Source organism: Rhagoletis pomonella, unplaced genomic scaffold (assembly GCF_013731165.1).
Source record: "Rhagoletis pomonella isolate Grant_MI unplaced genomic scaffold, Rhpom_1.0 Rhpom_scaffold_00002, whole genome shotgun sequence".
NCBI lineage: Eukaryota > Metazoa > Arthropoda > Insecta > Diptera > Tephritidae > Rhagoletis > Rhagoletis pomonella.
The window spans coordinates 23,150,450-23,211,851 of NW_023458556.1; the positions used below are offsets into that span (position 1 = coordinate 23,150,450).

A 61,402-nucleotide genomic window follows, 5' to 3' on the forward strand; every position below is an offset into this window, starting at 1 on the left:
CAGATTTGGACCACGCTAATGTGTACGTTTATATCTGTTTGTAGACACACATACAAACCTAGTAACAATTTTTCAGTTTAGGTAAGGATTCATGAGTTTGTTTCTACATCCCTACGAGTACATGTGTGGTTTGAAAGACCTTCGCCATATGTATTTATCAAAAGTAATATGAGCGGAAAATTTCTGGGTGACCTTTCGCATTTGGCGACAATTTTTAGATATTCTAAATGTTTGTGATACAAACAAAAGTATTTGCTTTATCGGTGGCAGATAGCTACTTATAAGAACGTATTTACATACATCCTTGGTGTGAGGTATAAAAATGAAAAATCCATTTTTTTATGCGTAGTGTTTTATTGTGTGTTTTTTTAAATAAATTAAATTATTTAAAGTGAAAAGTACAAATGGGCCGTAAATATGATATCTTATCAGAACGTAGAATTTCCCGTTCTTTACGAATCTGTAACAAATAGTGGGTGTTATGTGTTAAGAAAAAATTTTGACCTGAAAATGCCCTTGAAAATAACGTCCAAGGTCAATATGCCACTCGGCATTGGAGAGCTTGCAAGTCTTGCTACGGCAAGTCGTAGCTACTACTAAAAGTGAATAGGCCACAAACTGCAAGGTCAGGTTAGTTTATGCGGTGCCAGATACCTTTACGACCTATGAATCATTGCTTCCACGCAATGCTAAAGAACGCTGCTTTAGAGAATTTTAGCAAACTCTTTGTTCTATTTGTAAATTCCTGACTATAGGTCATGCAGCCATACCTTTGCCTAGTAACGCGAGTCTTTGTCTGATGAATGCTGGACCCTCGCAAATTATACATATGTTCCACAGTATTTTTTTCCACATATTTTTCAATGATATTCAGGCAGCGCCGAGCTTTGTAGTCGAACAGTACACTATGTAATTTTTGTTGCAAAATTCCAAATAGTTTTTTTTTTAATCAACAATTGAACATTTTTGCAGTGTTTTGAAAATTTTTATTTTTCTTTGAACGTAAGTGTCCGAATGAAAAAAATTTTGGGTGCAGATTTAAGAAACGTTAAACTATACAATGAAATTATTTGCGTTACAAAAAATTTTTTTTTTGCTTTTCAATCATTGCTTAATAGTTCAATTTTTCATAAAAAAATTATTGAAAAGCAAAGAAAAAAATATATTTTTGTAACGAAAATTATTTTATTGTATAGTTTAATGTTTCTTAAATCTGCACCCAAAAAATTTTTTCATTCGGACACTTTCAAAGAAAAATAAAAATTTCCAAAACACTGCAAAAATTTTCAGTTGTTGATTAGAAAAAAATTATTTGGTATTTTGCAACAAAAATTACACAGTGTACTGTTCTAATATAAACCTCGGCGCTGCCTGAATATCATTGAAAATTATTAATGTTGGTAAATTCGCTGCCCACTTGAGGAAGCCTTACCCATATATTATATTATTTGTGCTGGCATGCAGTCAATCAATGCCAACTTCATGCCCTTTTTTATTTGTTGACATTTGTAGTGAAACTGAAATTGATATTCGAATATGAAGACATGGGCAAACATTGCTTTAACTGGTTATTATGTACATATACGCCATTTTTATGCGCAAACAAATGTTTGTAAACTAGTAAATAACAACTTACCCCACATTTGCCTATGAAAGTGTAAAAGCTTATTAACAGGATTAATCACATGTGCGGAAAAATTAATGAAATTTATCATTGTGCGTTAACTACTTATGTACTTTTATTGTATGAGTATAATTAATGCTTGTTTTATTAATTGATTAATGTCGTCGTTGGATTTTTTTCTTTATTTTTTTATGCCGCCTATGGTGACATTTACAGTTAAGTAATTTATTAGTGGAATACAAATATGCACAGATGCTTGTATACGATTTTTTGCAAATTAAGATATGTACATACATATATGTATGAAATTTTTGCTGTTATGCGGCCATTCAAAGAATTTTTAGCTGATTTCGAAATTGGCGTGAAAAAAAGTAATATATTTGTTTGTGTTGAAGCTTTCTTTTTCATTTTTTTATCACACACTCAATAAATAAAAAACATACATATATGGCTCTCCCCCAATTTTGCTGGGAGTTTGACAGGTTCTCCTTGAATTCGTGGTGCGCGCCATGATGCTGTCAAAAAACTGCAGATTACCTTCAGTTTTACACCATCTCCAAACCAGTTTTTGAGTTCAATGCGTTTAGAATCAGTGAGAGAAATCTTTCCTAATACAGATTTACTTGTAAAAAAATAATATATTTTTACTCAAACAGTTTTTCTCATTTTTATATTGGTCATATCAGCGCATTTGCATATGCAACGCCCTTAGTTCCCATCAGCGGCAGCGCAGTCGCTAATGGGTACCTCTGCTGTGCACCCCTACCACGCACAAACATGAAATGACTCATACGCCCTGTCAACAGAAAATTGAAAATGGAGAATCTGATCGATATGATGTTATAACTAACGGCTTAGCCGTTGTTATTTTTGTGCCATTGTGTCATTGCATTATTTCTTCTACACCTTTGCCATCCTCTTCTACTACTTATCATTGTTCACCTGCATTTTCTTAGCATAAATAGTCGTACAAAATTTGAATGCCATGAATGCTCGTTCGTAATGCTGCCGTCATTTTGAGTGCCATGGGTCCTGAGCTAACTAAAAAGGCGCCAACAAGCTGTTATAAAAACAAAACAGCATTTAGAATAATAAGCGAATATACACAAAGAGGAAAAATAAACACATTTTGTGTGAAGGCCTACAGCTGTGCTCTGAAGTGAATAAAGCTGCCCTCTAAGTAGGCAACTTAAAATGCATGCTCGTTAAATGTGCGTGCATATATGCATACAAATACAAATATGTGTGCGGCAGCAGCAAGAACTTGCGAGCGTGCAACTAAATACATACTCCTTACATTCATATGTACGTAAGCACCTAAGGGGCACATTTCAAGTGCTTAGGCTTAGCACAAAATTTAAGTGCACACGCACTTACGCAAATAGCTAAACACACTGAAATGTTTGAAGGGTGCAATGCAGACGGATAAAAGCTTGTAAAACTGTAATTAAGTGTGGATTGAAATGTTGAAAAGCACTGAAACGGCAAAAAAGGAATAATGCAGGTAAACGGTGCTATGAGATTTGAGTGTATTTTAAGTTGGAAACATAGCTGTGCGGCAAATTAAAGGTAACTAAAAATGCGCAAAACCACAAAGCAAAAATTAAAAAAAAAAAATCGATACATGTAACATGTATCTCGTATAAAGGGCAACAAATTTGTTACGAAGGGTGTTCGAATGTTGCAGCAAACCCCCAGGTTCAAGTAGTTCAATCATGTTCAGTGTGTATTCCGAAAAGGAACGATAACAATGTTAGTCCAGGAAGTAGTCTTGAGCGCTGCGACGTAATTGCAGTCAATCGATGGAAATAAAAATTTATGCGCCCTGGCCACATTGGAAAAACGCTTAAAACTCCGCAGTCTAAGAATTTTAAATCACTTGCTAAGAATGATGTTAATGTCTACATTTTTGATATAATACGTCCAAATTTACCGATTAGTTAGAAAAAATCCGTCAGGGGAAAAAATTCACTAAAAAGCAACGCGATTCTTTAGCCGCTTAAAACCTTCACTTATTTCACTTGAATTACATTACCGATCTATCTGCATACCCAGAATTTTTCTAAAAATTCAGATTAAAAAGTTCAAAGTTTAGATGAAAATTTTTTGAATTTTTCTATGTTCTGTGTAAAGTTTGAAAGTTCGACTTATGTAGTTTAGATTAAAGCATGAAGCATAGTTTTATAAAAAAAATAACAACAAATGTTTAACTTGAAAGACATTGCAAATATTAAACAAAAAACACCATGCACTCAATTTTGAATGCCAGTGTAGGTCCAAATTTCAAACTTTGTAGAAAAATTTGAAAAATTACGCAAAATTTTGCAATAACAACAAACTTTTTACAAAGATTTTGTAGAAAAATTGTAAGTATGCAGTTTTATAGCCAATTTAATTCTAAAAAAAAATTGTCGAACACACTTTGTATGGAAGAAAATGTTTGACACCGTCAGCAATAAAAAATTATCAAAAATGAACGCGAGTTTTTAGGTACTTGAAACTTGCACTTTCTTGAGCTAGAATTTAATGGGCTATAAAACTGCATACTATGTAAGATACATATATTCGGCTAAGAAAGTTCGAAGAATCAAGTCGCACATTAAACTGATTCGCTGAAAAGCATTGAGGTTCAGAAGGTGCTTTACTGTTTTTTTCTGGAAGTGGGTACGCAAAAAAAGAATAAACTTTTTTATAGACTTTTTATGCAATTCATTGCTAACAAAAAATTTGCCAATCTAGAAACTTGTAAAGTTAAGTATTCTTATTTTGGTTATTGGTGTTTCCATACGTTTGAAACAACTGATATAGGGATCTTCAAAATTCTACACAAAAAGTGGAAGAATTGCATTGTGAAAAGTAATTTTACATTCAATAAGCTTGAAAGAAAAAATTGCACTAGCAATAAATATATACATATACTTATATATATAAAACCAATTCGCCTTCAATGGAAAAAAGCTCAATGACTCATGTCAATGAAATAAACAATTAAAAAAACATCAAAGTAAAAACAACCGCAGCTCAACTCAAAATAAAGTGAAGCGCAAAAGTGTAAACAAATTAATCTAAAAGGTTTTGTAAACTAAATGGAATTAAAAGTTTATTTATTTAGCGTCAGCAAAACGACACACGATATGCCCGCAAAAATATGTACGTACTAGTATGAATGCGTGCACATAAAGGCAGATCGATTTTTCCTATGCAAAAGAATTTCGAAAAATTGATTAGATATTATCCTTTGTTCTTTAAAAATCAAATTCGAGCATGGAGGATTTAAAAATAAAAATTTTTACTTAAATTGCACCCAATACATAGGCACTTATGTACGTACATATATAGTATATCGGTAGTAGTGGCTGGCTATAAGCAGCTTGAACTCAATAATTTATTTTTTAACATACCTAAAGAACTTTTTCTATCACATTTTTTGCTAAAGAGTATATTTTGATATGCGATTTGTTTTTCTTAACCTACATTTTTCGATCTTCTTTTTTGTTCATATGTATACCGTTTGTGAGCGAAAGATGTTTCGGGAACTTGAGACACTTAATTCCTGTACAAATATTTCAACTTCGTGATGTACAAACGCAGCAACTGAAATGTTCGTAAATTCTTCGTCAAACAGGAGACAAGTGTATACATTAGGGTTGTCCAAAATAGGATTGCTCTATATCGAAAAAAATATACCCCTATTGTTTTATTTTGAAATCAATAAATATTTAGAGGTCGCTCAAAGTGCTTAAAGTTTTCCATGTATATGGGGAAAAACCAATTTTTCGTAGAAATGGTATAGAATTCTTAAAAATCCATATTTTTCGATCCGAAAACTCAGGTTCTCTTCAGCAGACTTCCAATAACAATACCCAATTGTTTATTTAACCATTTTTTAATAATAAAGATTTTTTATTTCTCCCCCATCGCATTTTGTGGCATTTTCTGAGATTTTGGCGGACCTACAAAATATAGTTACTATAAAAAAAGTTAAATAAACAATTGGGTGTTATTATTGGGAGTCTCCTGAATAGCAGCAGAGTCTTCCGATCGAAAAATATGCATTCCACATATATTTTTGAACCACCCTAGTATACATGCGTGTGAACTTTTTATTTAGCAAAACAAAGTAATCCCATACTCCGACACAACAACTACACTCCACAAAGATGAAAATTAAAAAAAAAGAATTGCTAGAAAACTGTATAGTACAAGATCCGAATAGGGCACGACCTTTACCCATCTGTTGATTGTATGAAATATATTTTGCATGAAATTAAACGTGTTAGTAAATATTTCGCCAGTGGGTTGACTGACAATATCTTAGCCAGGATATTTGTAATTAAATATTATAATTTTTTTTGAATATTTTTAATTAAATATTCAAAAGTTATTATTATTTTTTTTTAGTTTCGCATTCTTTTTCTTAATGCACAAATTATATAGTAGATAGATTGGCACTTACGCATATGTTGTATACCATTTTTCTATATCAATGCATTTTCCCACCCGATATGTTCATTCTAAGTTTGCATTACGAAGGAAATAATGTTACTCCCACGCCATATCGTACAGGAATATTTTCTATCTTAAAGGCCCGTATGCAGCTCTCAAGAAAAACCACAAGAAATTTTTTTTCATTAGGGCAATTCATCTAAACGCGTAAATGCCTTGTAACTATGTAAACCTCGTAAACTTGCTTAATTTTTATGAATACCCATATTATTTGTGTTGCTAGGAAAATAACCCCGTGAAATTGGATTTTTCTCAAAAACATTTGTAGTAGCTAAATTTTGATGCAGTTTACTTCTATTTAACATGTAGATCATATATCCACAGTAGGATGCCCATCGATTGTTTTTTTAATTTCAAGACCCTATCCCCTAATTTTTTTTCTTTTTATGAGAAATATTATTGCCTATTTTTATAGATTTTTTTAAAATCATTTGCCATTTTAGGCCAGAAAATACGGTTTTGTAGATTTATCAATTTTTGAATGACTATGTTTCATTCAATTTTAAAGATGGAACATGTTGTGGGAAGAGGATGTATAGGCCTTTTTTAGTTTGATGGTTAATAATTTATTGTCAGACTTGGATTGTTGGGAGGTTTCATTGGGCAAATAAAAAAAATTGTTTTTCTTAATTTTTTAAGTTTTGTCCATCGCTAATTGCCACAATTTCAAAATATGTAGTACTATCTAAAATTTATTTTTAAATAAACTGATACCGCATTTATTGCAATCGCATAAAAATTATCGAATTTAGGCAACTTTTCTTAAATCGGCCTTGAATTTAAATTTTTTTTTTGAGCCGTGTGGCATAGGAATTATCAATATTTATTCGAAATTGGTATACATATACAATCGCTCTTTAGCAAAAAATTGGGTTTTCAAAAAATTTTAGGAAAATGGGAGTGGCACCGCCCGCTTATATCATGTATGTGTATCTGAAAAACTACTACACCGATCTCCACCAAATTTGGTATCCGCATTGTTCTTAGGCTCCTTATGATTCGTCTTAAAAATTTGTGAAATCGGACGTTTTCCACAGTATTGCCCCTAGGTTTCATATGGGAACATTCCGCCATTTTGTATTTTAGGTTTTTTTGCGATTTGCAAGCTTATTGTGCTTTTTTCGTCGAAAATGTTTCGATACAAATTTTTAGAGAATTTAATTTCCCCATTTTTTATATAAGCTTAAAAAAACTTTTTTTATTGTAAATAATTAGCAAAAGCTGCGAAAAAAGTTTACATTGCTTAGCTCATTAAGCATTCCAATGTTATTGGTTGTCCACCTTTCTACACCGTTCAACAACTTATTTTGGTTTTAATTACTTAATAATTTCATCTTTGCATTTGTGCGTGCATGTGTGTGTACCTTTGCATGTGTCAACTTTAATGCACATGCACATTGTCTATGTACATCTTTCATATACTCGCAAGTACACTAGCAAAAGTTTCTCTGCTAAACTATTTAACTAATAGCATCCTTGCAAACCAACAATACAGCTGGTAACACTTAATTCAGTTTCGTTGGAGTTTCATTATTTCTAAATAAGTTGCTGTAATTGAATGCCTGAACTGCAGTTTAATTAATTAGTTATTGTTGAACAAAAGATTTGCCGCAGTAGATAACGGTAAATTAAAGTTTTCTCAGTAACTGGGTTGGTCGCTTCAATTTTGGTCGAGTAGCAAGCCATAAATCAAGTCAGCAGTTTTTGTACGTATGTATTTTCGAGAAAAATATTCAGGCTTCGTTAAAATAAATTTCTTATAAAATAGTTGCAGATTGTGCACACAGAATGCAGCAAAACATAACTTTCACATAGTTTTGAGGCTGTTGCATAGTGTTGCCAAAAGCTTTTGTGGTTTCCATTTCTCAGTTACATGTAAAACTACGTTATTTGAAATCATTTTTATATCCTCTTGTCCGTCTTGTTTATTGATGGTTTTAGCATATGTATGCATAATTTTACTCGTTTCGATAACCCACTATTAAAAGTCGCTTTTTAGCTTTACGAGGTTGAAAAATTGGCTTTAGTTCTTATGCACTGAACGAGGGTTTGGAGTGTCTGGCAACACTTGTGCACCTTCACCCGCATACATAAGTCTTATCTTTAACTGGTGATGGTAATTAAGAATCGGCATAAAACTCGTCCAGATTTCGATTGAACTTACCTTACACTCCTTTGAATTGGCTACACAGTTTCGCTTATATTCGGATAACTCAAATATATATGTATCCAAAAGTGATGTATGTACTCATATATTGACGATTCCCCCAATAGCTTTGATCGGGTGATACCTAGTGCTGCAGTCAGTGATTCAAGTGAGGCTGACTTGCTGTAATCCCTCGAGACTTTTGTAGTTTTTAGTGCACTCTTCGCTAATCTTTCCCGTGCCTACTTAACCGGAAGAACCCAAATCTATATATCGCCAAGGAAAGTTACTTCAGCAACATTTCTCAAAACTCCTTGGGGATTTTTTATGCTATTACAACAACAACAGATCGCTGTTACTAGAATTCATAGCGAGTCTACTGACCACTAGTCACCGGGTTCAAGTATCCTTGAATCCACTCATGGAAGTTATCCAGAAATTTACTCCTCGCTACAAGTGCCATACCCACTAGGAATTGGAATACTGGCCCTGCCCCATTTCGCATGTGGTGTTTGTATGAGAGTAAGGCATCAACATTGTAATTTTTATGTATGAAGGCTTCCTATATCGACTTCACGATCGTAGGCGTGGCGGTCTCCACCGTTTCACGCTAGCTGTGCGCTTTTGAGCTTCTGACAGCACAGTGCAATAGCATTTTTGGGGGCGGAATGGTTCCAACTCGGGCTAAAAGACCTAGACACATATAGCAAAACGTCCAAATCTTTTTTTTGCAGATCAGATTTTTTCATGACCATTTAAGTTTGTTTGTAAGTTGGGATAAAATACATATCGGAGCGAAATTTATTGTTTGTTTTGTCAGTGAAATTTTACGAGGCATAATTTTTTAGAACATTTTAACACATTATCTCTCTCAAGGATAGGTAATTTTAGCCATTTTTTTGAGGTAGCTAGAGCGTTTAATTTTTGTAGAAAATTATTCGCATGAAAATTTCACAAAATCTTTATACAAAGAACGTGAAAGGCCACAGAAAAAAATATGTACCTGTGAAATATGCAAAAGCTTTTTGTTTTTTATTTTTTATTTTGTTCATAAATATAAGTGCAACTCTTTTCGAGTGTGATGGCTCTAGCAACTATGATGGAGTCAAAACGACCACTTCGTGACTGAGAGGATGATTTCTTCTCTAAAGTTTACTATATGTACCCAAACTACATATTTCGCTCCGATAAACCGATTTTAACAACACTCAGACAAAAAATTTCAAAGTTAATGTGGCCATACAAAAAGTTTGATCTGAGGACGCAAACAGATTTCAAGGTTTTACCCCTGACAATAACCCTAAAATTATTGCACAGTGTAGGCAATTACAAGGGATTATGTTTCTGATATGTAGATCAGTCAGCCTCTGGGGTCTTATATATAGCAACGAAGAGAAACTGATTTTGCTGAAAAACTTGGGAGAGATGTGGCAGCTTTGGCCAACCTACGGTACGCGGACCATGAAAATTTTTTTAGAAACACTTAATAAACAAGAGCAAATTTTGTTTTTAACATATAATTTATCATCTTTATTTAACTTTTATTATTGTTTTACTGCGTTGTCTGTTTTGTAGATACTTTTTCGTCTTTTACAATTTTTATTTCTATTGTAAGCTTATTTAAAATTTTAAAGTATAATTAATTACATACTTAAATATACATACGATCATTATTTATATGTATGTTCAAACATATATACAAACATACATACATTGCCAAATATTTACCAACTTTTTTTTCATATTATTCCAGCTTCACATAATGTGTAATTTTTTATACGTAAGTATTTCTTTCCCAAATACTTAATGGTTCGCAAGAAGTTTCAAAATTATTGCGAATTTTACTGAACTGTTTACAGTTGAGGCGAAAATCCACAGTACATATAATGCAAATAATAAAATGTTTTAAAGTGAAGGGGTGGTGGGGTAGCCATGTTTGTGTGTGTTGGAGTGAGTGCGTTTGCGGCTGTGTGCGTTTTTTTTTCGAATTTAGTTCATGTATGTATGGGAGTGTGTGCGTGTAATTGTTCGCGATAGATACATGTGCATACACCTATATACATACATATCTGGGGACGGCAAAAATGAATGCATACTGAAACCAAATAAATTCGTTGACTTATTCTTTTGTTATTTATTGTGCGAACACAGATTAATTATATTTTTTTTTTGTAAATGTTAATATGTATTTTAATTGTTAGCATATGTTTATTGCTTTAAGTTATTAAGCATCACTGAGAATTAATAAATGGTTTTTACAGGCAAATGAGGCTTTCGATTGACTTAATTTGAATATTTCTGCCGGTAATTCTTTTGATAAATGGGCAAGGGAATGCGGCTGTGTGTGCATGTGAATGTACTGGAAATGAAAATATTACAGCTGCAGTTTATCGCACTTTTTCTGTTTAGTTTTTTAACTTATGTTTTTTTTTGTTTTATATTACAAATGTTTCAGTTAAATTATATCTTACATTGCTAATTTACTTTATAATATATTAATAATTTTTTATTTCAGTTTTTACTAGATTTTTTCGACTTACATATACATATTTATTGTATATAATTAGTTTGATTTCTTAAATATTTTGTTTTTTTTATACTTATAATTTTTTTAATACCACGTGTCTATGTATTTGTATTAGAATTTTTTGTTTGCGACATTACACAAATACACACTTAAAGCTTTCACTATTACTTGTACGTAGATTTTTGCTCTACTTTTATTCCGATTTGTTATATTTAATTTAGTTTGCTTGTGTCTTTGCCGTTTGCATGCCTCCATTACTTCCTTTTATTTGTTTTTTTTTTTTTCTATTTCGTGGTGTTTCTTTGTTAAAAATGGAAGCAATTATTTTCTAGAATGCATCGTATTTTTTTACCTTTTAATTTTCAATTAAAACTAAACTTCATTGTGCCTTGTTATATTTTGTTGTTATTGTTACGAGTACTGCAATTCATAAGAATACTTGGAACTTCCAAATAGCTGTTAATTTTAGTTATTTAATTTAATTTCTTATTTATTTGAGAAAAAAGTGCAAATAGAATAAAAGGAACCAAGAAGTAGTTAGTTATATAAAAAGAAAGAAAAAAATACATTAGCGTCTACATACGCCAGACCTGGGCGAACTCCTGTAAGAACAACCATGGCAACCTAGTGACCGTACTGAAATTATGGCGGGAACACTTTCCCACGCAACTGAATGGTAGCAGCACTGAAAGTTGGGGAGCAGACGAATCCTAGCCCCCAGTCGATGATGACTCTTATGCAGAATATGGTCAGATGAATGCATGCCCAATGAGTGGTATTTAAGTGTGCCCTGCTTACTTATAATCAGCCGCAAAAAAGGGGAAGGTATAACACTAAGTGGCGGAGGAAGTGTAATTGCTTCAAAGCCCTGCGTAAAATACCTCGGGGTATTAATAGACCATCGTCTGTGCTTCCGAAATCATCTCAACTACGTCAACGAGGAGGCGGTGAGAGCGACGCCATCTTTGTTCAGACTAATGGCAAACATTTGGGGACCCAAACAGCAATCCAGACTAGTACTAGCAGGGGTAGTTAGATCCGTACTCTTGTACGGAGGTACAATCTGGTTCGATACATCGCACATTGAGGGTATGAACGCGACTTATCACCTAGGCGCACTAAGAGTTTGCTCTGCATACAGAACAGTTTACGAAGATGCAGCACTTGTCATCTCCGGGATGCTTCCACAGGACCTCTTGGCACAAGAAGCAGTTGAAAAAAGAAAAGCTAACCACGAGAAGTCGAAATTCGCAGCTCTTTATTGAGACAAAACAGCATATCGCAATGGCAAGCGGGATGGGATAGCGCAACAAACCTAAGACAATTCGTTTGCGGTCTTGGATGCTTTACGGCCTACCTCCATCGCTTTGGACATGCAACAAATCCTTGCTGGAATACTGTAGCGCAGAAGAAACTTAGGATGCGGAACACGTGCCCTTTTCATGTCCCCGATTCAGCACTCAGAAAGGAAAGCTCAATGAACGAATAGACGGTAGGAGGTCTGACAGTTTTGGGGTTAGGCTTTCGATGCTTCCTCCTGTAAAAAAAAGTGTGGATCAGACTTCAAAGCATAGATTACAAGACCTTATCGAGTGTATTGTGTGAAAGACTGAAGCTCACTGTCAACGAACTGATTGTGCCTTATCAGTGTGGCGTTAGAGCTGGAAAATCCTGCATAGATCAGGTATTCATAACAAGCCAAATCTTGGAAAATACTCGCGAGAATAGGGTCGACACTAATACGGCTGTGTAAAATTATGTTGAGCAATACCACCAGCTCCGTCAGAATATGGAAGGACCTCTCCCAGCCGTTTGCTACCAAACGGGATTTAAGACAGCGCGAGTCCCTTTCATGTGATTTCTTTAATCTGATAACTGCAGAACTGAATCACTCTGGAACAATTTTTTACAGGAGAGTGCAATTGCTGGCTCGCAGAATCAGTCTTGCCAACAAGTGCTATTTTAGACTGAGTAGGCAAAGACAAAGTGGAGAAGGACTTGGCTTCACTTGGCATTTCCAATTGGCGTCAGTTGGCACAGAAGAGAAACGACTGGCGTGCTTTATTGAACTCGGCCAAAATCGCGTGGGCGGTTGGTTACTGCGCTAATTAAAAAGAACTAAAATTAAATTTGGTTTTTATGAAGACCCAAAAACAATGTGCAAAGAACAGCAACCCTTGGCTTTATACTGCCTAAATCAAATAAAACTTGAACGGGAGTTTGTCAACTCAGAAATACTTGTTTTAAAAAGAGGGAGAAATTTCTCTTTCACTTAGTTTGGCTTTTTGTGATTTCAAACAAGTTTTATGTCATGGTGAGGTCTGAAAGAGTAGTGATTTTGGGCTTAATACCAACTGATAGCAAGCCTTGCATGTAGTTTGAAAAGAGCAGCCAAATCAAGTCCATTTGAAATAGATTTTTTGGTGGAATTTTGTTCGAGAACGGTTTTGATATCAAACGCAAATTAGGCTTTACTATCAAAGGCAAATCGTTTGCTATTTGATATCAAGCTGGAATGTTTACTGGGTAAGTAAACATTTTGATTCTTTTACGAATTTCAGGAGCACGAAAAATTGTGATTTGAAAATTGAATAAATTGAAAAAGTTTTACGATGCCGAAAATGGGGGCCGCCGGTATACATACATATATCACTTATCATTAACATACATTTAAGGTACATACATATAAAAATACTTACACTTAAAAATATACGTAAATATATGACGTACATAAAACATTTATGAAATTGGGTATTTGTAAACATTCATTCACATTTTAAATAACGTGCAATATAATTAGCTGCTGTCCATTCAACACATATAAATACATTTATTATTAATAAATATAATAACTTTTAAAAATACCCATTTAACACCCAATTTAAGTAATTTGTAATTAATCTATTTACTTTAATTAAAATTTAAATACGTAAAAAATAATATTCAGTCAATTATTTATTACGAACGTGTGTATGTGTTAAGCTTGTTTGTCATGTTTTTTTTTTTGTGAACATATTTATGTACAGTACATTGGAGTGCCTCACTCTCCATACAAAAAAAAAATAAGTACTGTTTCGCTTCGCAATTATAAAACTTATTATATTTTAAGACTTCGGCCAAATTTTTTTAAGGGCTGGACCGATTTGAAAATACCACCAATATTCTTATTATAATTTTTCAAAATTTTTTTGCAGACCTCTTAAGCTTAAACTCTTCTATTATTTAAGTTGATGTTTTGGAGAAAATGTTTTTAAAAATCAGTTTTAAGTATTTGAAAAAAATTGGTCCAATTCACGCAAAATTTCAATATTTTATCGAGCCTTAAAATATAATAAATTCTATAACTCCTCTGAAAGAACCGAAACTTTTCTTGATGAGGCACCCTAACGTGCATTTTTTACTTATGCATAAATAATATGTTAACACATTAACACTATTTGAAAAAACAGTAACTAATTTCGTTTTTACTTCAAATTGTCTTTGAAACACATTTTTGAATGAGTATAAAAAATTAGTAAATATAAACTAGTTATTTACTTTAAATTTAATTTACCGTTAACTCAACGCAATCACTTGATAAGTTTTGTTTTAAAATTTTTTATTTTATTTTTTTTTTTATTTATTGGTTTAATTTTTTTAGCGGTAACTTAATTGCATCCTTTTTAATGCAAATTTGTTTAGTTTACACATTTTTTTATAATTTTTTTACGCATATTTCAATAATCAGTCGCACAAATGAATCACGTTGCTTGCATTCTCTTTTTTCGCTTCTCTACAATTCGCTCGAATTCGCTAATTAATTATTCACTTACACAAGATATTTTAACTGTAGCTGTTTTTATTACAGTTTCTTACAGCTTAGTTATTTTTGCTTTGCTTTCAAATATAAAAGAACTAACTTAATATACTCATACATAAATATATAGTTAAATGTATGTGTTTTTAAAAAATGCAAAATCCTTTTAAATTTCTTTCTAGAATAAACTGAATAGCGCCCTCTTCGACGCTTCTGCAAAATACTCACAAGCATCCTTGTTGTTTTCACACCAACTTACATACATATGTAACTGCTTACAAACTGCCATACATATATAAGTATATCCATTATACACATCTACCTACATATACAAACACTGCGTTGCCACTCTACGCTAAAATTAATTTTATTTCGTTTCTATCAAGGCTTGCTAAATATCCTCTGGATTTGCTAGTTTCACTACTTGCTTCTCTCTATAAATATACTTCACTACCGTGAATGATTAATTATTGTTTGAACACAAACAGTCCCGTTGGATCCCATTCGCTGTCGTCATTTGGCCCGAAGCATTCTTCGAAATACCATTCCATTGTCTTGTAGACGTGACTGAGTGACTTTGACATCGCGTGATCCTCATCTGGGTAGACCTGCAAAGAAAGTTGAGAGAAATATTTCATATTTAATTATTTCATAAGTTTCATTGTAGGCGGAGTTATGTACGCAGATTAAAATCACTCTATAAAAATTACACCTTGCCCAAGAATGATAGACTACAAGATTGCACCATTCGTCCTAAGAAATTATTAGAATTAGAATTATTAAAGTAAAAAGTACTTTTAGCTTAAAATTCTTGCACTATATGAGTCAAAACCGTGTTTGAGGAATATTAAAGTTAAAAATATTGTGGTTGTGAATTAAAAAAAAAAAAGAATTTATCTTATCATTGACAAATACAAAAAAAAAAACCCAATGGTTAGCAAAATGAGAGACAAATTACGAAATTTCTGCCCTACTCATTTCGATCCTTTTCGGACCTGCTTTGTAAAGAAATAAATATTGTACCAGCATGCTGGTATGTTATATGGTTTGAGCTTGATGGCGCATTGAAAAATTCATCGCAAAACTAACAAAATATTTTCATTTCATATTTCATTTTACCTAAGCTTGCCCGTTAAGATACGGTAAGAAAGATCGCGTTCCTTGATGGCATGGGGACCTTACAAAGCTCTAGAAGCAGGTACGGAAGCTCTTTAATAAATGTTACAGAAGTAAAGTCGGGTATCAGTACAAACTGTCTTAGAGAAGTTAAAAAAGGCATACAATACAGGACGCCATGGAAGCTTGAAAGCTTCCTGTAGGTAATTTTGTGAACCCATGGAGGATACCAAAGAGTGAGCCTGGCTCACTGAGCCATACTCCCTGCAACCACATGTATATAAGAGCTCTTATTATTCATGTACAGCATCGACTAGCCGACGGTTGACCACTTTCTAGGGCCGCAAACTCAATACCGCTGCTCGAAGAATACCACTGACTCTTAATACTGAATCATGTCCCGCTAAGCTGAAGAATAATTAAAGTAATATATATTCCTAAAGTGGGTAAAAGTAGTCACGACATTGCTAAAATGTCTTTTGCTTGAGAAGCTCCTAAATCTGCATATTAGAGACAGGAAGACTTTTTATCGAACCAGTATATATCAACTTACTTATTTCAAAAGGGAAGTCAAAAGCGACTGACGAACAGTTGGTTTGCAAGTGTGAAAGTTCGATCTACTATAAATACTATGAATTCCTTTAAAGACATTGAGAACGCCTTTTATAAAGTCAGTGCAGATTTAATTTAAAAAAGAGACTAAGTAGATTACTGTCGTGTCATATCTCTGTTGAGAAGCAGAGCAGTTCCCATCGAAAACGGTTCTCACAACAAGTCTCTCGATCTTCAATAAACTCCTAGTGAGCCCAGAATCACAAGGATGATTTAGCCACGCTGACATCGAGTAAATTTTCTTCGGTCATAAGCGAAATTACTGACGACGATCTAACAAAAGTAGAATACTTAGATATAAATTCTTCTTTAAGTGGAAAAACAGCGCACAGAAAACAGCATTCTGGCTATATTCCGCCCAGAGTCCACTGTTTTCATATTCCCTTCTAAACTTTTTTAAATCTACGAGATTGTCGCGCACCTCATAGCTGAGCACCAGGTACTCGTGAAATTTTATGTGTAAATATCTGTGTACCGAAAAGGTCTCGAAAAAGTTCTGAACTAGCCCCGAAGTGGACCGCAAATAGCTCCAAAATGTTCCGAAATTATTCCGATAAAGTCCCTAGCTATATCAACGAGCAGTGTGGCTAGAATAGCTTATTAGATTTGTTTTCATTTGTACTACTTCTGAATTCGCCTTGGTTTACGCGTGACAGTTTATGCAAATTTTGCCTATACCGAGGGAAAAGAGGTTTGCACATCAAAAACGGAAAACCTGGAGCAAATAAATATGTGCCACTAAGATGTTGCTTCAGTCAGGATTGTCTTTAGGTCAGGGGGGAGCAGCCTCGGCAGTACATTTTTGTAGTGTGTGTGCAATTGATATCACTGTGTGCGGAACAAGTCGAGCTGTTGAATGAAGGTTTTGCTGCCTTCTCAAGTATAGCGTGTATGTATACGCGAATACGACGCGCAGACGCTGCCCAGCTGTGCTATGTTTTGTTGCTTTTCCAGCAACAAAATGCGTGCTAGATTGCTACGTAGCAACTTTACACCTAAAATGCTACTCATCGTGAACTCCCCTATTATAAATTGAAATAACTATTTTGACCCGACAGCAATAACGGCAAAAAAAATTATATCTAGCTGCAATTAATGCTAACCTGGTCGCACTTCCTCCTGCCTTTGGGGTCAAAAAGCATTGTCTCGAATGTACATTCGCACGTTTGCATTATTTACTCACCTGATGTCTAAACTTCACTTGCTGATCCACCAGCGCGCGCACCAACATCAACGTATGCTCTTGATGCACCAAACGGTCCGCTGTGCCATGTATCAACATCAAGTTGCGACCCTTAATATTGCCGGCCTTCATCGTCAAATCGGCCTCCTGCAGTGCGCGCAAGTAATCGCCCTTCAGCGGAATGTAACGTTCGGTGAAAAATGAGTCTGCAGAGATGAGAAAAACCAAACAACAAGCGGTAAATTTAGGTAAAGACTAGAGTAGATGTGAATGGGAAAAGTTAGATGTTGAGCAAAGTAACTGTAAATTGCAAACTTACAGTGATAGCCAAAGGAGACAATGGGGTTGATGGCCACAGCGCATTGCAGCACCTGATGCGAATCATCGATGAGTGTCATGGTGGCGGCATAGCCACCGTAGCCCCAGCCGTAGGCGCAAATACGTGCCGGATCAATGAATTTCAAATTATCGCGTAGGTAGCTAAAGGAAAATGGGAAAAGAAAAGCAAAAAGAGGGGGAGAAATGAGTTAATGGCAGAGCAAAAGCGGCAGCGTGATTTAATGAGTCGGCGATATTTTTGGTGTGGGGTTTTTTCTCCTGAGAATGAGTATGTAGTAAGTTTGTATGTAAACTTACGTTAATACACCAAGCTGATCCTCCACTTCAACGGTGCCCAGCTTGCCGTGCACTTGTGTGCGCAGCAGCTCACCTTGGAAGCCACTGCCGCGACCATCAATTTGCGCCACAATCATCGAGTGCTGACTGCTCAAATACCAATTCCAATCGACTTGATATCGCTCGGTCACCAGCTGAGAACCGGGTGCAGCGTTACTAAAATTTAAAAATAGAAAACATGCAATTATTTCTTTTGCATAGCTTCAAAACTTGTATGCTCCAACTTACATCTGTAGAATGAGCGGAAAGGCTACCTCTTCATCCTCGCGCATACCCGGCGGCAAATACAGTCGCACTTGCGCATGGAAGCCATGGCGAATCTCAACGCTGAATGTGCGTATTTGTGGCAAAGCTAGCTGTATGAGTCGATGTCGCAAACTTGAGCCCGCATTCAGCACATAGGTCTTCATATTGCTTTGCGTCTCCACCAGATAAACACTGGGCGATTCGGGTCCTAGACACTCCTGCACATAGTATGAGTAATCCTTGCTGAAGTAAACTTTGTTATAAAGACAATTTTTCGGTATGTCATAGTAGCATTCTGTATCATCATCACTTCGATTTTCAGCATCCTCTACGCGTATGCCTTGCGCTGTCAACCGATATGTGGATATGGTGTTATCGCATGTCAGGCATGTCGGATGTGTCGATGTGATGTAAGTGCGATTTGACTGCGTCACGTTCACTCTCAGACTAATCTTATATAAATGCCGTTCACCGGGTCGTTTTTCCGGCGCTGCCATAAAGTATACAATCTCATGTGTCTCATCCCAGCCCAGCAGTTCGGTGACTTCGAAGCGGCCCATTGTGAGCGGCACTGGTCGACGGTCCAGCGATGAGATGAACACAACGTGACGGAAGTGGCCATGTTCGCCATCGCGCACTGGAAGACGTTTGAGCAGATAACCACCGTTCGCTATTTCATAGGTGGTTTGTCCATTGCTCACATTGTGATAGCTATGGTTACCGTTTTGACCATTCGCGAGCAATTGCTGTTGTGTGCGCTTAAGATTTGCACTGTTGCGCACTGAAAAGATGGGACGCTCGGCTGGCAGTACCCAACCGTCATTTACTGTTACCTCTGTATGTACCGGCTGGCAATGGAAATCGGGCGCGCGACAAACCACTGTTGTGGCTTTAGTTTGATCGCGGTTGGTGATTGTTAGGGAAAGGTCGATGGGCGTGGCCCATGTGAGTGCGCCAACATAGCTGCCGTTCGACAGATCGACTGGAAGTTTGATTTGTGTGGGGAAGATGTACTTGAGGACGGAGAGATTAACTACGTTAACGGTGACATTTGGATTTGTTTCGCCCGCCTTCGGGTAGCGTTGTGTCAGTACGGCGGGGTACTTGATGTCGTCGCCCATCCAGGTGTACCTATAAATGAAGATACATATAAGGTAGCTCTTAAATTCTAATTCTAAAGTGATATCAATGAAGGGAGCGCTTTTTTCTTTGTTTAAGAAATCTGGAGACTATATGCGAAATCCTAAATAAGCAGTCAATTTGTTCATTGGTGTTAACTACTCAACTCACATCCTTTCGTTGCATTTTACTCAAGGTGTTCAAATGATAACGCGAGTTAAACGCAAGTAAATTCGTGTAGGGGTTTGTATCATGTAAACGAGTTTAACATAGTGTTGAAAGCGTATATTCTTTGCGTATATCAACTTGCACGCAGCGATGAAGAACAAGGCGCTTAGGAATAATTGCCGAAGCTAAATTTTCCATAGCATCGGGTTTCGATACGAGTATTTGTTTTTCGAAGCTTACTATTTAAGTACTTGGTTCAAAAGTATCGTTACCAAAATTATTTGGTATCGAACGAAAAGTATCGAGGATGTACCTGTATTTACTCGTATCGCTTCATATCTACTCGCAGATACGGCTGAGCATTAGGCAAAGTTTGCGGAAATGGGACTGCTGATGACTTAGCCCGGGCGAGTCCATCGTTGGGTTTAATCGAGAACCGGAGCTCATCTCCAAAAAGAACTGCATATAGGGAAGATTTTCTTTACAATCTTGCATATATATGTATGTATGTGGCCTGCATACAAGACAACAAGAACTGAGGTCTTGTAGCGGTTCTTGTTAGCCACTGGGCGGTTGAAAGCCTCGCCAGAAGGTTGGATTTTCGTCTGCAATGAATTTTGTAACGGTAACGAAAGCGAATGTACAACAGTAGAGCATCTTCTTCTCAGATGTTCGGCTTTGTTGAGTGTGGTAGAAATGAGTTAGACCCCTGCAGTAAATCGTGCTAGTTCAGAACTAGCTCCTTAAGAGGCGGTACTGGTTCTCGTTCTATCCCAACGCAATGCTTTCAACTGTCTCTTTTTACCTCTACAGAACTTTCGAACTAGTTCTGAACTGGTTCCATTTTCGACAGTTCTGGGGCAATAATTTTTTTATGAAAAAAAAATTTGAAACTAGATTATTGGATATTTTTCCTTTTCTAAACTGTTTCCATTTTGGACAGATAACCTTTTTATGAAAAAATTTTGATTATGCAATTTTTTTTTAATTTTTTTCATTTTTTCTGTTTTTTTACAGATTGCATTTTATTTATTTTTTATTATTCTTTTATTTTCTTTATATTAAATTTGATAATTTTCTCTTCAATTTTTAAACGGCACTCAACAATTTAAATTTATTAAATCTGAAAATCACAACTGCCTCCACCACGATTTGAACTCGCGACCAACGATGTTAGAGTCGGAGGTCTTGCCGCTGAGCTATTTTAGTATTGTACGAGAATTGAGAATTTGTGCATTAACTTCTCAACAGAGCGCAACTAGTACACCAAAAGTTTCAACTGTCCCTCTCTGCAGCCATTTTGCACTAGTTCAGAGATAGTTCCGAAATGTATAGGGCGGAACTAGCGCTTTAACAGACTGTCTCTAAATTTGACTGCAGGGTCATACGACGTTTGAGGCGCAAAAGTACTTAGTTGCTAGTTGGGCGTCGCCATGTTCTAATCTAGCCTAAGCTAACCATATTTGTTTACATATTACATTAACAAGTCTTCCTGAGGTTGAACTAAAAATTTCTGGGAATTCTATTAAATATTCACAACTTACTTGTACTCATTCACGTCACTGTCGTTGAATGTGAGAAATGCTAAAAATAGGCCATCCGGTGAGAAGGCCAGACCGCTGCTGCGCCCATTCAGCTCCGGCACGTTTTCGTATGTCCAATCTGGGATGCCATTATAGACGATACCAGCGAGACCTGATACATGAAAAAATAAAATAAAAATAAAAAAGAGAGCATATTTGGTTACTGACACATTAAAAATGAAGAAGAAGTGGCGTATGGAAATAAGAGCGGAAGCAGCAACAATGCCATGACGCCTTCAACGTGTCAACAGACATTAAAAAAAAAATTCAAATAGCGCAAAATGTTAAGGAAGTGACATTGCAGCACTCCTATTCCAATACAATTCATACACACACGCAGGCATTTTTCAACTCACCTGTTGTTGTTATGCGACAAACAAGTTCGCCTTGAACTTTTGGCTTGTAGTAGATGTCATTCTCGTAGACAAAGGCGATTGCCTGATTTAGTGGGAAGGCTTTTACGGCACCACCATTTGGAAATTGAAAACTGTTGGGCAGTGGCTTGCCTACGACACTAATCGCAGCACCACCACCCGTCGCTGCGCCAGCCAAGCTATTCAGTAATATGCTGCCACCAGACGCACTGCCGGCTGTGGCGTTGGCAGCGTTGGCTGACGTACGTGACGTTGTCGTTGTTGCGCTCGCTGACGCTGTGGTAGTCGTTGTGGTAGTGGTGGTTGTAGTCGAGGTGCTGCTGGTTGTAGTAGTGGCTGGCGTTGGTGGAAAATTGGGCGCCCAAGTGACAAATTGCAGCCGTGGCGGCTCAGCTATGTTCTCTGTTGGACCGAGTGGGAAGGTATTCGCTGTTTGTACTTCGTAGACATGATGTCTTTTATTTTTGGTGGAGTGGATAGTGCGAAATAAAAATTATTAAATTTTTGAAATTTTGTTTATACATACAAAATAATAGCAGTGCGATATTTTGATCACTTTTGGCTGTTTTTCTTTTGCTTATTTAATGTTTGTTATTTTGTTATAAAAGCCTAGCTGGTTATACAACAAAAACCAAATAAATTCATATTTAAAACTTTGTACAAAAATTTTAAAAATTCTGCAAAATTTTCACCAAAATTTCACGTTTTTTAATCAGCATTTTAGGAAAAATTTTGCTACTTCACAAAAATTAACGGGATTTTTAACCAACTTCAAACTTGCACTCCGTTATACTGGAATTAAATGGGCTACAAAACTGCATACCAAAATTTTTTTCTAAAGACTCTGATTAAAAAGTTTGAAATTTTGGTGAAAATTTGCAGAATTTTTATAATTTGTATGCAAAGTTTGAAATGTAAATTTATATGGTTTTTATTGTATAACCAGCTAGACTTTTATAAAAAAAAAATAATAAACATTAAATAAACAAAAGACAAATAGCCAAAACTGGTAAAAATATCGCACTCCTATTTTTTTATGGACTGTTGTGGTTATGTACATACATATGTATTAACCTAGACTACTCATGTGCTACGGTGCTTGGAATTAGGTTTACGAGTCTGCGTGAATGTATGTATGTAAATATGTGGTCATTTTTAGTTTTTGACTTATGTAAATATTTATTAGCTCAGAGCTTCTCTGCTTTGACGTGCCAATTACACGCAAAAACAAGTTTGCGTTGCAGTAAAACTGTTTATGCTGTTTATTCTTAGTGTCTATAAAATAGACTCTACATATGCTTAAATATTTTTCGTATGCCATGTGTTCAATACCATTTGGAATGCAAGCAAGAATTTTCCATTTCCGGCATAATTTGCAATGCAAAATATTATTTTGGCGCTTATTTGCACATGGCAAGCTATATAAAAAGGTGGGGTAAATCCACGGGCAAGTGGCGAAGGTGAAGCATTTACTTTCTTGATGTGGAAGCGTACGGACGTACATAAATAACAAATAAAAAGTTTTTAAGTTTTTCAGGAAAATTTTGTTTTTGTTTTTTTTAATGATTTACAAAAATATAATAAAAATTAAACCAAAGAAATAACACAACGCACGGTAGTACAGCATACATAAATTTTTTGGAAAAAATTAAATGGAATTGGCGTATAACATAAATTTTCTATATATGTAATATTTGTGTGCACAAATTAGTGGAAAAAATGAAAAATTGGCGTAATCGATTTATTTCAAAGCATACCTCCAAAACCAACCTAACATCAAAAAACGCTTTAAAAATACCGTAAAAAGTACACCGATGATAAAAGGGTGTAATCTATTTATTTTAAAGCATACCTCCCATACAAACCTAACCTCAAAAATGCCTTAAAATACCCTAAAAAGCACACCAATGAATATATGACTCTGAAATGTTGTCCATATATTTTTAGTAACCTTATGTGTAAACCCTCAAAAATTGAGCGTAATTGGCTTGTTTCAAAGCATACCACGCATACAACCCTAACCTCAAAACGCTTTAAAAAGATCGTAAAACGCGGACCAATGAACGTATCATTCCGAAATTTTGTCCATATGTTAGAAATAATATTATAATTAATCATCGAATACCCATATTGTAATATCTAATTCATTTAACTTATTAAACAATTGTAATAATATTTGAAGCAGGTGGCAACCCTTTCCAAAAAAATAAAACTTTATTTCACATCTAAAGGCCAAGCCCTGTCCTTTGCCACCTCACTTTTGAAAATAGAGCGAATTATATGTAAATGCCACAAGAACCCAAATTGCCAACTTCAAATTGCATTTATAATGAAAGTTATCCAAAAACAAATTGCATTTTTGAATTTAGTGTCTTCAATTTTACTAAGAAGCGAATTTTCATTTAAATCCGTCCATAATTCTATTTTTGTCCACATTTTATATGGAAGGGAAGCATTGTGGGGCGAGTAATAATTATTATTTTTTTCATAGACGGCAGTTGTAATTTGCCAGCACCGCCCTTTTGTGTTTCAGTGCGGATGCTTATTACTGCACGTTAGGGTGCGCCTTATTTTTCAACTTTGACGCACAAAGCAAGGATAGATTCATTTGGTCATAGAAATATGCTCAACGAATAATTTTCAAAATCGAATATTGGAAAGACGTGCTTTAAAATACGTAAAGGTACGCAAAAAAGGGCTCTATGACTTACAAACCTGACAAGGTATGAAAATACGAATGAGAAATATGAATATTTGAGATCAGCATGCAAAAATCCATTTGATCATATAAAACATTTAACCTATCTAGGGAAATCTTGCTTTGTAACCTTCAAAAAAATTTTCTCTCTACAAATAAGACGCACACTAATGTAGATAAATATATAAAGAAAATATTAAAGAAAAAACTAATCAACTTTAAACGGATTTTAGCCCGATTTCTTAAAGTTCATTTGAAATTTGAATTAATTGTATGTCTACATAGCAGATAAACTTAATATCTAAGGCTGCAAAAGACCTTGAAATTAATAAATTAAAATTACCAAAATTTAAAAACAATTAAAATTTTATTTAAATTTAAAATTCACAATTTTTTAATGAAACAATTTAATTTTTTTTAGTGATGAATCTTAGCTTAATACAAGAATGAATGCTACAAAAACCTAAATCCCAAAATTGTTGAAAGAACCTTACTCTTGTTTTATAAATTCATTTCCAATTGAAATCTTAAAATTTTCCACATCGTGAATTCGTCATAAAATATTCCACAGTAAGATTACATACATACATTTGTACTCGTAACTAAGCAACCAGTTGAATGGTGACTGACCTATGATACACTCGCCTTCCGCACATTGTTTACAAGTACGACAACAAAACAACAAAAAAAAACAAAAATTGCAAGGAAACAAACTTCCTACACGTTATAAATTTAATGTTTCCTTTCGCTTTAAGCACTCATAAGTAAATAAATAAAAATTATTTGCCAATATTTAGTACACACCTGGAACCCTCCGCATTGCTATCTGACTGCAAGAGCACATATTTTTGATCTGGCGATACCAGAAATGATTCAGCATTCAATTGCCGCTAAAATTAAAAACAAACAAAAAAAATTAAACTTTTAGTATGCAAATATGCGAAGCGTTCTTCAATGTCACACTTACGAATGTTGAATTGGTCATTAGGACGCGCGTTGTATAATTATTTAAATTTAATATGGATAAGCCGCCCGTCGGGTCACGATATATCAGTTCAACGTCTAAAAGAAAAAGAAAAAGAAAAATAAGAGCAAAAAACAGAGAGCGAATGAGCGCCACTACTGCTTCCGTCCACCAACACTTACCACTGCTCCAAGTGCCATTGAAGGGCTTCCATTTTAAGCTTTTGCCTAAAATATCAGCGAGCGTCATTGGGCGTCCGCGTATGCGCAGCCCTTCATCCTCTAAACGTATGTATGCAAATGAGAATAGAAATTAAATGAAGTGAATTAATGTCGGTAATTCACTGAGGCAAGAAAATTGAAATTCTACTGAAAGGGTGTGCCACTCGAGGCTCATAAGTTGTTAGAAATGTATGTACATAAATTTATACATAGTAGTCGTATATAAAACTTTTATTTATAAAGCACACAAAATATTATGTATAGTTACATACGTATGTATATATAAGCTTCCAATTTAAATATAAACCATTTCTTCGAAATATTCTGTTTGTCTCACTGCGCCAAAGTCTTTTAATATCCGTTAGAAAATAACATTTACTGCTTTTAAATAGCAACCAGCCAACCTACGACTTTTTTCATTCACAGCACAGTTTTTAAATTGACTCACTTATTTTGTTTTTGTTTACTTTCATGTTTTTGCTATCTCACTTACCTGGCGACAGCAGGAAAATGGAGAAAATTATGAGGCTGAATACTGCTGCTATTACCAGTAAGGCTATAAATATGCCACGCCAATTACGTCGTTCCGGCGATATGGCAACCAGCTCCTGCAAAACAAGCAAACAAACAAAATTCATTGAAGCATTAAAGCTATTGAAAGTGCGTATTGAAGCATTAAATTGACAAAAGTAGCGCTGAAAATATTTCGTTCTTTGAGAATTATTTACAAATATGGATTTGTTTTTATTTATTCTAAATTATTTGGAAATTCATCTTCAGCGACGCTTCACATATTTTGAAAGCCTCTTATATAAGCAATATAGTTGGATGTCAAAGAAAGTCTGATTCAATGCTTAGCTAGTGTTGAAAAAAGTCCAAAATATGAGCGAAGATTTTCTACTTTATGAAAATTCAGTAGTAATTTACCTTCTGAGGTAATTTTTTCAAAAAATATTAAAAAAAAAATACTTTTTATTAATAAAAAACTAAATTTTTGGAGGTATTTTCAAATCAGTCCACCTCACGTAAATCTTAATATTTTTGCGAGATATTTTGATGGAAGTCTTAAAATATAACAGATTTTATAATTCCAGTGGAAAAACAGTACCGATTTGTTTTTTTTTTGTATGGGGAGTGATGCAGTGTACGGTACATAAGTTGACTATGATTACTGGGCCGTGCTATCATAGTAGCACAATGCCACTAAGAGCATTTTAAAATTTTCAGGCATTAGCCTCACGCTATTATCGATTATATTTTTTGTTGTTTGTGTGAAATATTTTATTTTTATCAGTATTTTTCTCTTAATCAAAATATGTTGAAATAAAAGTGAAAAAAAAAATAAAATATTTTGCGAGAGCCTCCTCCGAAAGAAAATCTTGGTTACGGCCCTGGTTCCTTAGTGTGAAAACTGCCACATATTTATAGTACAGCAAAGTTCAGCAACTACGCGCAGAAAAAACTTCTCAAATAAAGTCGTATGCCATTGGCCTACCACCCCTGCATGCACCAATTCAAGACAATTTATGCGGCATTATTTTCGCTTAATTACTTTACACTCAATAAAAGTTTTATGATTTAAGTTGCTTAAAGCTTAACCCTAAATTTACAGCGGATTAACATAAATAATTGCCAAAAGCCCGTAAAGGATAATATTTGGCAGGAGATGAGAAAACAAATTGCGTGCATGGAATTTTACATTCGGCGTAAATTCACAGCAAGGCGAACGGGAAAAGTGTCTTCAAGTCAAGGATAAGAGAAAATAAAAAATATACTATATACTCGCTGAATATTTTTTACCAATACAAAAAAGCGCATGGCATATACTATGCGAGATTCTATTTGCATACAAACTTTTTGCATTAGAAATTTTGCAGTGAATACAAAATGAATGCGAATTTTAATGGAAATCGAAGTGGAAATCGAAAACTAATGATAAAGGTCTCGACAATATCAAACAGTTCATACATAGTAGAAGCGGCATCAAGTGAGGGATATAAATAACCGTCAGAAGGATGAGAAGGAAACGAAAATAACGCACAAAGCAATAAATATCTATCAAACGTTATACTAAGTGCAAAGCGAAATGACGAAAAGACGTGCTAAGGAAAATATTTTTTCTGCGCAATAAGGCAACGAAAGCCACATACATATACATATGTGCGTGTGTACGTAGGCATATGTGTATTTATGTAAATCAATCTTAGCGTGACAAAGCTTTTGATATAATAAATAAATGATGCAAATGAACGCATGAATCAATGAAGATTGAGTATGCTTACAAATATACCTATGTATGTGAGGGCTTGCTTTTGCCAGTATAGTCTTAAACACAAAAATGCGAGCTGAAGGCGATGATACATAGAAACAGGTTCAATATATTCACGAAAGAGATATGAAAGAAAAATATTTAAAACCGTGTGGCACAAGTCCAATAAACCTCAGATGTCCGAAAAAGCCAGAAAAAGGTCGCATGGATGGCAGTTTGGTACCATTGAAACTTTAAGAGGGCATCCGCTTCCCTAGATGTGGCCCTATATAGGGTGATTTAAGGGTGGTGCAGATCTTCGAACGCAATTATTTGTAATAGGTTAATGTTTATTTTTTGGCAAACTTAGTCATGGAGCGATACTCAGTTGAACAATGCGTAAAAGTGATTCAAAGGCAGACAAGCACTTACAAGGGATTGCGGATTAATCTGTTTTCCTTAATTTATCTTAAAGACGCATGAGAGGTTTGATTGACACATGCAGAAGATCCCGCCTCTTAGTACGTTTTCCTCAAATCATCATGCCAGATACACAAAATCAGTTTTGCGCACAGCTGTAGAACAGACCTTCTCACAGAAGAACAATACTGCTGATGCCCTCCTTGATGTCTAGGAAGCTTTCGATAACATCTTGCCTAAGCCAAACGCAAAATCTCTAAAATAAACTGGACGTGAAAGTCGACCTTATCGGGCTTTTTTATGGCATGCTTGCAACAGAACTGCTACGGCAGAATAAAAGAGCATTTCCATCAAGGAAATATTCTCACAGAACTTTTTTTGTGCTGTTGTGACCAACGACCTGCCGGTGATTTTGGAGAAAAACGGCTTTCGGATGGTTGCCTATGCTGACAATGTAGAATTGATAAAGAATGTTTTTAGGCATCCTTTATGAAACTGGAGGAAAACTGGATAACCAGATGTGGGTTAGTTCCTTTCGCAAGGAGACATACATATAATTCCAATTTGTTAACTATTCTCATTAGGCGACTTACCGCTAACGCTCTCTGAACATTTCGGAATTATTGTTTACTACAGATCCCATAAGATAGATCACGTGAACTGACACGTTCTCCATTTTTACGTAGTTAAGTAATTGTGCTTTAAGGAAATACTTGAGTTCTGCCTCGATGACATACAATTATCAGTATGCTTTTGAGGAATTATCGGCGAGTAAGCAAATGGTACGATCTGCGGTGGCTATATTTGGCCTTCTTTTAGTCAGCTTAGGGAACGTTGGGCGAAAACCTTGGAACGCAAAGTGGCCAGATTTTTCTGCTAACTTATTGCCAGATGGCGGTATCAGAATTTCTTAAAACTCAATCACTTAGTCACATCTTTATTTAGGGGTGGGAGTTGGAACTGATAATTTTCCGATCAGGATTCATGCGGTGTGGGACAAAATCATCTCGAGCGCCTAGTGAAGCAGGTGTGTAGAGAATGATGAGATGAAATCTCTAATATCTTCCTCAACTCCGTGGAGCTTTCGAGATTTGAAATCAGCCATTTGCTAAACTTGGTTTTGAGAGTGGAGTGTTTTTCTATCACAAAAATTTAGACGTGACAGAGCTATAGCTGTAATTTCGCATCTTTATTATGTCTTCTCACCAGACTTCCACCAGTGGGAGTTGGACCACGTAATTCGATGTATCAAACCAGAGCCGCTAACGCTAGGCTAAGCACTTTTCGGAAACTCTAGCTATTTATCCATACTACAAAATTTTCTTTATATACCTCTATTGCTAACATAACATACATACATATAAACAATTCCTAACCAGTTTCTAGGGTCATGATTCATATGAATTTAAAATGAATTAAAAATATATGTACATAGCGATGACTTTTCGAGCACTAAAAACAAAATTTTAACGTTAATGTCAGCATGATTTGTAATTTTTCCAGCGCTCAACCGAAACCTAGAAACCCTCCTTCTAATTTTTCCCTGATGTACTCGTACATGCAATTACTGCACGACAGTGAGGCGTAAAACTTTCAAAATCTTATGCTCCTCGTTGGTTCCATTAAATTACTTGACCCATCAAAAGTGGTGACACAAATTGCGATGTGTCATCAAGAGAAGCCATTAAAAGTTTACAAAGTGAAATTATAGGACTCGCATAATCCTTTAAGAGTTCAAATAGCGGGTAAATCACATGCTGTGTGTTTTCGTGGCACTTGAGCGAAGTCAAATTATGTACATATGTACATGCTTATGCACTAGTAGATTCAGAAGCAAGTGTGTGTGTGTTGCAAAAGCACACCACCGCAAAAATCAACACCAGCGAAATTTGGCGCAAGCCCTTCTTCTCTTCGACAAAAACCGATATAAATTTTAAAGCAACCCTTAAATGTAAAGTGAGCTTTAAAGTTAATGGTTACTTGAGAAAACGGTCCTCACATTCATTTAATTATGTTATATGTCAGCAGATGACATGTGGCCCCGTTGAAAGAACGACTTTAATGCCAACGAAATAGCGATTAAAAAAGGAAATAAAGGGATATGTGGATGCAAGTAAGTTTTTACATGTATACATACATACATAGAGAAACGTTTGCATATGTGCCCGCAATGTAGGATACAAAAATGTCAAAACGATGTCATCATGTGGCATATGAGTCGAAGAATTAACATTAATGAAAACGGAGTTAAGGATATAATTAAAAAATAATAAAAAATACCTTTGAATGCTGCTACCTTCTGCTAATATGTAGAGGTACATCGAAGTCGGGCTTTTAAAATTTATTTTATATTTGTTGTAAAGCCTAAACGCTTGATTAAGAAAGCAAATTGTAGTCCAAAGTAAAAACTGTATTCGTTTGTTTTGATAGAATTGCAAATAAAAAAGTTTCACCGAGATAGAAATTGTTTTCTTTTGTTCAAAGTGGTTTACTATCTCGAGATGTACAAATAAATATACAAATGAAGTAGGAATTTGAGGATAAAAATTAAATTCCAGAACATATTCAATGCGCCGAATTTCAGTTTCTTTATAAAAAAAGCGTATATTTTGGTTCGTACTTTATACATAAACTGAATTTGATCTTTAAACAGGTGGCAACCCTCTTCAAAAATATTTTCGAAATAAGAATATTTTTAATATCATTCACTTGTCATCCGTATTGCAGTAATTCAAAAATTAACTTTAACTTTTACACAGGTGGCAACCCTCTTTAAAAATGTTTTCGTAATAAAACTTTCTTAACCCTCTACTGCAATATCATTCAATTGTCATCCGTATTTCAGCAATTAAAAAATTAACTTTAACTTTTAAACAGATGAAAACTATCTTCGAAATAAAACTTGATTATCCCTCTACTGCATACGAAGCCAAAATATGGTGTCACTGCTTTGACAATTTTTATATTGACTAAGAACAACGGAAAGTAATTGGTTTGCCGAGAAACGTCTATTCGTGTACGCAGAACTCAACTACAAAAAAAACGTAAGCTGTTTTTGTGAAAAAAAATATATATTTTCATAATTCGCACATCCTTTTCTATGTCAATAAATTAACTTTGAGTCGTAAAATATGAACCTGCATTCGATTTTGCTAGATCAGGCCACGACAATTTTTTTTTTTAATTTTTTTTTTTCTTTTGTGTTACAGCCGGTTTCACCAGCAATAATTTTTTATTTTCTGTCAATTTCCATATAGAATTAAAAAACTAAAATAATTTTTCAATTAAATCGCTTTCGTGAAATTGGTTGTTAAAACCTGTTCTTTTACAAAAACTCAAGCTACTTACAAGTGAAATCGATTTATAAATATGAATGGCCAAAGGAAAGTGCGTAATATTTTTTTGGGATGAAATATGAGCAGGAAAGAATGTCGTATGAGTAACTTTTTCATTTTAAGTGTAATTTTTTTCCATTCATAAAGCTAACTTAATATGAAAATATCTTCTAAAAATTTCCATGATTTAGAAAAGCTGTATACAGATCCGTTATCTACGACTCAAAATTAAGATTACGTGTTTCGGCGTTTTTTCGTAGCATTTGGGCGTTCCAACAGTGTAATTAATTTACCGCACCTAACGGTTTTCATAACTTTTTCCATATATTTATTTGCGAGATAAAATTTGAAATAAATGACTCGTTTTTAACATGTGGCAACCCTGTTAAAAAAATATTTTCGAAATTAAGTTTTTGAAACTGGCTTCATTAATATTATAATAAAAATAAATTTCACTTAATTTATTGATTCAATTAAATTCTACTTCTAAACAGGTGGAAACGCTTTAAAAAAAGTTAAACCTTTTTAAATTTTTCTCATTTGACTTACAATATGGAATATTTCATTTAAAATTTTGAAAAATTTTGCTTTTAAAAAGCTGGCAACCACCTTCAAAAATATTTTCGTAATAAATCTTTCTCAGGCCACTTTTGTTTGTCACCCATATTGCAGTAGCACTTCACTTGACCTAGTAATGAAATTGCCCTTTAATTTTTAAAAAGGTGGCAACCATATTGAAGCGTATTTTCGAAAGAAGGTCTTTTTTAATTATTGTTTACCTGCCATCCGTATTGAAAAATTTCGTTGAACTTGAAACTTAAATTGAATTTAACCTTTTTAACCAAATGGCAACCCTATTGAAAAGATATCGTATATACAAGTACAAGTCAGAAGCTATCCGTTTTCCAAATTTAAAGCAAATATTTTCAGCTCTTTTACCATGAAAGAGCGACAAAAATTATCACACACTCTCTCACAAATTTTCAGATTTATAATATTAGTGCGATAGGTTAGGTTAGTTTGCTATGGTTGCCAGGCGTAGAGGATGCCAGCAAACTTATGCCCAGTCAGGACCCATTGTGATACGACTTGGATCCTACTCCTTAAACCAATTCGTGGAGTCTACGAAGCTTAGCAACTGCCATATTCCGAAAGGTGAAAGTGGAGTGGGAGTACATCCTCTTGCAAGCTCGTCTACTTTCCCATTTCCTGGTATGTCCTGTGCCCCGGTAGCCATACCGAGTGAAAAGTAGGTAACCGTTTCCGATTTAATAATGACAGAGTCAAGAGCCATAAGAACCCGCCTGGCTGTCTAAGTATACTTATATAATTTTAGTAGTAGCGACTACAAATAGTTTTAGGCTGTCAACGGCTTCTTGTATGGCTGCCAGTTCGGCTTGAAAGACACTATGAAAGACTATGAAACAGGCCCACTTTTGAATCCTCTTATAATGAAAAAATTACTATACCGCTTTTTTGTAGGCTCCATTCGAATTTTGCCCATTTTCGTTTACCAAGAAGAAAAACAAATTTTTAGTTCGGCTTTGATTCACTTTAGTACTGGTTTAAAAAGGCAAACAATTTCTCTGTTTTTTATCTGCTCCTCAACGAGTATTTGGTTAAAAAAATATGTTCCAAGCAATAAACATTTGACAATACATGACATGAATGAACGCGTGTGTTTACATAGCTGAGTGCGAGAAAAAATCTCAACATTCCATCAGAATGAGCTCATGCAAAGGACTACAACATCCTCGAATACCGTTGGAGACATAGAGCAAATTAAAGCTTCCCTTCTCACCTCCGATAGTGGGTGAAATGAATGAAGGGCGAAATAAACTGAAAGTGGCCACATTAATTTCATATGTATGAGCGCAATGAATGCGGAGTCGTCAAAGTTCTGAAAGTTGATTTAAAAAAAGACAAACAAAAGGAGTGAGTAAAACGATTGCGGCGAAATGAAAAAAAAATAATCATTGAAAAAAGGAAAGAAAGAGCGAGTGTAAGTCGATGCAAAAAGTTGAAATTGTCGTGATTCACTTTCAGGAAAAAGGATATTGTTGACTTATGAAGACAATGGAAAGAATGAATAGAAAAAGTCGTGCGGAGGGCTGGAATTTAAAAAGCTCGCAATAATAGATATGCGTAAATGTGTTTGTGAGTGATAAGAAAACTTTAAAGCGTAACGTAAAAATTGGAAAATTTGCGGCGCAAAAGGAGCTGAAATCAAAAAAAGGGGAATAATAGAAAAAAATTCGAATGAAAATCGGATTGGACAATCCAAAAGTTCTGTCGTTGAGTTGACAAAGTGCTAATTGGTAATCGAAACTTGTAAAAGAAAAAGTTTATTTAATTTAAAATTCGTAGAAAGCCAGAGGTGAAGGGATGTGGTTTCCGGATGTGTAATAAACTTTTTTGAGTGGCAATAAAAATAAAATATAACATTAAAAAATTAAATAAATAAAATAATCTAATTTCCGATGACTAAGATTACACTGGAATTGATGAAAGCTTTTTGGTTTTCTTTTAAGTTGTTAATTAAATTATAAAAAAATAGTAGGTACAAATAAAATATATAAAGAAGTAAATAATTTAATAAAAAAGTGGGGTCTTTTATTCCAGTTAGGGCTGTGCGATTAATTGATTACACAAAATTTTAATTAATCATAAAGTAAATAACTCAATTGTTCGATTAATTAGAAATTATGATTACTCAAAAGTTTTAGTTACTCGAGTAATCAAGATTTTTGATTAACTAAAAACAAAAATATTTGAGTAATTTGCTTTATGATTAATCAACATTTCAACTCTTTACATATTTATAAAGTAGTTAAAGTCCCTTGATACTTTGAAAACAACGTTTCTGTTTTCAAAAATTAAAACGAAAATTTTTTTCATATACAGAATGTAAAAAAGAAAATAAGCATTTTCCAAAGTAAACTCTTTTAACGAGCAAAATTATTTTTTTGAGTAATCATATTTCAAGTAACTCGATTAATCATCGTTTTGAGTAATCAAAATCTTGATTACTCGAGAAATTGATTAACCGAATAATTGATTAACCAACTTGCTCGAGTAATCGAATAATCGCACAGCCCTAATTCCAGTAACTCCCACGTGGTAGACCCTGGATACTGAAAGTGTGGAAATATGCAAGCTAATAACAGGTTAAATTTTGAAAGAATTTTTAAAATCTAATATCAATTTTAGTCACCTGAATGAATTTTTTAAAACAATTTAACATAAATTCGTATTTTTTTTTCTTTAAATAATATAAATTAAACAATTAAAATGATAACCTTAGTTGATAGATAAGAAAACCTACTCAAAAACATGTTAGCGTTAAGGCTTGTTCAAACACCTTCCGTTTGATACCCACATTGTGATATTAAATCAGCATAATTTTTTTTTAATAAACGTAGGTAATTCTAACCTTTGAGAAAGGTGGCAACCCCACTACAAAATATTTTTTTTTTTAATTTCTTCAAATGGCTTACTAAAGAAAATAGAGTATGCTGTGGAGCTTTTGAATAATTATAAATTTTCATATATCGGGCAATACGTTTTTTTTTTTAATTTTTATCCCCCAGAAAATTTCTACAGAAGATACCAAGTAGAAAATACCGTTGAGTTGCTAATACGTTTAAAGCTATTAAAATTAAAAAAAATTTGCCTTCTCGAATTTTTTGTAATTTTTTGGACACCTGGTACTTTTCGATATACCACGGATTTTGATACCCTAGATAATAAGCTATACCATTAAAGAAATTTTTTCTGATTTTTTTTCACGCTTAAATAGTCAAGCAACAATTTTGGCTACTTTTTCTGTCTTCTGGCCCACTGTGTGACGTTACGATTTTTTTAAAAGATTAATAACTTATTTAAAAGTTAGTGCGATGTAGAAGGAAAAAATGGAGTAAAATTTAAAAAATTAAAATTTCCTGGTTCACACGGACGAATAGGTATTGAAAATTCAATTTTTTTTTAAGTTAACAAAGGTAGAAGGACCAGATTCGTGGATATGGACATATTCTCCTTAAGCATTTGATATTTGTTTGCGAAAAAGGTAACCTCGCAAAACTATTGAAAATATGCTTCTGGTTTTTTCTATTTCCCTTTCCCAAAAATGAAATGATAGCTGAAAACTGTATTTTCGGTATTTTAATTTACTATCTGAAAACTGAGAAAACGCAGCTGACTGTCAATGTCATTGCTAGATAGAGCGACAGTTAGACAATGCCAGGATCAATGCCAAGGCAATGATGGAGAAGAGTGTATGGACAAGGAAATTAGAAATATATGCAATGGAGGAAAAAATAACCATCCATGATTTGCTTAATTGACAAGTGAACTGAAACGAAGTGAAAATCCATCAGCAAGTTGGCTAAAACGAGCGAGCAACTATGCAAACTCAAATACATGTATGTATGTTTGCATGTATATACAAATGTTATATGTGCAATGTAACTTGGGTTGAAGTAACACAATGAAGCTCTCGCGGTATAAGCAAAGCTGAGGTTTGGCGCACAGGGCGTATGAGTGATGTGATTGGCAGCTAGCTATGTACTATAGCCACATATGAACCGTTTATTTTAAAAGTGGCATAAATAATTTTCGCCTCGTATGCTTTAATCGTTAGTTAATTTTTACTGAATGCATCTTTAAATCGTTAAACCGTCATAAACTAATGACGAAACCGTTACTTTTGGCTAATGAAGATGAACGAATAACAAACGCGTTCCTGTACAGGGAAATGATGCTCTGAAATTAAACGGCATGAAATGACTTATGCCACTTTCAAAGTAGACTGCTCGCATATCTGTGTATGCACTAGAGCTCTTGATACCCGGGTATCGAGCAATGCGAGTAGCTCGATACTCGCTCGAAACTCGTTCATTGCTCAACTGCTCAAATGTTTGTTCAAAATTTTCAAGTTTTTGAAAAATTTCATAAACAAAAGAAAATTTGTAAATTGTATTTGTCAGCAGCTGCTTTCTATTTCATGTTAAATAAATTATATTATTAAATAACAATGTAACAATCTTTGCATTATATATCAATTATTTGAAAAATTTAAAAAAAAGTTGCTACCAAAAATGTCAATATAATAAAAAAAAACATTGCTCAAATTACTCGAAAAAAACTCGAATTGCTCGAGCTCATGCTCGAAAATTTTCGAGTAATGAGCATTGAACAAGTGTGCGAGTACTCGCTGCTCATATACCCGGGTTGCTTGAAAATGTGCGAACAGAATCGAGAGCTCTAGTATGCACGCATGCATGTACATATGTATGTACATACGTATGAATGTATGTACATATGTATGTAGGTGAGAATGAGCGTGTATTATGTGAGAAATCACAATTAAAGATTTAATCGTTATTACTTTGCGCCAGCACAATTCAACAAATGAGTTAGTTGAGCGGAAAATGTCCATATCCGACGGGCGCTTACCACGCATTCATAGATATAGGAGTACATACGTACATTTGCGTGTATGTATGTATATATGTACTAGGGATGTTGAGAATGTGGAATTTTAGACATCCGCGGATGCGAATGCGGTTGTTTAAAACTAACATTCGCGGATGTGGATGCGAATGCGATTGTCAAGTATTTTTAAGAAATAATTTCGGTGAGTAAATTAGATGATTTAGGTAAATAAAACAGAAAAGTAAGTAATTTTTAATAATATATTTTTTTATTTAGTACTTGAATTTAAAAATTAGGACATTGTATTTAATAAAAAGTAATGTTGCTGCCTTTTCGGGTTACAGCCTGCTTCTGAAAGGGTCGATTGACGCTGCACCACTTGAGAGGACTTTCAGTTATATTTACATATATATACATATATTTTTTTTGATTGTGGTGCAATAATTCCTTTTTGAGAATTGCATCGAGGCTGCAAATGTCGAATGTATCCTCCTGACTTTCATCTTCACAATCTAACATCATGGCAAGATATTCCGACGACTTGACAACCTTCTCCTTTTTGTGTAATCGGTTAAAAAGTAGAAAAAAAAACCAGCGATGCATCCATTTTTTTTCAATAAAACTTTCACAAATAATATTCGATAGTTCATAATTCTTACCTAATAAAAGTTTATCTTTTACCGCGCAAATAGTCGATTCTCTTTATAGCTAGTCTTTGAACATTTCTGCTGGAAATACCTATTGAAGGATCTTACTTTTCGACTTTAAATGACAACAGAAGGGGGACCTAGGGAGACACTTTTAACATAGCATGTCCACAGGCAAACAAAAAATGGCTTGAATTTGTCATTTTGTTTGCCAGATATACGTTTTATCAGTGCACTTGCACAATTTTCGCATTCGCAAAAGCTTCGCATTGATTATTGCGTATGCAAAAGCGAATGCGAATGTTAAAATTAATGCCGAAGCCCCGTGGTTGCGAATGCGAATGCGAATATTCGCAACAACCCTGTTTTTTACTATGTAAGTATACATGCACTCACGCATATCCGACAGCATACGCGAATTCATTGCTTGTTCGCGCTGTGTTTTGTGGCCTTAATGCAGTTATGCTAGTAATTTAATTCGATTACGGATTAAGTGGCTTTCTTTGTGCTCAAACTCAATTAACTATTTTATTTTGTGCAAAAGGCGCCGCGAATGCACAAGTGAGGTAAATGCTAGTGCAAATGAAATGTGAAGGATAAGCGTTGCGAAGCCATGCATTGGTTTTCATTAAACATCAGTTATTTTTAGCAGAAAACAAAAATCCATTTCAATATAGATTATTTTTAGCTCAAACGAATTATAAGCCACTCAGTATTAGAGTTTCATGAAAAATTGCATTTACATATTTATAGCAGCAGATAATTTCCTCTTAGATTGCGCGCCATTTCAACATCTTGGCAGCTGTCTATCAATCTCGCTTACTCATTACTTTATGTTATGCTTTGCATTATTAATTCGAAAATTTAGTGCATCACAATTTTTTCCGCTTAGTAATATTTAGCACGTTTTCAGCAAGTGTGGGCGGCCGCCAGAAACTTTGCGCGAAATGTTGTCGTCATTGTGAGTTCAAAAGTTTATATACAATGCATTTACGGTTACGCTGTGTGAATACATTGCACGCTCACTGCAAGTTTGCTTTGGATTTTGTTTATACAAGTAGAAGAAATTGCACTGTATTACGACCGGTACAATGCAATTTGGCTTAGATGTTACATAATACATACCTACACACAGAGAAATAATAACCTCATAAAATATAACCGAAAGTATAACTAAGGTATTAGAAACGATAAGTACTCGTTTGTATCTCTTTGCGCAGATGCGCACGGTGGAAGATGGCCCATATACGAGGGTGGGCTGAAAAGTTTTGAGCCTCAGCTATTAAAATAGCTGATAGAAATGTGGAAAAAATTGTATTTGTCTATATGTATAATCCCCCTATAATTCAATGTACTACTTACATTTATCATAAGGCTTGTAGCCCAGTAACAAAAATATTCGCCGCTTTTGTGTTTGAAGTTCTCGTCTACTGCCGCCCTCAAGTGATAGAATTGCTCGGGGCGGCCGTTAATGCAGCAGTAAGACTCAAAAACCAGTTCATGGATCAAAAGTAGCTCTGGTCATTCAGAACTCTAGACACATCACCGCGCCACTGGTGCCAAGAAGAAATGTTTGCTATTTAGGAGGCACCGCAGAATCTCTCTTAAAGACCTAGAGCGATAAGACGTCTTTAGCTTGTGTGGCAGCCAGGCAGCACCCACAGATTTACAGCCACACATAGACAATGGAAATTCCCTCATCATCATAATTTGACTGCTCATTTTTGAAATTCCTTTTCAAAAGTATTCTCAAACTAAAATCTTCTTAAATCTCTCTCGTCTGACATTGTAATACACATGTATTTCAATAAATTGATTAACTAATTCGAATTTGATTTTTCGAACAAATGGCAACCTTCATAAATAAAGGTCAGGAATAAATCCCTTGCAAACCCATCTTTTAGTAATTCATTAAAATTACTGAATAATTTGAATGTAACTTTTTGAACACATAGCAACTTTCTTGAAACATTCGAAATGTTCAAACTAAAGATCTCCTAACATTCTTTCGTTTGACTGCGGTATTTTTATATTTCATATACTTTATGAATTGGTTAATTGAGTGAGACTTTTAAAACAGGTGGCAGCGACCTTCAAATGTACTTTAATGCTTAATCATTGATAACTCTGGACATTGGACACTGCCATTGTATATTTTAATTAACTGATGAATTAAGTAGAATTTTAATTTTCAAAGATGTGGCAACCCCACTAAATAAAGTTCAGAAATGAAAAATTTTCAAACGCCCTTCGATTGATATCCATATTTAAATAATTCATTTAACTTGTAAAATAATTTGAATTTAACTTTTTAAACAGGTGGCGACCTTCTTCCAACATCTCAAAAGTATTCTTAGATTTTGATATTTCGTATAACTTGTGAATAAGTGAACTAACTTTCTGAATTCCCTTTCATTTGGCACCCACATGGTGACACATATACCTCTCACTTAAAATGATTTTTTAAACAAGTGGCAACCCTCCTATAGTAACAAAGCTTTTCAAAACCATTCGTTTGTAATAATTGATTTATTTTTTTTTAAATAGTTTCAATATAATTATTAAAAAGGTGGCAACTCTTTGCAAAAAAGTAAAACGTATTGTACATCTACAGTCCAAGGCTTTGGGTTTGACGCCTCATTTTGGAAAATCGAACAAACGATGCGGATTTGATGGCATTGATTATTAAATAATTTGAATTCAATTGTTCTACAGGTGGGTATCAATATAAATAGTTTTAAAAATGCTATATTTGGAAACTAGATGTCGGAGAGTTACCACTTCCTCAATTTTAATTAAGGGAACTAGGTAATTGAAATATGTATCACAATATGGGTGCCAGACATAAGAACTTTAAGAAGGATTTAGTTTGAAAATGACTTGAAGGTGGTTGCCACCTATTTAAAAAGTCCAATTAAATTAAATTATACACAAGTTATGTATATGAAATAGTCAAATAAGGGCGCCAAATAAAACAGTGTTAAGAAATCTTTAGTTTGAACGTTAAAACCATTTTTAAGGTTCTTGAAGAGGTGGCCCCCTAATCAAAAAATAAATTCAAATTATTTAATAAAGATAAAAATTGAAAGACGCGTGTAAATCGATAAGGATTTATAAAGCTTTATTTCTAAATCATTTGTAGGAGAGTTGCCACCTGTTCAAAAAGTCAAACTCAAATTAATTCATTACAGTGTTGCCACCTGTTTGAAAAGTCGAATTTACACTCTAAAAAAAATTATGAAGATTTCCTAGCTTAAAGGTATATTACTGATTTCCTACCTTATTAGGAATATTATTACCAAAAGAAAGAGTTTTAAGACACATTTAATTTAAAAGGATGAAACTAAATGAAAAAAAAACATTTTTAAGAAATGTAAAAAGATGTTAACTGAAAAAAATACAAATATTTAATATAGATGGCTGAGCGGAAGATCTACCTATCTCGGCAGCCAGTTCGAAAACACCCTATCTTAGAAAATTTTTGAACAACGCTCTATCTCAGGAAACTTTTCAAGAACGCCCTACTTCAGAGTTTGATTGAAAAACGCCCTATCTCTGAATTTAGTTGAAGAACGCCCTATCTCAGCTTATTTTCAATGTATTTTCTTTTGAGATAGGGCATTTTTGAACCCAGTTCTGAAATAGGGCGTTATTCAACCAACTTCTGAGATAGGGTGTTTTTCAATCAAATTCTGAAATAAGGCGTTTTTCAATCAAATTCTGAAGTAGGGCGTTCGTGAAAAGTTTTCTAAGATAGGGCGTTTTTAAACTGGCTGCCGAGATAGGTCGATCTTCCACTCAGCCATCGATATGCAATTTGAATTAGTTTGATGCAAAAACAATTTTTATTGACATACAAAACTTAATGATTGATTAAATGTAAGAGTAGTAACCAGGAGGTAAATTTCTCAACATTTTGAGGATTAATTGAAAGTACATATGTATGTATGTACTGAGTATGACTACTATGTATGTTGATTATAATGAATCTTCAACGAATATCAATTATTTGCGTGCTCCTTGGGAATTCAGACGTAAGAGTACAAGTTGCTTTGCTAATATCCTTGTTCACTAGAAATTTGTGCATAGCCACGTACAAGTGTGATTAATATAGTGATTGCCTATACAGCTATACTCCACACATATGTATGTACATACATTAGCCTGGTTCAAAAGAAGCAACTATGTATTTTTTTTTTCAAAATCCCCTGTGAAATATTTTCGGTTTAGTAAAGAAAGACGCCTGTCCAAAGAGCAGCCCTGAGTATTAGGATTAGGATTTTTAGGTCGCTCACCGCGCATTTTTATTATTTAATTTTGATGAAGCTTTATTAATTTTTTGGGTATGCAATTTTATGACCCATTTAATTCTGGGATGTCAAAGTGCAAGTTTGAACTGGCTAAAAAGTACTGTTGAATTTTGGCAGTTTTTTTTGTAGACACTTGTGCATTTTCCTTCGCCTTTGACCTTCAATAAGTTTTGGAAGAAATAATTTATTGAACAATTATACGCAACTGTTTATTACAGCATTCAATTTTCTTCAAAAATATATATCGCTCATTTCAAAGTGCTGACCTATAAACGAGTTATGGAATTTCAAAATTTAAACCATTTTTTTCTTGTGTTATTTATATGGAAAATAAAAATTTGCGTTGACTGACCTCCAAGTCATAACACTAAGGACTGCGCCTTTGACAGACGTATCTAAAGTTCTAAGTTGATGGGCGTATACGTTTCAAGGACTTCAGAAAATACATGTTCGCATTACTCAAAAGGGGCAGGAAAATATTAGCGATAAAAATTTTAATTTTACACATTGATGTAAGTATGTATAGCATTCATATACGCGAACATATGCACTTGTAAGTGCATAGTGGCAACTTATGAAATCGAGCGGAAATTACACGAACGCGAGTAGTTAAGCGATTGCTGGAAATTTAATTGATGCCGCCCTGCCAGCCGCAACGGCAAAAGAGAAAAGAAGAAAATTTTTCAACCGAAAATTGGATTTCGGGCTCGATATAGTCGCTGTTACCACGTCTGCAAGTACATATGCATGTATGTGTGCATTTGCTTGATTTCGTGCGCTCCACTTTTATTGCGGGCTTCGCTCCTTTAACGCAAAATCAGGTAAATGGCATTTAACCGCTTAAAGGCATGCAAAATTTGCCAAGGCAGTCGTGTTTGTGTGCGTGTGGTTTTTTAATTGGCCTTTGCGTTTTGCCCTTATTGAATTTCATTTGTTTAATTTTGCAAAAAGAATACATGCAGGTTGGCGTTAGTTATTTTATGTCATCACGAGGTCAATGGGTTCGGCAAGATAGAATACCACTTAGTTTTACTAGAGCCATGACCTGAAAATTTTAAATGAGGAAAGTACATAAAGCACTATGCGTTGCTTTATAAGAGCGTGTGTGAATCGGTAACAAAGTTCGCGTCGAGTAAATTTTTGACAACTATGAGGTGAATAAAATTTCAGTAGCTCATGAGGCTAGTGAAATTTTTGACAAATGCATAGAAAATTTTGACAATCGCAAAGATTGTTGATGTGTATAATTTTTCGTTAAATAAAAGCTTAAATTGATGAATTGCAATCAACGATGGTAGACGTTTTCTTAAAATATTAATTTCACTTCAATTTGTAATATTTTATTCCGCATAAATCTGCGGTTATCAAAAATTTACTGCTGTCAAAAAATATTTCATTTCACACAGCAGATTTGGAAAACTGTCTCACCATATTAAACATATTATTCAACAGCTTTCCCCATAGAACTTTGTTACCGATTCACACACGCCCTAAGTATGTCAAAATCATCAGGTGTTCTTAGTAGCCCAAAAGGGTGGAGAAGAGTTTGTAAGTAAATGTAGTTAATCCTTATTTGCTATTATGCAAATGCAACTATGAAATTATTAAAAAGTTTGAGGGCTTAGTCCATTTTTAGTGTCCTGGACAAACCTAGTCGTAGTTCGCCCAATCATTCTCCGTGGTGACTTGGTCTAGTGGACGCCCTTAGAGGAATCCATGTTTAATGAAAAACTCGAATAGGTGCAAAGGGTAACATAAATGTTCATCACAGGAGCTCCCCACCAATGCGATAGCCCTGATCAATCTCTTCACTGCGAAACTGCAGGCAAGTTGTCATACAGTCACTGGTAAATAGAGGATGGAACACATAGTCAATATGTAAGCTAGTACGGCAAGGATAGGTCCAGCACGCTCCTTCTCCTCAAATGTTCTCAACTCAGGATGGTCACTGCCGAATGAGAATACCCGCAGTAAAAAATTAGATTTCCAACAAACGAATTCTGTTAAAGTTGCCGAGCTGGAAGAGGTAATTGATGGCGTCGAACACTTTCTCTGCCACTGTTCGGGATTGACGGACCACAAGCAACACTATCTTCATAAAACCTGAAGCTGTCAAAATTCTGCGGTCTTCAAGGCCTTACAAATACAACTAATTGCTTTTAAGTATTTCTAGGATCAAAGTCGCGGCGAAACGGTTTAGGGCAGCTAAAAAGTAACTTGGGATGTCAGGGTTAATGGCTTTTTCTGCTACACGAAATCTATTTATTAACTGACTTACCTATAGACCAACGTCAACGATACCCAGACCATTGTCAGTCAAATTTTTTTTTACTAAACATACTCACATTTACATCTCATTTGTAACTGATATTGGGCCTCTTGCAAAAAAAAGGTGACCTTAAGCTCCGACTCGATTTTCAGTACAAATTCTTGAGCTTGAACTCGCGCCATCAGTGCAAAAATTGTGTCTAAGCTTAAGCTCACTTTTTATGCATGAAACTCAATATGTTTCTTTATATATGTATGTAGGTATCCGACATACCTATTTTCGTTAATATAAAGATACTTATATGGAATATTTCGAGTATTTGTCATTAATAAATCATTCTAAAGTCACATGCATCTGCTATAAATCTAAATATTTGGCTGCGTAAATTGACATGTAACAGCTGTTGGCATTTGGCACAACAAAAAGACGTACTTCTTTTTATAAGAAAATCGTAGAAATAAATCAAAATATTGCGTAATACACCAACACCTTCACACACACACATATTAATACGTACATTTCTTAAGCAGCCGATTTTTATAAGCAGACACCTTCTACTTTGATGCGTATAACTTTTTTGCTTTATTTTCCTGATTGTGAATTTCCTCGCTTTCCATTTTTAGCGCGCCGTCACACTTTAAGCCTGGTGTTTCTTGCACAAAGTTTTTTATCACTCCTTCACGTACATACTCCTATGTATGTAAGTATGTGCAAATTCTTCAGTAGATAAAGTCATATGAATTAGGGTGTCTTGTAAAGAAACAAAAAAAAAAGTGTGTTCAAAAAAAACTACGCATCTTCGTTGGCTACACAAAGAAAATAAAGAAAGCGGGAAATGGCATACAAACAGAAATGTGTCCTTGCTTTGTGTTTAACAGCGCACTCACACTGATTTAATCGCGTTGACAACTTGAATGCGCCGCATGATGTACTGCCGCTCGTTACTACCACACAACGATACGGAAATCTATGCATAATGAAGTGAACAAATTGCCAGGAAATAGAGAAAAGAAAACGCAGAAAATAAAGAGAAGTGGATGAAGAATATCGGCAAGTATTTCCTTTCTTTCCTGCCATCATTGTGAGCGAATTCACCGAATAAATATAAATGCGGCGTGCGAAAATAGCGGTGTTGGTTAGGGATGCAAACGATACATCGATATTTTGAGCAATTGTATTCGATATGCTTGTATTTCCGACTTTTTTTTTTCAGAGGCAAAGTTAGAAAAGCCATTTTAAAAGATTACCCAATTTAAAGTGTGCTTGCCTGGAAATAGCCTTTTAAGCCTCACTCATAGCAGTTAATGAGAAAGTTAAAAAAATATCGATATTTCGATACATCGATATTTTAGTGGCCGTTTTTTTTTTATACAATACATCGTACCATCGATTTTATACTACACAATGTTTGCATCCCTAGCGGTGAGTTGTGTTTGTGTTATGGGGCGTATACGCAACCACTGCTGTTAATCATTGAAGTGCAATCGATGTGCAATGAAATCGTTTACATTATAACTATTTGCAAATAAAATCTTATTAAAATTTTATTACCTAAGTGATGTAATGCATGTGCGGTGTGGGTGTATGATGTATTTTCGAACGAATTTCCGTCATCCCTTGTCCAAACTAAATTTGAAAAGTATTGCCAAATTGTATAAATTCCAACTGAAAAGCTGAGAGGTTCGAATTTCCTAATTTGTCTGTGGAGAGAAAATGAGCAGCCTTTGATGCAACACAATTATAAACAGCATTTTGCTTCCTCTCTTTATTGACTTTATCAAAAATACCTACAATAAAAAGCAATTTTCGCAAAATATCGCAGCATATAAGTGATGAATTAAACTCAAAACTCTTCATTTTACACATTTTTGACAGTCTAAACCAGAGGCTCCCAAACTTTTTTCTCGTAGACCGCTTTCAAAATTTTACTGATTTTGGTAGACCCCCCGCTGCTACAAAATACGCTCTCACCCTGAGGAGTTTTATTTTTTAAGAACATTGCAATTTCAAAAACTCACAGCTATAGCGTTACTTACATTCTCTTCCCTACAAACTCCTCACATATTTAGCTCACTCATGAATTTCCATGAGGAGTATTTTTAAAGAGTTTGTCCGTAATGCCGGCATCGCTTTTACATATTTTCGTCATCACTTACGAGTACATTTTTAAACATCAAACTTGAAACAACAAAACCGGATAGCTTTTTACGTCAAACTTTTAATTCAGAAACTAACAATAGAGAAAACATCGAATATAGAAAAATCTATGAGAAACCACCAAGCAACGTATCAAATTTAGAGCATAATTGAAATGATTGCTAACTGATTTTAAATTCAAAAAAGAGTAAATAAAAATTGATTACTCTTGAACTGACTTGTAGTGAGGAGGAAGATGGAGTTTTATTACTCAGTGAGGAATTTTTGTGAATACTTACTTTTTGCGATTTGTGAATGTCCTTTAGAACGTAGCAGATGAAAAAAGTTTAGGTCAGTCGAACATACGGCAGCTGTTCACATTTGCTGACTCCATGAACGGGCTAAAAAATTTGTAGCTGCTTTATAGATCTCTGTGGTATCACGCAATGTCCATTTTATAGGCCTAAGTGTAATTTAACCAGCAGCCATGTAAACTTAACCTAGGTACTGAGTAAACAAGTATTTATTCCTGAAAAAATCCCCGAAGTTTTGAAAAAATTCCGAAAAGTAAAAGGTTTAAAAAATCCTTTGCATTTCATTATATTGTCAATCGCCAAACTAAAAAAAAAGCCAAAATACAGATTTTTCTTTCTGTTTCTGTAACTTTAAATATTTAGAAATCTTGTAAAAACTTTCGTAATTTAGTATTTAGAGCCCTCACATATTTGTATTAAAAATCTCCCAAGTACCCAAGTTTTTTTACTTTAACATTCAACCATCTCCAAGCATCCATATAGGTACTTTAAATGCGAAATTGTTTACGTACGGCCATCACTGAATCCATATACTTATGTACATTAGACTGCATCACCAAAAAAAGTTTCGGTTTTTCCGCCGGGATTACAAAATCTATTATATGTGTTTGAAGACGTCCAACAAAATGTTTCGGACAAACACTAAGATTTATGTGAGTTGGGCCGATTTGAAAATACTTCCAAAAATGGAGTTTTTTGTGCATAAAAAAGTTTCTTAAAGAACTTTTTGAAAAAAATTCCCTCAGATGACAAAAGAGATAAAGTTTAAAAAATTTGCATAAAAATATTTAAAAATCTTTTCAACGGAAACGTAATAATGAAGTTTTTGATGCTGTTAACTTTTTGCAAAGATTGGTTTACGGAAAATTTGAATAACTGGGCCGAAACTATTCCGATTCAGGCTTATGGGGTATCAGAAGAAAGGTACTTTTCCTGTTTTTGTGTGCAAGAAAAACTCATTCACGTCCCAATTTTTTTTTTCAAATACCAACACATTGTCATAAACTTGAAATGGCGCTCGTTCATCCTACCTTTCTTTCGGAATTGAAGTTTTTCTTATACCAATCTTTGAAAAAAGTTCAAAAACAGCATCAAAAATCTCATTATTATGATTCCGTAGAAATTTTTTAACATGTTTTTTTAAATATTTTTATTCAAATTTTTTAAGCTTATACCGTTTGTTCATTTGAGGGAATTTTTTTCAAAAAAAATCTTTAAGAAACTATTTTTATTCATAAAAAACTCCATTTTTGGAGAAATGTTCAAATCGGTCCAGCTCACGTAAACCTCAATATTTTTCCGAAATATTTTGGTCGAAGTCTTAAAATATACTAGATTTTATAATTTTAAACGGAAACACAGTACCGATTTTTTTTGTATGGGGAATGATGCAGTCTAATGTATATACATACATGATGTACATTCGATTAGCAAATAGCACACAGGCGCCATTAAACGTCATTTGTGCAATATTTCACATCCAAATGGGCGTATATGGTTTTCTTCACTCCACCCCTGTTCTGTTATTTTAAGCAATGCAATTTCGCTACTTGCTTGCAGAATTTAGTTAAAGTGCAGTTAATATAAAGAGATTGACGCAGATTGCCCTTAGAGTGATTTGAATGGGTACCTTACCCCTTTTCCTGGGGAAGTCTGTGCGTGAAAAATCTTTAATTTAAACTGTAATTTATCCACTACATCGGTGGGGATCGAAACAGAAGCACTGCCAAACGTTACATAAAAGATTCCATACTACTATAATTTTTAATCATTACTATGTGATTTTTGTTTTTCCATAATTTTTACCTTTATTATACTGACCGCGAATTAAATCTAACGGTTATAATAAAATAGAAAAAATAAAAATAATAGAAAAATTAACGATTGAAAATGATCGAAAAAGTCTCGAAACCGTTTTCAAAATTTTTCTAACACCCTCAAATTCTTAACTTGTTCTTAAAAAGCCATTTTCGCATGATTCCGAGACTAAACAATTTTTAGCTCGGTTATTTTTTAAAATATTTGTTCCTTTTAAGGAAATAATAAGTTTTTTAGGCGCATTGTAAACATGTGAAAAATTTTTGGAATAAATCTGAAATTTACATCAATTTTAATTATTTTTCCCACTTCTACAACACTATTTTTCCAAAATTTCAGAAGAAAGTTGTCTCTTTTAGTAAGCACTTCGAAAATAATGTTACATTTCGAGCACAGTATACAGTAATCCAGATAGCCAAAACAAAATATGTAAATATGCTTATTTGACATATTGTTTGAATGTATTGGTTGATATTTTTTCACAGTTGTCGTTTTCGTTAACCGAAATGAAATCCAATTTAAATATTTTCTTATAGGGAAAAATATTTTCAAGTCACATAAAACAAAATAACGAGAAAAACAAAATTCTAAGCAAATCAAGCGTGAAGCGTAAGCGATTATAACCGGATGCAGTTCCTACATAAGTCAAACCGTGTTCCGAACACAACTTTGAGTGAGTAATGGTGGGCTGACTTTTTAAAATGGTTCCTTAAGGTAGCTTAAGGTAGAACTCTCTAATTTTCAAATGCGCGAAATTTGTATGTATTTGTTCAGCCGCTTCTTCACATTTGAAAGAGGATAATACATGATTAATGCAAGTAAAGACGGTTTATGCAGATAAGCAAGCGCGTTTGTTAACCATATAAAACGTATGTAATATGTATATACACATATGCATACATATATATCAAAATATTCAGAATGACGAGATGAACTAGTTCAGCCCTCTCTGTTTGTAAACACGCTAACTCGAACAAAATTTAGATATTTTAACTAAAGTCGGTGTCGAAGTTGCCTTTTGTATAAGTTACGTTAGTGTTAAACTTTGGCGAAATCTGCCAATAACCACGCCCACTTCCCACGAAGTAATTAAAAATATTTTTGTTTTATTAGTATTTTTACGAATTTTGCTGTTCAAATTTACATGTCAAATATATCAACAAACATTTGTGGTTACTTTTGCATCGGTCGCTGCCTATGGGTTAATGACAAATAAATCCTATACATTCACAATATTTCATGTATTAATTTTCAAATAAGCATATTGTCAACGGCTGGTTTACTGTATACTGTGATTTCGAGTAAAACTAAGTACCATTCATTGAAATCAATCAAAAAATTATGAACTTATGACATTTTTAACCGACTTCCAAAAAAGGAGGAGGTTATTAGTTTGTGGGAATAGTTTTTTTGTTTTTTTTTTTGTGTATGTTACCGCATAACTTTGGACCACGTCAACGGATTTCGATTCTTTTTGCATCGGAAAGGTAGTGTCTCAGAGGTGGTCCCACACTAATTGGATCATGAAATATATATATATATATATATATATATCTATATATTTCTTTTTAAGTCGTTTTTTTTGCTAAAAATTACTTGTTTTATAAAGAGACAAATTTAAATGTATCTTGATTTCAACTAGACGAACTATCGAAACCGCAAAGTGAATCCAATCTAACTCATGCAAATTTTCTACTAAATATCATAGAAGTAATTTGGGAAAATCTGTAAAAAATTCATAGCTTCCGAAATTGTCTATTGATTTTTATACATGATACCTAGTTTTATTCGGAATTTAACATTATTTTCAAAATAAAGACTGAAAGTGACTATTTGGTTTTGTAATTTTGGGAAAAAATTGTGTCGAAGTGGGTGCAATAATAAAAATTGTGTTAACTTCAGACTTATTATAAAAAATTTTGACACAAGTTACAATGTGCTTACAAAATTTATTATTTCTTTGACTAGTACAGATATTCTTATTTCCAAAGCTATATATGCATGCAAAAACTTAAATTGGGTATAAAATAAATGGGCTAAAAATTGTTGAGTGCGGGAAGTCATGTAAAGGTGTTTTTTTAAAGAATAATGCCGGATTTCCACCAGGCATTAATTGGCAAAAAATTACAAATGACAAAGTCGGGCATTAAAAAATTATCGTGTCATTACATTAAAAAAATTGTCAATAAGTTCACTTCCACACGGAATTTTTTGAAATGGCATAAATCTTTTGTCATTTCATTGCCTAGTGGAAATTCGGCATTAGTAGAGAATTTGAGGCTGATACAAAACTTTTAAACGCAGTTTCGTGAATTACTCGACCAGCCCTATGACCTGTACTAGGTTACTTAAAAAGTTCATGATCAGTGTAACACCGTGTTCGTTTCGGTTCCTTACATATATTAGATTTTAGTATAAAAATTGTAATTGTGACTAGTGTTATCTATTCTTAAATAACTTCCTTTAAGCTTATATAAAAAATATTTTTTCAAGTACAATTCAATACTTTCCCGTAACCATGAGTAAGCTGTAAAAAAAAAATAGTAAAATAAAAATGTCAATCCTTTTAAGTGACAACAAACGACACAAGCCGCAGTCCTCACCACCAACAGCCGGCACTCACCAAATGTATATGCATGTGTGTACTACGTGCGTGTACGTATGCGGTTGTGCAATTAAACTTTGAGGTGCGCCCTCAATGTGAATTCATGTGCTGACTGTAATGTATTGCCGGACATGTGCGGTGCTAAATGCATACATACATACAAATGTACATACCTGCGAAAGTTTGTTTGCGCTGCCAACGTCGATTGCAACCATGCACAGCGGATGCCAAGCGATTGTATCATACAAACACACACATACACGCACATTTCGCTTTGTTTGGGTTGTAAACAAAAATTTAATTGCATGCGATTGCAATATAGTAAAAATAATTGCGTACGGAGATATGAGTCAGCGACGCTGCACACTGGCAAGTATGGCAAGTAAACAAGAAATGAGGGTATTAAATGAAGCCGAATGAAATGTGGAGTGCGGTAGTTAGTTGTGGTTGAAAGGATGATACAGTCCTGTAGTGTAAGGCTATATGTACGTACTTACATACAAATGTAACTAAATGAAGAAGAAATCTCGTAGGTAATGGGTGTGCGGCAAGTGTACGCATTCAGGTCGGCCAACATTTTCCTTTGTGTTTGTTGTCACTACAATATACCCTGCAAACAATTGTGCGCCGAATTTCTAAAGAGGGTATTCCGGGATTAGTCTCAATCGGGTAAAATTATGGAGACAATGAGAAATACATAAGGAACTGAAAAAGTAAGAAAATTAATTGATATTTTTCGATAGCAATCGAAATAAATTCAGTCATAAAAGTTAACGAAATTTATCGAATCGTCGAAGTTTATTGTTATCGAAATTTATCGAGTTGTCCACGCTTATTCAGTTATCGCGACATATCTAATTATTCAAACCGATCATTGTTTATTGAGTTGTCGAAATTTATAGACACAGAAACTTAGTTGGAGAAATTTACGGATAGCTAACGACCTATGCAAATTAATGGGATTATCGAAGTTTATTGAATTATCATTATTTTTGTAGAATTAACGAAATTTATCGAGTTATCGTAATGCATCGAGTTCTTTCAACTTACAGAGTTATCGATAATTACTGGTCTACTGAAATCGGTCGATTTATCGAATCGAAGTTTATGGAATTTTCAAAATATATCAATTTACCGTAATTTCAAGGTTATATAAGTTTATCGAGTTATCACTGCTTATCGAATTTTATCGTATTAACAGAGTGCAACGTGTTATCGAAATTTGTCGATAGCTTTCGAAAAATATGGAGCTGTCAAAATTAAAGATTTATAGAGGTATTCACAGTTTATCGAGTAATCGACTTATATCGCGATATATACACTTTTGAGTTATCGAAATTTATCGAGCTCTCGAATTTTATAGTTATTGAAATTAGTCGCGTTATCGAATTTCGTTGAGTTATCGTTGAGTTATGGGATATTAGTGTTTTTGAAATTCATCGAATTATCGATATGTATCAAATCATTGAAATTTATCGATAAACTGGAATGTATTTTGGTGCAATTCCAAGTCCTGCCGAAGTGCATTTTCCTCATTTCAAAATTTCCCTACAATAAAATTGCCCCTTGTGTATACATACTAAATACATATGGGAGTGTGTAAATATATTAACCACACACACACATACAGATGCCGGTAAATATTAGTGCACATTGCCTGTGGTCAACAAAATGTCAGCAGGTCCCCATTGGCAGGCGTCTGGTAGCGTTGATAAAACTTGTTTGTGTTCATTCAATTTCATTCTCCCAGTTATTGTAGTTTTTTTTTCAAAGGAGTGGCGTCCACATGACGCCAATTAACGTGCTGTGGCATTTTGAGTGCCATTACACTTCAGTATTTTATTTTTTTAATTTTTGCGTATTTTTCTTGTGTAAAAGTGTGCGATGTAGATGGGTTGAGTTCATTTTATTTATGACATATGACAAACTGTGTATAATAAAATAGTTTTTTCGATCGCTTGTATTATTTTGGTCCCAAGCCAACTGTTTATAAAAGTATATTATCCTTGATTTACTTATGTGGATTAGTTTTACATAAATCAAAAAATGTATATAAATATATCAGAGGATGTATAAGGAGCTTTAAATAATAATACTTTATATCCTTTTCTTCTTTAGTCTCCTGTCGGGCAGACTAAAATTGCATTGAGCTAGGTCTCCTACGTAAATACATACATATTACAAATTACATTAATGTATGCCACTGCGTATACGCAACATCATTATTACCATTTCAAATGGCAATTGTCTCCAATTTCCATTGCTCACCACCGCACAAATTTCTCCTTCACTTCAGTAATGCTGCTAATGGTTTTAGTGTCATCATTTACTGGGCCTCTATTTCTGCGTTTTTTTACGCCGTTAACTCCTCGTAAACTGCTGTTGCAAGTGAATTGCTGTGTTGTGTCTTTGAGTGCTCCAATTCTTTGTTGATGAAATGTTGTTACTTATAAATGTATAAAGCTACGCTGTAAACACATTTTCCATGTAAGACAAAGTGGTAGTCTTTGAGTGAAATGTGCGAAAAAAAGCTTGTCAAAATCTGGTGCTTATTATACAAGAAAATGAACAAGTGCTATATGTATGTAGTATATATACACTGGCGGCATAAATAATAGACTCGTTGTACTTTGAAGAGTTTTGGCTATATTTCTGTAGTTTATTTTATGTTTAATATTTCTCTTATAAAAGCCTATGTAGTTGTACAACAAACATTATATAAATCCGTTTTTCAACTGTGAACAAAAATTAAAAAATTCCACAAATTTTCACCAAATTTTCAAACTTTTTGTTCAGAATTTTTGGAAAAATTTTTGGTACGCAGTTTTGTAGCACAATATGACAAAGGGCAAGTTTCAATTGTTGATGGTGTCACGCATTTTTTCCCATACAAAGTGTGTTGCCTAGCATTGTCAACAAAAAAAAAAAAAAAAAATTGTCAAAAATCAACGGTATTTTCTAGCCACTTGAAACTCACACTTTATTATGCTAAAATTGAATGTGCTACAAAACTGCATACCAAGAATTTTTCTAAAAATTCTGAATATAAAGTTTAAAAATTTGGTGAAGATTTGTCGAATTTTTATAATTTTTATACAAAGTCTGAAAAGTGGATTTATATGATGTTTGTTGTATAACTAGCCAGGCTTTAATAAAAAAAATAAACTAAAGAAATATAGTCAAAATTCTTCAAAGTGAGGCGAGTGTATTATTTCTGCCGCCACTGTACGTACATATGTGACAAATGCAGGCGGCATAGATGTTAATACAACTTGGAATCGTCATAAATCATCGCATATGAAACGAAATTTTAGTTTTTATATTGCAAATATTACTAAATTTGTATACATAAATTTTTTTATCATCACCGTTTGGCGCTACAGCTCTTGGTCTGCTCCTTAACCTGCAAGACAATTTGTCTCCATGCTTGTCTGTCACTTGCTGTCGCCTTCGCTTATTTGGTCCTTCTTCATGCAATCCCTTCTGCACTCTTTCCTCCCCCATGAGTGTAACGTGCCCCGCCCTTTTAATTCTTTGCAATTTAAATAAAGTTCACGACGTCCTCTCTCCATATCAATTCCTTTCAGCAGGATAGTTTTAATATGATTTTTAACTTTCTAAACTATTTAGTACACTTATGAAATTATTTATGAGGCATTCGCAAGAGTAAGGATCTTCGCCTAACGCCATATTAGATTGCAAACTGGGACTAATAAATAATGAAGTATTCCCAATCTTTAATAACGATGATCCTATAGGCACAGCAGAGCAAAATAACCAAAATAATGAGTCAAATTTTGAGCTTATATCCCATAACAGCCAGGCCGAATAGTGTGTTCAAAAATATGAGCATTGAACACAAAATATTGGAACGACATATTGCTTAAGAATAGCTTTAAGTGACTTTTCCCAAAAATGTAAAAATTGCGCCATAAAGTGTATTATATTTATTGCCTCATTATGAATTAATAACGAATATTGCTTTAATAGCAACCAAATATGCCATTACAGTGGCAAAGCACCGCACTAAAATGTGTCACTAAATTGCTTGTCATTCGTGCAGCAATAAAGTCACTTTTACCTCGCCTTTTTCTTCGCATGACATAGAATGTCGCATGAAACAATGAAACTTATAGCCAAATAGTTAGCCTGAGGCAATAAATAATTCACCATAATTGCTCAGTAAAAATGGTTAGGCGAATTTGTGGCATTTTTCGGATGTCCATAAAAGTGTGGCCAAAACGATGCAAAAAGCAGGCAGGCATTGCGCAAGCATTCATACATAACAGCAGGGGAGCTTTCAAGGCAATAGTAGTGACCTTATAAGTAGACACACATTTTTGCAATTGTTTTTGCACACACAACCACCATTTTTCGCTATTCAATACTTAAGCATCTCGTTGAATGGCATTGACAAAGCAGCAGGAAAGCAGATGAAACACAAAAAAAACAAAAAAAAACGAAGCTCAAAAGTTGAAAAGCAGTAATGGCGCAGAATTTTGGTCGATTTTGTTGTTGCCATTGTTGTTAAAAGTATTTTTGATATATATTTATATTTAAGTTTATTTCGAATTTGGCTTCTAGCCAGTTGAGCAGTTAGCAAACGCGCGTACATGCCATAAATATTACACTAAAAGTGTATGCTCAGTGGCCCTTTCTGGCAACACTGCGAGAAATTTGCCGGACATAAATCATATGCAATTTTATTACTCACTCTTTTAATGGGCTTACCGTAAATTGCCTGCAGCATTATGCGTGAAAAGTTATGGACTTTGATGTATGTAGTTAATAAATATTAATTGCCACTAAATTTTAGTCATCTGTTTCTTTGTAAAGAAAAAAAATATATAGCTTATGAATATGTAAATACTGCTTGTCGTGAAATCGGCCGCATGCGTGGTTGTTAAATTTGTATGTATGTATGATTGCATTGATGTTTGGTTGCAAATGCCTTTGCTTAGTGCGGTACATACCAGACTGTGCCTTCTTTTATTTTATATATTTAAATGCAAACATGATTTTTTGTCGTGCAAATTTTACGATTCTAAATAAACGCCTTCAGGAAGAGATTTTGTAATGAGATCACCTTGGAAGTTTTAGCAGAAAATCTTCCAATAGCCCTTTAATTCGAAAGTTGACTATAATGTGGGTCTCCTTAAAAAATCGCAGTAAATGCCTCGGCGTGTGCCTACTGATAAATTCAAAATACTTTATTATATTTAAGGGAAGTTCTGGCCATTCCATAAAACCGTAAAAAGTGTAGAGAATCGAGCACGGAAGGCGTATCGCCTCTAGAGATCCAAAATAAGGCATCCCAGAAGGCCTTTTATATTCTAATTTTGCCGACTGGGTAGTTTCCCTGATATAACAATACTCATACATAAATATGTATACCTGACATACACAGATACGCCAACCGATTGGCCAGCTGAGGGAAGATAGGGAAAGAGTTTGACCCAGCGGTGAGCCTAGGCTGCAAAAAGTACATAATGGGCATAAACTAACAACCCTTGCAAGGACAAGGCTCCCGATTACTTCGTTGCATTTTCATCATATATTTCCTCTGCGCCATAATTAAATTTTCTAACTCACCTTTTCAACAAAAAAAAAAATTGCATAAATAACTTCGCTTGGCCTTTATTTTCACTAGCGATTCCATTTCTCACAGTCATTAACCGTCAGCTGCCTCGCATAAAACGTAAAAAACAAATGGTTAATGATAGAAAAAGTTACAATGTGTTTTATGTGGACCGGTTATTTTTGGTCTCTGGAACATAAAAAAAAACAAAAAAAAAAATGTGTCTTAGAAGTTTTTTTGTCGGAAGTAAGTAAGAAGTGTGCTTGAACAGCTAAAAGAACGCTTATGTTAGCCGATTTTATAGAATCTAAAGCCGGAAGTGTCCGCGTATTTCGGAAAAGATTATTTTTTTTAATTACCCGAAATCCGTTTTTTGAAAAAAGGCAAATAATTAAACACCCTAGTATCTATGTAATATGCCAATGATGGTTATCATCATACTGCATTAACGGCAACATTTTCCTCTAACCTGCTGGGATACCCTAATGTATATATACTAATGCGCATTGTTTGGGAGAATTGCTTATAACAGAAGCTATCTAAAGTACTGAAATTTGCAAGCAACGCCTCTGTGTGATGCTGTTCTTACGAATAGAGAGTATATGCCTCATTATAGTTTACAATTCTTGGATACCTCTTTGTTGCTTCTTCGCTTCTTGGATACCTCTTTGTTGCTTCTTCGTTGAATTTCCTCTGCCAAGAAGAGCTTTCTGCGGAAGTAACCAATGAAGGTCGCTTCTATGAATGTATGTACTTTGTATCTATTTATGTACCTACATTTATGCAATATACTTATGTATGTACATATGTAAAAATTTCTAAGCTGATTATGCAGACAGCAAGTATTCGATGTGAGAGTATTTTTGAGGCAACAAAATAGTTCAAGTTGCTTGAATGAGGGAATTTAAATAGAAAAATGCTGATATCAACTTTACTGTCTGACAAAATTTATCTTTGAGGAATTTGCATAAAAGATCGCAAGACATACTTGTAAATATTATAAGTAAGTAAAGCAAGCAAAGTGGGTCATACATAGAAATTCAACAATTGGTAGTACGAAAAGCAGCTTCGGTAAGCACTCGTGTGTCTGAATACTTAAGCAACTCATTTAAATACTTTGACCCAAAAAATATACATATTTATAAATCATCATATGTACTTAGCTGGGTTGTAGCCATAAATTACGTTGATGGTTTTCTAAGGAAGTGCCGTAAGTGGGAATGTATTTCCTGGAATTTAATTAAATTATAGCCGATACACGTGTCGCTTGGATTCTATTGTGTGAAGTAATGAATAAAACATTATATAAATTTTGCATATTTTACACATTTATAAGTAAGAAATCTTTATCTTTTAAGAAATAATTTACAAAATTTTCTTTAGTGCCACTTTGAATGCCTTTTGATTTCATTGATCCAAATGGCTTGGAATTTAGAGCAGCTCAGCTGCAGAAAGTTGTTTTTCTATGGCAAAACGTACAGTTAAGGACTTAATGCAAAACTAAGCTGATAATTCCGTATGCTTGTTTGAAGCATATGCATGCAGACATACATACATATGTATCTACATGTATGAACAGAAATGCTTGCATATTGACAATAATAAGAAAGCGACACGTGTCAGCACTTCAATCGCCTTAATGTTAATCATACGCACTGTTGTGCTGGGTTGCATGAAGCGGATGACGAAACACTTATTTAAGATACGTATGTATATTTCTGGGTAAGTGAAAAAATTCTATTTGACACCGACAAGTGCTTTTGTCTGTAAGCAGCTTGGAAAGATGGTCAAGCGCACTAAAACCCATTAGGGCGGGTCACCCGAATGGTATAAGTGCGTCACTGGAATCTGGCGAACGACTTTCCACCCTCTGAAACAACGACCACACTGGCAGAAGGGTTAAGTTATCAAACGTAAAAGTTATACTCCAGGTAATACCCAAACGAGTGAATATCCATACGCACTTGTGATAGCCTCATGAGTATGATTGACTCTTGTCGTAATGAGAACAACTAGAACACCGATGCCTTGTTAAAAAACAATCGCTATTTCTGTATTGCCCTCTCGCGATTAGACAGAGAAGCAAAGCGCGTGGGTGTGGTGGTGAATGAGGACAGAGCGAAGTATCTTCTATATATATTGGATTGTATTATATATGATGCAGAAACATGGACCAAGTCGAACAAATATGACAAGGCTTTGGGGCCTTTCGAGAGAGATACTCTGAGCAAGATCTATGGCCTAAGATGCCATGGGTGGAAAACGAAAGAAAGCGAAGAAGGTTCTGTCTGCACTTGGGATGAACAATAAATCCGTAAAGGACTGAGGAAATTGGTGAACTTGTTCGGCCTCGGCCCAGGCTGGAAAACAGTTGCAGTACAGTGGAAGGAATAGGTACTGGGCGGTGGAAGGTTGAGTGGGTTAAAGTCTCACACTGACGGGGTAAGCAGGCTTTCGCTGTTTTCTCCTCGAGAAAAAAAAATTGGGGGTAAAAAGTTAACTTATTTGTTTTTTTTATTCTTTTACAATATTCTTTATCTCCTCGCGACGCTGAACGACACAGTTTAGTTTTGAGTGGACATCGCCAGCAAAAGCCAACGAGGCAAACAAATATTTATAAATGTGCTGTAAAGAATTTAAATGCTCCAGTGAAAAATATACATAGAACAATGGATAAAGGATGCAGTGGGTAAAGAATAGTAACAATAAAAAAGGTTGCTTGCGCAGCAAAACGCTTGTCAGCTAGTCAAAGCTTATAAAAATTGGCACACAAATGCCACAAACGCGGAGGTAGCGAAGATCGTATGTGGTTTTGGATGAAAAAGTACGTGAGTGTTTTTGCATATATAAGTATATGCAAGCACATATGTGTACAATAAGTGGTTGCTTTGCAATACTCGCTTGCGCATATTTTTCTTGGAAAACTTTCGTTCTACGCTTCGCTACATTTGTTGACTTTTTTCTGATTGCTGCTGCGCTGTCTGCCTGCGAGCGTAGATATGCGTACTTGGCAGCAAATACAATAACAAGTAGGCGGCGCTGGGCGATGCTGTATACATTAGGGTGGTAAAAAAATAAATAAAAAAATTAAGTCGGAATTTTAATGCTCTCAGCCGCTAGGACCGTTCTATACCGAAAAAGTGAACCCATATTTTTTTGTTTTTTGAAATCAAAAAAATTTAAGAAAAAGTTTCCCATGCATTTTATATGATAAAACGGGTTTTCTGAGAAGTGGTACTGAATTCTGGAAAATAAATATTTTTCGATACGAAAATTCTGTTACTCTTTAAGAGACTTGCAGTAATAATATCCACTTCCGATTAAAAATTCTATACCATTTCTACGAAAAATTGTTTTTTTTTCAATATAAATTGCAAAGAAAAATTTGAGCGATCCTACGAGGTGAGATTATTAAAATTCGGACTCTAATTTTTCCCACATGCATTTTCGGACCACCCTAGTGTACATACATATCTAACCCTTTCAGCGTAGACTTACCTCCTCCTTGGCGACAAGTGTGACCTTCTTCATTGGTGCGCTATTGTTCACAACGACTGTTTCTCGCTTCACCGATGGCGTTTTCAGAGCAGACTTTGGTTTCTGTATTTCCACCATACTTTGCCAATTTTCGTATGTTTTGTTTTGTATCCTTTATGAATACGCGACTTCGTTGTCTTTTGTTTGCGGCGTGTTTGTGTGAGATTTTAATATTTTCGTTTTTCAATTTTTCACTTATTTAGTCACCGTTTCCGAATTTTCACAAACTTCTCGGAGTATAAAAAAAATTTTTTTTTGAGATGCAGGCAGAAAAATTTGATTAGAAGAAGTGGCGTGGTGTTTGAAATTGAAAAAAAAAAATAAAATAGATGGTTTAAAGAGCTTTAGCACAGCACGCTTTCCAAAGTTAATAAAAAATCTCACAGGAAAATACCACACTTGGGGCAACTAAAAAAACTTTCAGCACGTAAAAAAAAAATTTTTTTTTGCTCATTTTTCCCACAATGCATTTCACTTTTTTTAACATATTTATTTCTTTTCTTTTTACAACTTCATTAACTTATCACCAATAACCCAAACCAACTTCAATTGCTCTTTATCGCTTTGCTGTCACAAAGAAATTCCGCTATATTCTATATATTTTTTTTTACTTCTTTTTCACATCATACATACATACATACATGTACATTTGAGCATAAAAATTACGCTCCTGCAGTTTATTGTTCGCATGGCATATTATCGCCCTATAACAATATTTCCTTTTTCCCTCTTCGTTTATCGCATTTTGTGCGGTTCATTTGGTTTTATGCGGCTTTTGTTGTTTGCATGTGTGACGTATGTATGTAAATACTTATGTACTTACGGCATTTACAGTGTATATACACACGCATATAATTTTTATGGGTCGCCATGGCGTATTAGTAACATTTCCGCAGCTGATTGTTTGCACATTTCAAATGCCCCATAAAATGTAAATTACTCGTATTGTCTGCTTGGTTTTTGTGTTAAAGGTTAATTTTTCGGTTAACAGCACATTGATGCGCTATAACTGTTTGTTTTTGTTGTCGTTTTAGTTTATGTTACATATGCGATTAGGTGCGTAAGCGTAGGTTCAGCACTTTTTTTTTAGCATTACACAATTGTTGATTTTGCTGCCAATTTAAATTTATTATTCCAAAATGCCTAAGGGAAAGTTTACGCAGCTATAGAATTTATACCTTCGTATCTCATAAG

General features: G+C 34.4%; 1 protein-coding gene across 1 annotated transcript; it reads right to left on the minus strand.

Moving 5' to 3' along the window:
- Positions 1–14,339: 14,339 nt before the first annotated feature.
- On the minus strand, positions 14,340–60,323 carry LOC118733312 (inactive dipeptidyl peptidase 10). The gene is made up of 12 exons (XM_036462667.1): positions 60,170–60,323; positions 26,052–26,166; positions 25,520–25,618; positions 25,341–25,435; positions 25,178–25,263; positions 21,658–22,130; positions 21,263–21,413; positions 18,414–19,562; positions 18,147–18,341; positions 17,830–17,990; positions 17,511–17,716; positions 14,340–15,207 (listed from the first exon to the last, which is right to left on the minus strand). Exons 1-12 carry the CDS (start codon positions 60,284–60,286, stop codon positions 15,067–15,069), a joined length of 2,988 nt encoding a protein of 995 aa, XP_036318560.1. The 5' UTR covers positions 60,287–60,323; the 3' UTR covers positions 14,340–15,066.
- Between the last annotated feature and the right edge of the window lie 1,079 nt (positions 60,324–61,402).

Bases quoted from the DNA above. Each gene is read 5' to 3' on its own strand.
- LOC118733312 (XM_036462667.1), bottom strand. From the start codon at position 60,286: ATGGTGGAAATACAGAAACCAAAGTCTGCTCTGAAAACGCCATCGGTG. The intron at 21,414-21,657 runs GTGAGTTGAAAA...TTCATGTATCAG, and splicing joins TTGTCGCATAACAACAACAG to GTCTCGCTGGTATCGTCTAT. The intron at 15,208-17,510 runs GTGAGTAAATAA...CTTTCTTTGCAG, and splicing joins AAGTGAAGTTTAGACATCAG to GTCTACCCAGATGAGGATCA.